Below are 72,089 nucleotides of genomic sequence, written 5' to 3' on the forward strand. Positions count from 1 at the left end.
AATACTTCATTTTCTGTCAAATTAAGACCATCTCAAATATGCACAAGGACTTTGACAAATGTTGGTGAGGCAAATTCATCTTTCGCACAAGGTAACTTAATGACATTTACTCGAGTAGAATCAGAATATAAAATTTGTGAATTCACTCAAGGGTATGTCAAGTACATACCTATATCTAACGCTCATCAATTACATCCAGTTATAGATGTGGAGTATAAACTCAAAATCAATACTTGACATTGGTTTGCTTAAAAAATGTAAATAGTAATAATGTCTATCAGAAGATCAACAACAACAATAAGTAGAAAGGTTTGAGAGAAAAATCCATGAAAAGAATTAATATGGTCATTTCATGTGCCAAAGAAGTCCTACAAAGTGCATTTATATGAAATAGAAACATTGGAAAATCTGCCTGTTTGCTGCTAGAATTACGGTAAATGATCAGCTACACAAAGCCAGCCTAGAAAAGTAAATCAACAATACAAAGACAAAAGATCAAATTTTCAATAAAAATATCCATGAGATTTTAATTTGTATCTAAGATTCAAATATATCAATTACTTATCAATACCTCACACCGCCCTCATTGTGACCAGGTTTATTAGTGTTGCAAATATTGCATTTCATACGCTTAGCCCAGTTGATGTTACCACACCTGTTAAACAGAAATTCAAAAAATTGACATAAATAAAATTGCGCAAAAGATGACTTTGCATTCAAATATAAAAACACACCAGCATTTCTTAACATTGGTAGAGTTGGAAATGTTAAAACATTTAAAGCACCATAAAAACCATCCCTAGTGGCTCCTAACCAATTTGTACAATACAACAAAATAAACAGTGGTGCTCTCCTTTATACCAAATAAACAGAAAAACTAAAAAGAAATATTAACTTCCCTACGACCACACAAGGACCAGAAAAATAAATATTCACTTGAGCATTAGAAGTCATACATAGGGCAAGGCCAATCATTTGGGCCAAAAAGTCCACCGATAACAGCTACTGCTCGGCCATGACCAGCATAATAAGGAGCACCACGACCCCGCCCACAACCACCAGCCCCTCTGCCACAAGATGCACCTGCAGGTCAAGCAATTCCACATCGATTACGCACACCATGAAATGAAAAATTGATATTGGAACAACTGAAACCAGAAAAAATATATATTATATGAATTATGGACATAACAATCAGAGGTAAATACAACTGGAAGGAAACGTTATGAAAAGAGAAAGAAGAAACTGCTCACCAATATCACATCACAGACCTTGTATTTGGACAGAGCCAATCTCCCTCCTGTTACTACATCTTCCCTGAAGAATCAAGCCGACCTCTACCCCTTCCACCACCCCATCCATGTCCTTTGTTGCATCGTCCTCAAATCCACCACCATCAACAGCTGTAGTTGGAACATCTACACCAGCATTACAACTCTTACTCTCTGCCATAAAAACACCAATTGTGCTCTCATGGAAATCCTTGTCATTAAACCATTCAACAGCAGCTAACGCAGCATGTGGATCCTCATAAGTAACCGTTGCATCACCTTTTAGCTCATTTGTCACTTTATAACCATACATTAGGTTGACCAGTTCGCTTATCTTTATATAAAATCAGCAAAAATATGATAATAAGTGGCAGATAACTAATACAGCCGCACACATTTTGTTTTTACATCAAAGCTTTATGAATACCTTTAGCAAGCCAATGCTTCCAAAATACTCGGCTAACATACTTTCATCAGTTCCCTTAGGTAAATTAGAAACATAGATGGAACCATTTGTAGGCTATCCTCTTCCTGAATTGCTTGCCATAGTTTTTTTACCTCATCAAAATCCTTCTCGAAAGTTCTAAACAAAATTAAATGCTTCGCTAAATTTATAATTAGAAATAAATGTAAAAAATGCTTAATTGATACTACATAGTGGCATTAACAGAAAATATTATAAAATTTATTAATATTACAACGAAATAAACACAGATAGATCTCACCTTAATTATTTTTCTTATTTTTTAGAGGAAAAAGAAAAGATTGAAGCTAAATTGAAATTTTAAACTAAATAAATTAAAAATGCTAAAATTTAAGATAATCGAGAAACATAGATGAAGATCTGAAGTGTAGAAATTAAAGGAAAGGAGACAAGGTATTCTCACTAGTAGTAGAGGCGTAGAGGTGTTGAAAGATCAAATATGTGAAAGTGATGACATTTTTTGTTCCTGATAAAATGAAGAGCAGAAATGTAGGAGAAGATGGAGTTGAGGGCAGAAATCGGTTTTAAGTTCCCAAACGTAAGAAGGAAAAATCAATGAAGAAAAGAAGTAAAAAGATTACCTCTTCAATCAATGGAAGGGAAACGTCGGAGAGGATGAAGCTTGATGAGGGCAGAAAAGGATTACCTCCCTTCCCACTACTGTTTCTCAGTCGTTGAAAGAAGCGAAAGAATGGTGAAACCCTAAACAAAATGAATTCTTACTCGAAAACTACAAGAAAATGTGAAAACGTACCTTTGGCTGGAAGAAGATGAAGGCGAATCGATTTGGTTTGATTTGGGGATATGAAATTGATGGGAAATTTTTGGGGATAAGAAGGCAGGCTATTTTGGTCTCAAAATGTGAAGAAGAAAACGATGAATAGCTATTCCAAGCTAAAACCCCTGAATACCTATTACAACTGCTGAGGGAATAAGGGTGTAATAGCAAAACCCCCGAATCAGTAAATGATGAACCAAACGGTGGAATAGGGCTGTAATTATTGTAGTGCGGGAATAGGCAAGGAATTGAATGGCTATTCATGCCAACCAAACATGCTGTTAAAATAATATTAATTTTCAAATAATTAATCTGAAATCAAATTCTCTAGTAGAATTCTAGTAGAAATGTAACTCTTCCACTTCTCAACCACCGATGACCAACCGCAGCCAGCCATCAGGATGCCGTCGTTGTAGTTGCCGGCACCGCCGTATCTGGGATGTAGGTGCGACACCCTTACGACACCCCGAGCTAGTTTGGCTACTACTGGTTCGCTTGGTCTAGCCACCAGTTGGACTGTCAGTACGGTTTCACATACCAGGCTTGGTTTGACCAGTTTTTAGGTCTTGGTCTCGGTTTTGGGTTCTCGGGCCCAATATACGATCTCAGGTCCAATTTTCAAGTTCAATTACCCATTTGGCCAATTGTTTAACTTGAAAATTAACTTCCAAAAATATCATATTAATTTTTATTTATTTGATTAATTTAATTTTACTTTATCAAAATAATTTTTTTTCAAAAATCACTTAGATTTTACAAATTAATTTTTCAAGAAAATTCTTTAATCAAATTTTCTAGTTGAACAATTCTTACAAACATCTGATTTAATGCCACATCAAATAAATAAACTTAATTAAATTATTCCCAAAGTCGTAGAATTTTCTTCTAATTCAAATTTATTCTGATCGAACTTTTGTTGAGCTAGCGGAGGGACCAATCAAGCATATAGAATTAGGCTCTAGTGATTACAATTATGTCCAGAAGCATAGTTCCGATAATTCACAATTACTTAATCACGGAGTTTGTCCACAAGAAGTACCATGATTGAAAACTCCTTATTTTATACTCTTTATGAAAGCAATTAATCCAACTATTTTATCTAATGACCTCGTGAAGTGTGTTTTACCCTCATATGATATCATTGATTCCTTGGAGTTAAATCCATTCACTCAATACAATCCTAGTTTATCTCATTGATAGTATTGTGTCTTTTTAATGATTATTATGATCACTGTCAACAAATGACTATGAAAACTTGCTCGTTCGAGAACAAGCAACCTATGGCCATGTTCCATATTTATCAATCCACATAATGCCAATGAGAGGATATCATTAACTCTTTAATTGAGCTATGAATCCCACTGTTTCTAGTAAAATCATGCCATACACAAGTCATGTACCCAACATACCAGCTATGGGCTCAATCATATTTAAAGCACATGAGTTGCATACGCATGGTTAATGTGTAACAGCCCGATTTTGGGCCTAGTCGGAACAGTGGTTTCAAGACCACAAATTCGACGAGGAAGAAAAATTATTTTTATTATATTTTTATGGTCTACGATTTTGAAGAATGATTTTATGAAAAATTTGTTCGAAAATTTCGACGTTTGGGTACTCAATATAGTAAAAAGGACTAAATTGTAAAAAGTGCAAAAGTTGAGTTCTACATGTTAAAAGTGTCCAGTTGTTATGAAATTTTAAATTAGAGGTCCTTAGATATAAATTAGACCATTTTTTAACTTGTTGGATAAAAATGAACATGAGATAAGTGAAATAAGATATTTTTAAGTTGGGGGCATTTTGGTCATTTAGTAATTAAAAGAATTAAAAAAGGCCAAAATAGACAAAAATTTGTCCATCTTCAAGCTTTGGCCGAATTTCACAAGGGGGGAAGCCATAGTTAGGGTTTTCAAGCTTCCAAGATCTATAGTAAGTGATTCCAAGCCCATTTTTAATGTTCTTTACGTTTTTTTAGAGTCCCGGTAACTTGATTTAGCTTATTCTAGCAATGATTTAACCTAGGGTTTATATTTGGAAAAATACCCATAGGTGAAATGTGTTTATTTTGATGTTTTATGGTAGAAAATGAAGCTTGAAATTATGTTAAACAACTTTTGTTAAGTGATATTAAGTGAAAACGAGTAAAACGATATAATCGGTAAAAATACCTAATGTTCATAAGTGTTAGAGTGGGAATTTGATGTTGCCATAGAAGGGAAAAATGTTCAGCATGCCATAATACATAAGAATAAGGGATGAAGTTTAATTTACGAGCTTTGGGGAAAAAAGTGTAAATATGCAAAAGTTTAGGGGCAAAATTGTAATTTTGCAAAAGTTTGAGTCAAGGACTATTTTGATAAATGTGAGTATTAAATAAGTCAAATGTGTTAGTATAGATCAAGAAAGAAGTGGAATCGACATTGATCAGAGAAAAGAAAAGATTAAAGACTAAATTGCTAAATTTTTATATTGTTGCACCAAAGTAAGTTACATGTAAATAATAGCAATATATTTTTATAAATTGTGAATTATATTTGATAAGTGAATTAATAATGAATGTGGAAGGAAAATTGTTCATGAATTATTCAAGTGATAAAGTGTTTAAAATAAAGTGTTAAATGTAAATTCCCGGTTGAACTTAGGAATATAAGTGGATACAAGTGACATGTCACTAGAGACCAGTGTTACAGTGTTACAGTGAGTCCCGGGTGCTGGGTGATCTAGCATGTGTTGCAGACACCTGACAGCTTGTGTGAACAAGCCCGTGGACATTTCCAGTGTTATTGATCAGTGGTAACTTCGGGTACATTTCAGTGGTAGCTACGGCTACATATCAGTGGTAGCTTTGGCTACATTTCAGTGCTAGCTACGGCTACGTATCAGTGGTAGCTTCGGCTACATATCAGTGTGGCACTTATGTGCCAATTCTCTACGTATCCGTGTATATTCCGAGTGTTCAACGGGAAATTGACTAAGTGAAAATACATGAGATCATGTAACGAATAAGGGCCAATTCTTCATTACTTTTGAAAAGTGCTGTGGAGAAGTGCTTTTGGAAAGTGCTTTTGAAAAGTTTGGTTTAAAATTTGAGTGTTTAGCATTGCTGTCAAAAAGTGCTTTTGAGAAATAAAATGTCCATTTTAGACATGTTATTATCAAGTAACAAATATGCATTTAATTAATATTTAAATTAGTTAATATTATTATATTTTAGTAAGAATATAAAAAAATTATTATAACTTGTTGTTAATATTTTAATATATGAAATATAAATTTTAAATATTTTTAAACAATAAATATTAATTATTTATAAAATTTAATTAGAGTATATAAACTCTATTTTAAATATTTAATTATAACCATTAAATATTTGTAATTAGTATTTTAAAAAATATTTTTTATTTTTAATTAATGATTTTGACACAATTGTAATTAAGCACCAATAAAAAAAATAAAAATACCATATTATTAGAGGGGTGAAAAAGTAATTAAGCACCAAAAGTGCTTTTGGGGGAGGAAAAGCTAAAATTTTTAGCTTCTCCTATTCAGCCAAAAGCAGCTTGTTCTTCACAGCTATTCAGCCAAAAACACTTCTGAAAAGTTAAAAATTTCAGCCAAAAGCAGCTTGTTCTTCACAGCTTTTCTTTCAAAAGTGCTTTTGGAGTCAGAAGTGCTTTTTTTAAGTAATGAAAAACTGGCCCTAAGTGTAATTGAATGATGAATATATGTGTGGAATTGAATTGAATAGTGATCGAAAGTGAAAAAGTGAAATTATGAAATAGTAGAATTAGCAACAAAATAGTTTTGGACAAAAACAGTTGTGTGACTTTGAAAAATCACCAAAAATGATGGAACTCTAATTAGAGAGTGAATAAGATATTAAATGAAAGATTAGTGAGTATATTTTTACATAAAAGAAACAAAGCAAGCAACAGAGTTATATATTTTGAAATATTTTATGTTTAGTGAGACAGGGTCAGAATGAGTTTGGAATCCCCTATTCTAACTTTGGAAAATTGTTAAAAATTGTAAAAAAATAATGATGAGCTAAATTTTATATGTTTAGAACCCTAAACGAGTCTATTTTCAAGTGAAATAAACGTAAGTACCATCTGAATTCTATACAGTGAGATAATTAATTTTTAGTGAAGAGAGGTCAGAACTGTAAAGCAGTGAAACATGGGAAAATTTAAAGAATAAACTATATTTATTGACTAAGCCAAAAATTCTGAAACTTTTATGGTAAGATTAGATGTGAATGTAGTTTCAGGGAAAATTAACAAATCATAATTTAGAGTTTTTTAGCTCTGAATAAAAATAATTTTGTGACTTTGACTCGGATAGATAGTTTTGAATATACATATGAGTGAATAGTAAAATTATAGAAAATGTTATTTATAAGAGTGTTATGTACATTAAGGATGTGGAATGGAGAGGAGGAGGAAAAATAAAATATATGAATGATTTGTATATAAATTGGTCATATGCCCAATTATATTTGATAAATGTTGAATTAGAAATGACATAATGTTTCATTTCAATTAGTTATTATGAATTGAATTGTAATTTCATATGGCTGAAACCAAACAATTATTTGTTAGTATTATGCATGACATAATGGATTATTCTATATATATATTCATGGTTGAATTATGATTGTTGAGAAAGATAGATAAATTGGAATGAAAGTTCAAATTGAGTAGAACGCAGGGTTGAGTACTTTCGTTCAGTGATAAAAACGAATTGACGAAAAATACAATGGATGGACCATGGTAATATGTGATATGTAATTCTGTGTAAGACCATAGCTGGGCTATAGCATCGGTATATGTTATATGATTATGTGTAAGACCATAGTTGGACTATGGCAACGAGAAAATAAGTACTCAATTCCGTAAGACATTCACTAATTTGACAAAGTTGGTAAGTGTTACAATGTGACATTACCAGATTCGACCATAACGTTTAGGCTGAGTTTGGGGTGTTACATAATAACTAACTCAAGATTTAGGTAAATCACACCATAAACGTCACAAGTGAATTAATTCACAAACGGATTTAGAATTAATTCATCTTTGGTCTAATCCAATGTCTCATCCTACCAATGAATACATCTATGTCTCTACTCATGGAGTCATTGCTCCAATAGCCAAGACTAGACATCTCCCCAATTGGAATTATAGACGACATAATGATCCTTCTCATATTTGAATCAATTGTTCACTTTGATTCTTTTACGGGATTACAGACTCATTTATAGCATCTACTGAAGTAAGTTATGTTTCTTGTAATGTAAACATTGTTTACAATGTCACTTATCTTCATTTTGAACTTTAGACAATCAATGAGCTAATATTTGCTTGTCACAATTTCACTATGCATGCAAAATATAAAAGACAAAAAATACAAAAGACATAATAGTAAAACGTGAAATTAACTTAATTAATTTATTCATCGTTCAAATAAATAGAAAATAGTTACATGTTTACTACAATATGGGCATATTTACCAACATAGAGTATATCTATAGTTTTTTCAAATAAAAGTTCAAGCATTAGTTGTTTTTCCCTATGTGTTCACAGTCTATAGTTTGACTATAGTTTTTAGAAATATCAGTCACTAAGTCAAGATCGACATCAGAGTCTCAGATTTAATTTCTTTAAAGAAAATCATTTTTCAAAATTTTATGGTATGGACTTTCTGAAAATACCCATTTTTAAGACATGCATGTAGACTCATTCAGAAATATACAGTTCAAGTTTTAAACTCGAGCTATGAAACCCTAGGGTAAAGTGAAAACCAAAATAGGAAAAAGGTGATTAAATACCTATGGTTTGTAAACCCTAGGGGTGACATAAGCAATTAATCCAAGGCCTTGTCTGATATTGTGTGGAAGAGATACACGGCTGTGTGTCCAAGCCGTGAAAAGCCTGAGACCGCGTGAGTAATGATAAATTTTCCTATAGTATGGACGCAGTCGTATGGTTGGATATGTAACAGACTGAGATCCTGTGATTAACGAAAGTCCCTAAGATTTATAGGTTCACATGGTCTGGTAGTCAACATGCCCATATGGGAGACCGTGTGGCCTTAAAACTACATGGTTTGCCAGCGATTCACTTGGTAAAGAACATACACCTTTCACCATAAGTTCGATCGATAACCCTCACGGTCAATTCTTATTTGATTCACTTAGATTCGATCCTTCAACGAAAAAACACACAATTTAACTGCTGGTATCAAGATTTTGGCATGATCAAAAAACGATTGATTAATCGAACAGAAAGATCAGTGTTACATATTTATACAACGGAAATACAAAATCAACTATTAAAATGAAGCGCACTTACCATCCTTTGGAAAAGATGATGGATGCTATTGACGACAAACTAAATGCTGATAGAAATCAATGAACGGAGAATGATTCTATAAGGGAAAATATTTGACAACACAAAATATGGAAATATGATGCAAGAACAAGGAAAAAGAAAGGGGAAAGAAATTCTATTAGGATTTTGAAAAGGGGTAAAATGAAAACCAAAATAGGAAAAAGGTGATTAAATACCTATGGTTCGTAAACCTTAGGGGCGACACAAGCAATTAATCCAAGGCCTAGCCGAAAATAACAATAAAAATGAGAAGGAAGGGGCTTGAACATAGGTCTCTAAGAAAGGTGCACTAACACTTAACCGTCAAGCGTATAATTCATTTCATGCTTAATCAGTCACCTAATCGCTAATATATCGGGGTCTGTCATTTTTTATATGTTTTATACTTATTTTAATAAAAATATAAAACAATATAAATTTCGGTAATCGAATATTTTGGTTTGGTTAATGTATGTGAAAAAAACTTCAGTTCGGTCAACGGTTAAAGATTTTTACATTTTGGGTAATTCGGTTCGATTATTAATCGAACCAAACGTTTGTACACCCTTAAGTAGCATTGTTGTTTGCCTTGCCAAAATCTAAACACTTATAATATTTTTTATTTTTTTATTTTTTAAATGATTTTTTATTTTAATATTTTTAAAAATTTCAAAATTGTTAAAATTTTTATATAATTAGAATTTCTTATTATTTAAAAAAAAGAAATTTCCAAATTCTGCCATGCGGTTAAGTTAATAATGTCAAAGGATTTCCACAAATTGATTACTTAAATTCGATTAAAGGCTCAATAAATTATTGAATTACTTTTAAGGTACCTTTTTATATAATAAGCCTATTGATATTTTTGCTTATGTGTTAGTGTAACAGCCCAAAATTTCTAATTTCATTATTGTGAAAATATGACACAAATATTTATTTGCTTTAGTGGTTAAGTGTGCTGGGTGTATATATGAGGTCCCAAGTTTAAACCTTAACTTAGACAAATTTTGGTATTTTTATGAATAAAGCCTTATCTCTGGTTAGTAGGGTTATAGTTAAAAGTTGGTAAAAATATATTAGAATTGGCCTGCTGGTCTGGTGGCTAAGGTGTTTATTGGCGGGTGGGAGGTCTGGAGTTCAATTCCCCGCACAAGAAAGGGAATTATTTTTGTTGCTTGGCCGTGTGGCGTGGTGGAGTCCTCGTCAAATTGAAATTTCGAGTAGTGGAGTTGTTGTTGGAGGGAATTAAGGAGATGAGTTGCTAGATTTTTAGGCATTATCTTTTTGTTTTTTTTTTTCGAATTTCAGAATCTTTTCCACCTTTCTGATATTTTCTCTCTTCTCCCCCAGTCTCAATTTTTGGTTTTCCTCTTTTTTCTAAATAATAAATCATTGCTGCTAAATTTCCTTTGAATTCCCCTTCTGTTTTTGTTGTCTTTCTTCATCTTTTCCCCTTTGTGCAAGCGTGTAATTGTGTTGTATGGTAAGTTTCCGTTTTATTAAACTCGAATGTTACTCTGGATAAGGGACTAAAGGGTGTTTTGTTGACTTTTTAGGAGTTGATTTGACTTGAAGTGGTGATCGTTTGGTAAGCGTATATGGTGTTCATTTTCTTGTGTTGTTTGGGCGAGTGGTTTTGCCTTTGAATTCATTATTAACTTTGTTGAACTCTTCATTAATGAGGAATGATTATTTTTATAGCAGTGAATCGTTTCGGTTGCTATCTCCCTCGTGTTGAGTAGTGGTGGAATTGTGCGAAGTTAGAAGGTTTTTGGTGATCTCAGGATTGCGTAAGCAGCGAAAACGATACAGGTGTGTACCCGAAAAGCAAAAAATGGTATTTGGTGAAAAGTCGAAATTGCTTGTAGTCAAGAAATAAGATAAATAAGAGAAAATGATGCGAAAAATTGTAGAGAAAGGAAATAAGGGTGTTATAATCTTGGAAATCAACATTCTGCATGAAAATAGTTTTGGATAGCAGCAGTAGTCTAACTTTAAAAAATCATCAAAATAATGGAAATTGAGTTAGAGGTGAATAAAATATGAAATTAAATTTTATTGAGTCTAGTTTCTCATGGAAGAAACAGAGTAAGGAATGAAATTGTAAATTATAAGATATAATAAAGTTTGTGAGACAAGGTCAAAATGAATTCGTGTTTCTCTGTTCTGGCTTTGGAAAATCATCAAAAATTGTAAAAAAAATAAGGGGCTTAAATTTATAATTTTAAATCCTTAATGAGTCTATTTTCAAGAGAAGCAAACAGAAACATCATCCAAATTTCGTACTATGAGATAAATAATTTTTAGTAAGGAAAGGTTGAAGCTGTAAAACAGCAGAATAGGGATAATTTTGAAGATTTTACCGTACTTATTTGATAAGCTATAAATTATGAGAAATTTATGGTAGAAAGGTATTTGAGACTAGTTTCGAAAACATCAATCGGATCTTAATTTGGAATTTTATAGCTCAAGATATAAATAATTTAGTGATAATGACTCAAGTAGACAGCACTGAATGATCGTATAAGTAAATAGTGAAAACATATATGAATATTTAGCTAGCATGGGTTACATTAAAAATGGATCATACGACCAAGGACAATTTGGGCCGAGTGAGTCACACGATCACACACGGGCATGTGAGCCCATTATTACCGAAATGATTCTAAGGTTGCACAAGTTGCCCAAGTCGACTATGAACCTATTGTAAGGTCGGTAAGCGCTACTTAAACCCCTAAAAGTGTGAAATTGACTGAATGATATTTGTACGGAGCATGTTAATATTTGACCTGAATATATATACCTGGAATTGCATAATAGCATATCATCCATGGTATGTTGCATTGCATTGGGTTGGGGGTTGTTATTCGGAGGAAGTGTACTGAAAGGATTTAAGCCTGATTTACTAGTAGCTCAGCTACAAACTACTATTTTGTGCCGCATTCGGTACTACTTGGAGTGTAGGGATGGGTGGGTTGATTATATCCCCACATGGAGTGTAGGATTAGACGGAGATGGTGTGTAGAGGCTGGATGGGTAGGATTTTACTACTGCATAACTGTTACTGCTACTGATACTATGATGGGCTAAGGCCCTACTGCATTTTTGACACTGTACTAAGATGGGCTTAGGCCCAAGACTGTTCAACTGTGCACTGTGAATACTGATTGTTTGTTTGTTTATGCAGGATTACACACTATATTTACGTAAACTCACCCTTTTTGTTTAATGTGCACAGGTAATCCCCAGACTTAGACGGATCGGTGCGACGGAGGACTTAGCGATGAGCACAGTAATTTTTGGACTACATGGTTTTCAATTTATGATTTATGATTTTATTATTATTGATTATTTGGGTTGTAATTTAAGGACTCTCTGAGACTTTGGTTTTAAATTTTGGGTTTTTATTTATTTAGTTTACTTTATGGATTTATACTTGCTGGTCGTAGGAAATATGGTTTTTAAAATGTTAATATATTTTCTAAACGCATGATCACTTAGACTGTTTTGATAAAGCTTCCGCAATGAGGTATGTTTCAAAACAAATGTATTAAATGAATAAAGGTGACTTCTTAAGTTCTAACAAAGGTTTACTAAAGATAATAACATTGAATGTTTTCATCGTAACAACAAGGTTTCAAAAACACTATCGTGTGACATTGCTAGATACGACCATAACGTCTAGGCTGGGTTTGGGTTGTTACAGTTAGTGATGACTAAAGAAGAAGTAGTGAAGAAAATGATGGTAAGAAAATGATTAGTGGATTCAAGTGTTGAGAAAGAGTAGTGAAGCATTAATTGTAAGTCTTAGTGCATCAAAAGGTAAGTACCTTTATATTTTCTAACTTTTCATTAATGTTATAATTATTATTTATAATTAATTAAGTTAATAAATTGTGAAGTGGTATATGTGTGTAATGATAACTTGAAACCATCGCTTAAAAGTGCTAAAAGAAAAAAATAAAAAAAAAAACTCAATTTTGTTACTTATTACAAAACTTGGTTTAAATTATGTGAAAAATGAAATAAGAAATTCTTAACATCTAAGGCCATGATATAAATGCAAAAAAATACGATCAGAAGTAAAAAAAATGACCAAATTCCAAGAATTACTAAAGTGTGAAATTACAATACAATTGAATGGAATAGCAGTAAAAATGGAAGTTGAATCAATAGATAGACAAATTATATAACATCCTTCACCTGTCTTGACGTACGATATGATTGGGAAGTGTTATCGAAGTACATCCAAACCATAGTTAAAATTTTATTTTATTAAAATATCATTTGACAACCTTATAAATTTTCTTTAAAATAATTCTCAATTTTCAATAAAGTGTAAAATAAAATTTTGAAATAATTTTGGGTCATTAAAAACATGTTAGGACTCATTTAGTTCAAAAACCAAATGTTTGAGGCTCATTGACTTAAAATAGAGTCACTTGAGTTGAGGGAAATAAAATTTTTATCAAACTTGAAACTTTAAAACATTTTAATAAAAGCATTGATCCAAGTTATGATCAATTAAAAGGCTTTAGATAAAATTTAAAACCATTTTGGAGATGCTCGAGGGTGGTTGAAGGTGCTTGGGACTCAAAACGGACCTTGGAAAGTCAAAATGACTCAAAACAGTGTAGTTTCTTGAGTTTAGGGCACTTATCATAGTAGATGTGCCTAGATGTACCGATTCAAGTGCTCCAGGCAACACATTGAGGAATTATGCCTCACTTGTTCCTATACCTCTAAGCTCAAGTTTCAAAGCCACGTTTCTTGGAGCAAAAAATTGCCCTAAAACACCCCTTTTTCATATTCAAACTTCACCATAACAAAAACAAAGCTTTGGGATCTTCAAAGTCACATTTTATTGGCCAAAAATAAACATTAAAATACCTCCAAATGAGTTATTTATAAAACACATTTCAAGATTAACAAATTTCTTTTTAAAACTTAACATAAAACATAGTCAAATGGAAAAAAAACTTGTCAAGCATGCATGATTGTTGCAAACATTGTAAAATGCATATAAACTCTTCAAAACTAAGTTCCAAGGTTAAACAAGGTCATGCATACCACCATTTCAAAACCATAGCAAATTGGCTGAAGCCATCCTAATCATGTTCAAAAGTGGAAATTATTAACACAACCCTTACAAATTATTGAAGTATGAAACAAAAGTGTATGCATTGTTTAAGACCTTTCTAATACAAAACACTAAGAATTATTATACGAATATAATGATTTTATACCTGTAACACCCTATGTAACACCCCAAACTCGGCCTAGAAGTTAGGCCCAAATCTGGCGTGTCACATTGAAGTATTTTTTGAAAACCATGTTTTCATTAGAAACCCTTCTTGAAATTACAAACTTCCTGCCATTTAAAACTTGTACAAAACCTCAGTTTGCGTTTGATTATTTTCAATCGAGGTTTATTAAATAAAAGTTGTTACCTTCAAACCTTATTGTTGATGAAGCTTAATTTAAAACAAATGATTTACGAAAACGTGATATTTTAGAAATTGAGTTGCGAAAACATAGTGTTAGAAAACAGTTATTGTTTTGGAAAATCGTGTTCTACTTCTAGCAAATATAAATCACAATCACATCAAATCCCAAATTTAAAATCCAAAAATTATAGAGGTCTTATTACAACCCGAATCAAAATCAAATTGCTTAAGTAAATGAGCAAAACAGAATAAAACATGTGCAGTTGTGTGGCCCTCTCCGAGTCCCTCATAGCTCTGAACCGTCTAACGCTGGGTATTACCTGAAAGGCTAAAAACGGGGTGAGTTTATGAAAACTCAGTGTGTAATCCCCTTATTAAAGAAATAGAATCAGTCTAGGCCTGAGCCCTTAACAGTAACAGTATCAGTGTGGGCCTTACCCCATTACAGTAACGGTGGCAAATGGCCTTAGCCTTCATCAGCCTCGGTTGGGCCGGAGCCCAAATTAAATGGCACATATCACATATATATGGGCCTAAGCCCATCTCAATATCAGACTCAGTATATGCAATGCATAAATACCCATACCAACCCTGCACTCTATCCCTTGTCCAACCCTACACTATTGTGGGGATTAAATCAACTCACCCATCCCTACACTCCTTATGTAGCACCAGTTGTGGCACTAACCAATATTGCAGCAGAGCTGCCAATCACATAATCAGCTTATAGCCATAGGTGGGTCCACATTCGTCTCATGCGACCCATGCGACCCTCACATATCAATCACTTCCTCTAATACAAGATCCCAACCTCATACAGTATGTCGCGTATGCAGTATGCCATGCTCAAAATCAGTCATATTATTAACAGTTAAGTCAATCAAACCATACCACAATTCAGTCATTTACCCTCCAGGGGCATTACTGCCATTTTACTCTTCAGAGGTAATTTAGTCATTTTTTGACCTCTCAAAAGGTCTACAGTCACCTCGAGCGACACAGATAACCTAAATGGTCATAACAGTGTAAATGGGCCCAAGACATATTCAGCCCAAGTGGGCCCACACACTCGTGTGTTCTATTTAGCCCAAATTCAGTCATGATCATGTGAACTCCATAGCCTAGTCCAGTATTTGCCATTTAATGTGGATTTAATTCGTGTAGGGCCCAGGACCTATTGGGCCCACACGACCCATTTTAGTCAAACGAGGCCCATAATGACCCAAGAGCACGAGAACGCTCGTGGTGGCATCTACAGTCTAACACCATGTTTCATGGGCTTGGTTCACCACACGAGTGTTCGCACGCCCATATGGCCTCAGTCACCGTATTTCTGGTTTTTTGGCTTTTTGGCTTTTGCCGATTCACAGAAGAGACAGTGTGATTACACATACTCTTTTGGCTTTACTACAGTAATGATTTATGGTGTACAGATACACACCTGATTGCGAAATGTGAGAAAGACCCACGAGAACTCCAACCTACATTCAATCAAGGCAATCTATGAATTACTTGTCAAACGGGTTAATCGAATCCCAACCAACTTATCAAAAACAACCTCTATCGAAAAATACTTGTCCAGCAGATTACCTCTCCCTTGATTAGATTAGTCGGTTGTGGTTGCCCACTTGATCCAGAGATTAGTGCAGCCACCTTATCGCACCCCAGCAGAAAATCCTGAGCAATTGACACTTTACGCTGCTTAAATTTAGGGGCAGGGGCTACGTGCCCATTCTCAACTGGCACCATTCCTGATCTTCCCTCAGAATGGCTACTATTCGCCACCATTGATATCTCTTTACGCAACATATTATCGAAAACCTCTATTTCCCTTCTAGAGATTTTAGAACCCAAAATTGATGATGATGGGATCGGTTGGAGTAATTCAGGTATATTTGGTCAAACACAATAGGGAAAGATGATAAACTGAACGTACACAAAAAGCCTTATGAAGAATTCAGCTATGATTGGAAGAGAGTGGGAAGTAGAGAAGAAGAAGATGGATAGTAGGTTCAGTTTAGATGGGATGGCAAGAGGAGAAGGATTTAGAAGGAAAAGAAGAAGTAGAACCAAGAGTGAGAGAGGAAAGGGATTTCAGCAAAGCAAAGAAAGAAAAAGAAACCAAAAAGAAAGTTACCAATTCAGAAAATGTAGAAAGGAACGAAATAGTAGCAATTTTTGTAACATCTTGATTTTGGTTCTAGTCGGAACATTGGTTTTGGGACCACAAATCCGATGAGGAAAAAAATTTATTTTATTATATTTTTATGGTTTACGATTTCACAAAATGATTTCGTGAAAATTTCGTTCAAAAATTTCAACGTTTGGGCACTCAATTTAGTCAAAAGGACTAAATTGTAAAAAGTGCAAAAGTTGAGTTCTACATGTTAGTGGTGTCCAATTGTTATGAAATTTTAAATTGGAGGTCCTTATATGGTAATTAGACCATTGGTTAATTTGGTAGACAAAAATGGACATGGTTAGGCATGTTTCCAAAGTTTTTCATTAAGGGCATTTTGGTCATTTAGTTATTAAAATGAATTAAAAACAAAATTAAAAGCCAATTTTTGTCCATCTTCAACCCCATGGCCGAATTTCACAAGAAGAAACCATGAATAGGGTTTTTCAAGCTTTCAAGCTTGATTGTAAGTCTATTCAGCCCCATTTTTAATGTTCTTTACGTTTTTAGAATCCCGATAGCTTAATTTAGCTTATTCTAGCAATAATTTAACCTAGGGTTCATATTTGGAAAAATACCCATATGTGAAATATGTTTATTTTGATGTTTTATGGTAGAATATGAAGGTATAAATTATGTTAAACAACTTTTTCTAGTCGATTTTAAGTGAAAACGAGTATATTGACATAATCGGCAAAAATACCTAATGTTCATAAGTAAGTGTTAGAGTAAGAATTTGATGTTGTCATAGAAGGGAAAAATGTTCAGCATGTTATAAAACATAAGAATAAGAGATGAAGTTTAATTTCCAAGCTTTGGGGCAAAAGTGTAATTATGTAAAAGTTTAGGGGTAAAATTGTAATTTTGTCAAAGCTAGAGTCTAGGACTGTTTTGATGAATGTGGGTATTAAATAATCTAAATTTTCAATTATAGATCACGAGGAACGAAATCCGGAGCTAGATTGGGGAAAGAAAAAGATTGAGGACTAAAGTGTTAGATTTGATCACATTTTTGTATTGAGGTAAGTTTACAGTAAATAAATGCAATATTTTGATAATTATTATTAATGCTGTTATTTTTTAGCAATCATGTATTTATTTCATGAAAATATCTAATGTTAACTCAAGTAAAGATGACATAGAATTAGTGTTAAAAGGCCCCGTTGAAACATAGGAAATGTATCGGATATAAATGTCATGCCATTAAGAGGCCATGTCTAGGACATGGCATTGGCATTATTGAGACTATGAGAGGTCCCATGTAAAACCATGCCTGGGACATGGCGTTGGCACCGAGATGAGAGGTCCCATTAAGACCATGTCTGGGACATGGCGTTGGCACCGATATGTGAGGCCCCCTGTAAGACCATATCTGGGACATCGCATGGACACCTATATGAGAACTCCCATGTAAGATCATATCTGGGATGTGTCATTGGCAGTACAAGAAACATCTCATGTAAGACTATATCTGGGACATAGCTTACGCATGTTATATTCAGACAGGAGACCCTAGTATCCTTAGTATTCCAAGTGATTCAACGTGCTAGTAAATAGACGATGTTACATGAAAGTTCAGGTAAAAGTCTAATAGACAGGTGAGTTAATAAGATTAAGAGTATCTTAGTTTCAGTTGAGAAAAGAAATTTTAGCAATGAAGGAGTAAGTTAAGCAAGTAAGTAAGTAAACGAGTAAGAGAGTAAGTAAAGAAGAAAGTAAAGATCTTAATGCTTAATGAAAATTTATGAATATAATTGTTTATTATAAATGTTGTTATTTATTTGCTTGTAAACTTACTAAGCTTTATGCTTACTTCTTTTATTTCTTTTTCTTTCATATAGTATTATCAAGCATAGTCGGGATCTTGAAGACGTCGGAGAGCGTTCACATTATCAACCACCACAACTCAGTATTTTAAGATGATAAATGTTTTGAGTTATGGCATGTATAGGGACTTGGTCATTTTAATTGTATATTCTTAAGATATGAACAAAAGATGATATGTAAATATTTGATCATCAATAGTTATTAAAATGGCTAAGTATGAAGGTGTTTGTTGTTATAAATGTGTAGGTGCTAAATTATGCATAGAAATCATGAAAAAGTAAAAATTGGTAGTAAATCAATTTTGAGACAACAATAGTGACGTGATTTTGAAAAATCACCAAGGATAGTAGAAAATGAATTAGAGGTGTTTGTCTCGGGTAAGGGGTGTTTCATTTTCTTGGTATCAGAGCAGGTTTAGCTGGTTCTCATAATATTCAATATGAGTAAGAGTCTAGCTATACATGTCATACTTGTATTTTGATAGTGTGACGACTCCTGACGATTTTAAAATGTTTTCTTTTATAGTTATGGATCCCGAACGAGCTAGTACAGATGTTGTAGAGAGTAATGCGCCCGATTCCGCAGAAGGGATGGTGCCACAAAATGTTAGTGAAAGGCCCGTTACAGTTAGTCGGGGAGGAGGGGCTCGAGAAGCCTTCTTCCAAGCTATGAATGATTGGTTTACCAAGTTCGTTCGTACGAATTCAGCTGTTAGACCTCCACCCCCTCGTGATTCATAGATTCCCCATGTAGTTTCTCCAGCCGCAAGTATAGTTATTAGGGAAAAGCCACCAGTTGATAAGATCAGAAAATAAGGGGCTGAAGAGTTACAGGCTACTAAAGATGATGATGCAGAGAGAGCAAGATTTTGGCTTGAGAATACTATTGGAGTCTTTGATGAGTTATCCTGTACACCTGAGGAATGCATGAAGTGTGTTGTTTCACTTCTCAGAGATTCAGCCTATCATTGGTGGAAGAATCTTGTATCAATTGTACCAAGTGAGAGAGTTACTTAGGATTTCTTTCAGGAGGAGTTCCATAAAAAGTATATCAGTCAGAGGTTTATTGACCAAAAAAGAAAAGAATTCTTTGAGTTAAAGTAGGGTAAGATGACTGTTACTGAGTATGAACGTGAATTTGTCAGACTCAGCAAGTATGCTCGAGAGTGTGTATCTACAGAAGCTATTATGTGCAAAATATTTGAGGATGGACTTAATGATGAAATCTGACTGTCAGTTGGTGTTCTAGATATAAAAGAGTTTGTTGTTCTGGTTGAGAGAGCTTGTAAAGCAGAGGATATGTTAAAAGAAAATGAAAAGGTCAAAGTTGAAATTGAAGCGCAAGACACGAAGAAAAGGCAGATAAGCAGATCATTTCAGTTTACTTCCAAGGGGCCTAGGGAGTTCCCTAGTGGATCAAATTTCTCAGCCAGATATTCTAGTCGAAACAGAGGCAGAAGATTTGAGGGTTCTAGAGCTCAAACTACTATAATTGCAAGTACGGGTAGTACTCGACCCACTAGGCCAGAATGTGCCCAATGCGGTAGACGTCATCCTGGAGAGTGTAGAGCAAATGAAAATGCCTGTTTCAAATGTGGTGCACCAGATCACTTTATTCAGGATTGTCTCAAAACAACTAAAAGAGAAGTAATACTGAGTGCGAGATCAGGAAATGCTTCTACTAGAGGTAGATCACAGAGGAACCCGGGAGTTGGAGCAAGTAACAGGGGTACGTCTAGAGACTCAGTAGCTAGATCAGATGTTAGAGCACCTGCAAGAACATATGCTATTCGTGCTCGGGAAGAGGTATTCTCCCCTGATGTGATTACGGGTACATTTTCTCTCTATAATACTAGTCTTATTACTTTGATTGATCCGGATTCGACCTATTCTTATGTTTGCATGAAATTGATGCCTAGTATGAACATGCCCATAGAAGCTATCAAATTTGTGATTAAAGTATCAAATCCATTAGGCCAGTATGTGTTAGTAGACAAAGTATGTAAAAATTGCCCTTCGATGATTAGAGGTCACTGTTTTTCGGTCGATCTCATGCTATTTTCGTTTGATGAGTTTGATGTGATTCTTGGTATGGATTGGTTGACTGCCCATGATGTGATAGTGAATTGCGGAAAGAAATACATTGAGTTGAAATGTGAAAATGGTGATATTATCCGGGTTGATTTAGATGAGTCAGATGGTTCTCTCTCTATGATTTCTGTTATGTCTGCTCAGAAATGTTTGAGAAAATGGTGTGAACTTATCTTGCTTTTATGTTAAACACTAAAGATCCAGAATTGAAAATTGAATCAGTGCTAGTGCTACGTGAGTAGTTAGATGTGTTTCCGAAAGAATTGTCAGGTTTGCCTCCTATTAGAGAAGTTGAATTTGGTATTGAGTTGATTCCAGGTACAACTCCTATTTCTATTGCTTCTTATAGAATGGCCCTGTTGTAAGGTCTAGTTGTTCTCCGTGGGGTGTACCAGTGCTTTCTGTGAAAAAGAAAGATGATTCGATGAGGTTGTGTATAAATTATCGTAAGCTTAACAAAGTAACAATAAAGAATAAATATCCACTGCCTAGAATTGATGATCTGTTTGACCAGTTGAAAGGAGCTACTGTGTTTTCCAAGATAGACTTGAGATCCAGTTATTATCATTTGTGAGTTAAAGAGTCAGATGTTTCGAAGACTGCTTTCCGGACTAGGTATGGTCACTATGAGTTTCTTGTGGTGCCATTTGGATTGACTAATGCTCCTGCTATTTTTATGGACTTAATGAATCGAATTTCCAGACCTTAGATAAATTTGTAGTTGTGTTCATTGATGATATTCTGATTTATTCTCATGATGAGATTGAACATGTCAAGCATTTGAGAACCGTTTTACAGATTTTTAGAGATAATAAGCTTTATGCCAAGTTTACTAAAAGTGAGTTCTGGCTTCTGGAAGTTGGATTCCTTGGACACATTGTCTCAGGCGATGGTATTAAAGTTGATCTGAGTAAAATTTCAGCAATTATTAATTGGAAGCCTCCTAGAAATTTATCAGAGGTTAGAAGCTTTCTTGGATTAGCTGGTTATTACCGATGATTTGTAAGGGGATTTTCCATGATAGCTACACCTTTAACAAGGTTGTTGCAGAAAGATGTCAAGTTTGAATGGATAGAAAAGTGTCAGCAGAGTTTTGACAAGTTAAAGGCATTGTTGACTGAAGCTCCTGTTTTAGTAAAGCCAGAACCAGGTAAAGAATTTGTGATTTACAGTGATGCATCCTTGAATGGATTGGGTTGTGTACTTATGCAGGAAGATAAACTAATCGCATATGCTTCCAAACAGATAAAGCCACATGATAAAAACTATCCGACGCACGACTTAGAGCTGGCCGCCATTGTATTTACGTTGAAGATCTAGAGACATCATTTGTATGGTGAGAAGTGCCGAATATTTACTGACCATAAAAGTTTGAAGTACTTGATAACTCAGAAAGATTTGAACTTGAGGCAAAGAAGATGGTTAGAATTGATTAAAGATTACGAGTTAGTGATTGACTACCACCCAGGTAAGGCAAATGTTGTTGCTGATGCCTTGAGTAGAAAATCTTTATTTGCATTGAGAGCTTTGAATACCAGTTTAGCTTTATCAGATGACGGTTCCATTTTAACTGAGTTGAGGGCTAAACCGATATTTCTTGAAGAAATTTATGAAGCTCAGAAAAATGAAAGTGAGTTGCAAGCTAAAAGAGCTCAATGCAAGCTGGTGTATAGTCAGATTTTCAGATTGGTTCTAATGGTTGTTTGATGTTTAGAGACAGAGTATGTGTGCCAAATAATGATGAGCTTATTCAGAAGATATTACAGGAAGCACATAGCAGTTCTCTGTCTACTCATCCAGGTAGTACAAAGATGTATAATGATTTAAAGAAAATGTACTGGTGGGCAAGAATGAAAAGAAATATTTTAGAATTTGTTTCTAGATGTTTAATTTGTCAGCAGGTAAAGGCCGAACATTAGGTACCTTCATGTTTATTGCATCCTGTGTTAGTTCCTGAGTGGAAATGGGATTGAGTTACCATGGATTTTGCAGCAGGATTACCGTTGACACCGAAAAAGAAAGATGCAATACGGGTTGTAATTGATAAGCTAACGAAGTCAGCTCATTTTATTTCAGTTTGTATGGATTATTCACTTGACAAGTTGGCTGAATTGTATGTTTCAGAGATATTTAGACTACATGGGGTACCGTTATCGATTATCTCAGACAGAGATCTGAGATTTACTTTGTGATTTTGGAGAAAATTACAGGAAGCTTTTGGTATAGAACTGAGTTTTAGCACGACTTTCCATCCTCAGACTGATGGTCAGTCAGAAAGAGTTATTCGCTTCTTTAAGATATGCCTAGATGTTGTGTTTTAGAATTTCAAGGTAGTTGGGAGAAATATTTTCCGTTGGTAGAGTTTGTCTATAATAATAGTTATCAGTCGAGTTTGAAAATGGCACCTTATGAAGCTTTGTATGGACGTAAATGTCGAACACCTTTGTATTGGACAGAACTTAAGGAAAATTAGATTTACGGGGTTGATTTAGTCAAAGAAACAGAAAAAGTAAAAGTTATCAGAGATTGTTTCAAAACAGCTTCAGACAGAAAAAAATCTTGTGTAGATTTAAAAAGAAAAGAGATCGAGTATCAAGTTGGTGACAAAGTGTTTTTGAAAGTATCCCCGTGGAAGAAAATTTTTAGATTTGGCAAGAAAGGCAAACTAAATCCACGTTTCATTGGACCGTTCGAGGTGACTGAAAAAAATTAGGCCCTTAGCATATCGGTTAGCTTTGCCAACTGAGTTAGAGAAGATTTATAATGTATTCCATGTGTCTATGTTACGTCGTTACCATTCTGATCCATCACATGTGATCTCACCGACAGAGGTTAAGATTCAGCCAGACATGACTTATGTTGAAGAACCGGTAAAGATTCTTGATCAAGAGATTAAGCAACTAAGGAACAAGAGTATTGCACTTGAGAAGGTGTTATGGAATAGACATGGGGTTGATGAGGCTACATGGGAGCCCAAAGAGGCTATGTGAAAACAGTACCCAAATCTCTTCGCAGGTAAGATTTTCGGGGACGAAAATCCCTAAAGGGGGCAGAAATGTAACATCCTGATTTTGGGTCTAGTAGAAACAGTGGTATCGGGAACACAAATCCGATGAGAAAAAAAAATTGTTTTATTATATTTTTATGGTCTACGATTTCACAAAATGATTTCGTGAAAATTTCGTTCAAAAATTTCGACGTTTGGGCACTCAATTTAGTCAAAAGGACTAAATTATAAAAAGTGCAAAAGTGGAGTTCTACATGTTAGTGGTGTCCAATTGTTATGAAATTTTAAATTGGAGGTCCTTATATGGTAATTAGACCATTGGTTAATTTGATAGACAAAAATGGACATGGTTAGGCATGTTTCCGAAGTTTTTCATTAAGGGCATTTTGGTCATTTAGTTATTAAAATGAATTAAAAACAAAATTAAAAGCCAATTTTTGTCCATCTTCAACCCCATGGTCAAATTTCACAAGAGGAAACCATGAATAGGGTTTTTCAAGCTTTCAAGCTTGATTGTAAGTCTGTTCGAGCCCCGTTTTTAATGTTCATTACGTTTTTGAAATCCCGGTAGCTTAATTTAGCTTATTCTAGCAATAATTTAACCTAGGGTTCATATTTGGAAAAATACCCATAGGTGAAATATGTTTATTTTGATGTTTTATGGTAGAATATGAAGCTATAAATTATGTTAAACAACTTTTTCTAGTCGATTTTAAGTGAAAACAAGTATATTGACATAATCGGCAAAAATACCTAATGTTCATATGTGTTAGAGCAAGAATTTGATGTTGTCATAGAAGGGAAAAATGTTCAGCATGTTATAAAACATAAGAATAAGAGATGAAGTTTAATTTCCGAGCTTTGGGGAAAAAGTGTAATTATGTAAAAGTTTAGGGGCAAAATTATAATTTTGTCAAAGTTAGAGTCGAGGACTGTTTTGATGAATGTGGGTATTAAATAAGCTAAATTTTCAATTATAGATCACGAAGAACAAAATCCGGAGCTAGACTGGGGAAAGAAAAAGATTGAGGACTAAAGTGTTAGATTTGATCACATTTTTGTACTGATGTAAGTTTACAGTAAATAAATGCAAGATTTTGATAATTATTATTAATGTTGTTATTTTTCAGCAATTGTGTATTTATTTCATGAAAATATCTAATGTTAACTCAAGTATGAGATGACTGAGAATCAGTGTTAAAAGGCCTCGTTGAAACATGGGGAATCTATCGGATACAAATGTCATGACATTAAGAGGATGAGATCTCATATAAGACCATGTCTGGGACATGGCATTGCCATCATTGAGATAATGAGAGGTCCCATGTAAGACCATGTCTCAGACATGGCGTTGGCACTGAGATGAGAGGTCCCATGTAAGACCATGTCTGGGACATGGCGTTGGCACCGATATGTGAGGTCCCCCGTAAGACCATATCTGGGACATCGCATGGGCACCTATATGAGAACTCCCATGTAAGACCATATCTGGGATGTGGCATTGGAAGTACAAGAAACATCTCATGTAAGACTATATTTGGGACATAGCTTTGGCATGTTATATTCAGACAGGAGACCCTAGTATCCTTAGTATTCCAAGTGATTCAACGGGCTAGTAAATAGACGATGTTACATGAAAGTTCAGGTAAAAGCCTAATAGACAAGTTCAGGTGAGTTAATAAGATTAAGAGTATCTTAGTAAGTTAAGCAAGCAAGTAAGTAAACGAGTAAGAGAGTAAGTAAAGAAGAAAGTAAAGATCTTAATGCTTAATGAAAATTTATGAATATAATTGTTTATCATAAATGTTGTTATTTATTTACTTGTAAACTAACTAAGCTTTATGCTTACTTCTTTTATTTCTTTTTCTTTCATATAGTATTATCAAGCATAGTCGGGATCTTGAGGACGTCGGAGAGCGTTCACACTATCAACCACCACAACTCGGTATTTTGAGACGATAAATGTTTGGAGCTATGGGATGTATAGGGACTTGGTCATTTCGATTGTATATTCTTAAGATATGAGCAAAAGATGATATGTAAATAATTGATGATGAATAGTTATTAAAATGGCTAAGTATGAAGGTTTTTGTTGTTATAAATTTCTAGGTGCTAAATTATGCATAAAAATCATGAAAAAGTAAAAATTGGTAGTAAATCAGTTTTGAGACAGCAGTAGTGATGTGATTTTGAAAAATCACCAAGGATAGTAGAAAATGAATTAGAGGGTGAATGAGATAAATAATTAAATCTTATTGAGTCTATTTTCATAGAAAAATAACGGTGTAGACAAAGGAATTATGTATTCTAAGATATTTTCATTTTAGTTAGACAAGGTTAAAGTGGTTTACGGAATCCCTTATTCTGACTTTGGAAAATAATTAAAAATTATAAAAAAATATTTATGAGTTTTAATTTATATGTCTAGATTCCTTATTGAGTCTATTTTCTTTAGAAACAAGTGAGAACACTATATGAAGTCTGTACAATGAGATAATTGAATTTTAGTGACGAGAGGTCAGGATAGTCGATCAGTGAAACATGTGACACTTTAACTAATAAACTGTACTAATTGGCTGAACCAAAAATTCTGAAAAATTTATGGTAAAAAGATATATGATTCTAGTTTCAGGGAAAATTTACAAATCTAAATTTCAAGTAACACCTCATGCTCGACTCTAGCAAAGGTCTCGGGTAAGGGGTGTTTAAATTTTGGTCACCTCAATAGCTAAAATGTAAAACCTAAAAGAAACCCCGAACGGTAAAAACCGAAAGAAAAATTTGGCACTCTCCTCTAACACCCCACAAAACTGAACAAAGAAATGCCTAGTCCTGAAAATGCTCCATTCCTTTCCCTTAGCTGAATTTCACTAAGCCTTAGAGTCCCAATCAGCCACAACACCCTACCAACCTCCCATTTTCGAATTTCCTTGATTTTCTCCGCAATCTCCTCCTTGATTTGCTCCACAAAACCCTCCAAGACCAATTAAAACCTCACCTGATAGAGTTTCTGTCAAACTCCACTTTTGAAATAAAATAAATACTCCGTTGCCTATCATGAGACTTGAACTTGAGCTCCTTTGCAACCTTGAACACACCACTTACCACTAGACCACAAGCTCTTTTGTGACACAAAATAAGCATTATTACTAAGAAGGCCTAAGTGCCAGTGTCCAGGTCCATTTAAGAGAAAACTAAAAATAAAATGCAAGAGCCAATACTTGAACCCAAACTCCCTTATAACCTTAATAACGCCACAACCACTAGACCACATGCTTCCTTATGACATTTTTTTAACATAATAATTTAAAAGGCCTACATCCAAGGATCCAGGGTTTTATCCACTTAAAACCAAAATTTTTGCTAAAGCCCAGGTTTGAACCCAGGACTTTTTCAACTCCTCTCAGAACCCTTAACCACTAAAGTAGACATACTTTTGTGCATAGTTTCCTAACCGTTCCCTTGCTCAAGGCCCAATACTTCTAGGCCCAAATTCTGGGGTGTTACACCCTAGACCGAACCTAGACGTTATGGCTGAATCTTGAGGTATTACAAAATCTCATTTTAGAACTATAGATTTTATCTAGGAAAAAAACGTGAGTTTCGACAATATTAACGTGGTAAATCTCTTACAAGTTTTTAGATAAATTCTCATTGAAGTTATTTATTTTAGAAAAAAAACTTAAGTCATTACTTTATTTTGCAGTTGAATCTTCTAAGTTGTTAATTTTGAAAATCGTGGTTTCAATTTGTGAAAATGCGTAATTTACAGTTTAACGATTCTAATTATATCAAAAATTCTAATGAAATCAACCAAAAATCAAAACACAAGTCCAAAAGTACCAACAGTCCAAAAATTCCATATTAAATAGTAAATCTCTTAAAAAATATTTTATTACTAAGAATCCAACCCGAGCTCCCACACGTCATCCAATCCTATGTTTGCTGATTACATGAAAAGATAAAAATAAGTGAGTTTACAAAGCCTAGTCAGCCCATACATACAGTTCAGATTGTGAATAATTAAACAGAAATCCTAAATCAAATAGATACAAAAGCATGGCATATCTCGAGGTGCAACAAAGGAGACAAATCAGATAAGGATGGCATGACATATCATGCAATGTAACATATTAAACAAATACAGATAGATATCCTACCCCCATTCGCTTCACACCATCTCCGTCCATCCTTACATATCAATTAGGGTAATAAATACCTATCCAACCCAACACACCAAATAAGTGATAGTATGCCACTAAAGAGAATGTGCAGTCAAAGTTGCTAGAAATAATGCAGTAAGCTACCAAAATCAGATAAGTGAGGTCAATCCACCAGAACAAATATGTGGTTAAACCACCGGATAAGGAAAATCATTAAAATGTCAACATTTCCTCCGTCAAATAACTATCCCACCCCAAATGCACATGTTGAACATAATTCTTACACAGATGCACACAAATGAATCATGCTTTAATAGATTTCTCAAATTTGTGGATCATATACAAAATTTACATTACTAACATGTATTCAGATGTTACACATACAATCTCAGTACTACCGATTTCATACATCGAAGTCATATATAACACATAACAGACCCTATGAAGTAGCTAACCTCAAAACGTATATCAAATATGACTTTAACAAATTTTTTACTAAGAATGGGCCCACACATCCAGCATCGAGAATGTGGTTTTCAACTTTGCACTGTTCACTGTTTTTACAAGTTCGAGTCACACACTCGGTCATTTTTCGAGATGTCGACCATACTGAACATTTCTGATCCTAAAACGACACAAAATCACACTGATTAACAACAAAGAATCAAATCCGAATCAACAATTCGACCACAGTTGCTAATGTATTTGACCTTTACCTAGAGAGAAACTGATTTCTAAGGCACTACACTCGCTAGAAAATATTTACCTACCTCGCGATCTTTCCCCAATAGACTCCCATAAAAGAGAGCATCAAAACGCAATCAACACTAACAAAAATTTCTGAAATAAAATTACACAAGAACATCCTTCTTATTAATTATAATAAATAATAAATGATCACTATTCTTATGCGACACTTACCATAACTTTGGAACTCCAAATCGCACATACCAAAATCAACAAAATCAGAGACTAAAGACGGCAAAAGATAGAACAACAACAAAGTAGACGTAAAAAATGACAAAATGGAAGAATAAAGGGTTGAAATCACACGAAAAAAATAGTTAAGAAAAGTATTTTGGCTGTAAGGGCAAAATAGGGAAACCAAAAAACAAAGAAAATGGGAAGAAAGGGAAAAGTGGGACGGCAAGGATGAGAGAGAGGGAAAGAGTGTGTGTGTGGGGGGGAGGGGGATGGTAAATTTTAGGGAATTTGGGGCATAATTTTCAAAAATTTTAAAAAATAAAATCCCATTAACTAACCACTTATCAGATTCTCCATAATTTGAATTTAACTCAAAGTTTGACCACATGGGTGGCACAGATAGAGAATAGCAAAAATATTTTTGCTTTGCATGCACGAGAGTCGAATACGAGACCTCTAGGTAAGCTAAAATCTTACAGCTAAACCAACAGGCTCATTCTTATCAATAGTTGAGCAAAACTAATAGATAAGCTTAATATTCAAAGTCAGTGGTTGGAGCAAAAATAATAAAAATTCAAGGGAAGGGATTTGAGCATAGCACCTCAAACACACATAATTAACACTTAGCTATTGAACCAAATTAATTCACTTGACATAATTTTCACAATTCAAAAACATATATTTTGGGGTGTTTCAATACCCTTCAGAAATGACAATGGTGAATGTTTGTGATCCCAAGTTGCTCTAAGCCTCAAATCTAGAAAACCTACGCACAAAGAAAATGATGTGTTAAGCAAAAACCTTAGTAAGATAATATGGAAATACCTTATATACTTACCTTTAAAATTGTGGTTCGAACTAAGTACAAGGTTTTATAAACCGTTTAGAAGTAGTGTACATAGCAACTACATAACAATATAGGAAAACAGAGAGAAGTTTAGTACTATAAAGAACACATGTAAATATTTGCATCAAACAATTCAAGAATCCATATTTAACATGTAAAAAGCAATTTATTCTAAAAATCAAAATCAAATAACTCCAACCCTTAGTATGCCTAGCAAATAAAGAAGGGATACTAAGGATGAGTTATTTGGCACTACAACAATAGGACAGCTAAAGCGTAGGTGACCTAAGATCAAATAAGGATCTCACCATATTAGGATCTCACCATAGTGCTAGGAACAAGAACACCAATGTGTTAATAATAAGAGTACCAAAGTACAAAATAGGAGTTCCCTATTGACATGCAAATCGTATCCTAACTATTTAACTAAGCTATTAAGGCCATGTTTCATTAATTTCAAAGTATTAGTAACATTCATATCAAATCAAATATAGTATAAGAATAGTGTTTGTGGCTTTAGCCACTAAAACGAAAAATTAATCATCCTAATTATAGCTGTAAGTTACTATATTACAATCCAAAATTTCATTTACATCTCCATAAGGATACTTCAATCAGGAATTACTATATTCTCATAAAAATCAATAAATCAAATTTCAAAACATAAGACAAGTAATTTGAGAGGTATCCATAATATCTTACCATACAACACTATAAAAAAAATGATGGAAAATCTTCCTTTCTAACTCAATCCACTATTTTCCCTTTCTCCTTACTTCAATTTCTTCATGATTTAACAAAAATCTCATAAATATCAACACATTAAATAGCCATTAATATGACCCAATAACACCTAAGAAAATGCAATAAACATGATTTCATGCATGATTCAGATAAAAACTTCAAAACTCATACCTTGATAATCTCCTTTCCCCCACCTATCACACTTTCTCACACTAGGGCTCAAACCTTAACTTCTTGGGTAATGGAGATGATGAGGGATATAGCTAAATCATGGTTTTAGTGAGAAGATTTTACAAAGAATTTGTGAAAAAATAGAATGTCAATAATGGCAATGTATCGCAAAGAAAAGAAAGATAAAATAGAACAAACAAAATTTTACATGGAAACCCTTTCGGGAAAAACCCACGGGCAGAGAGAAAGAAAATTCATTTTATCGAACTTGAATGATACAAGAGGAGAGACGATTACTTCTATTTATAGGTTTAAAACTATATTCTAGTCAAATTCAAATAGAAGTAATGCAGTAAGGTTAAAACTCCTTATTCTAATCAACATCAAATAGAGGAAGTAAACTTCTATACGGATTCCACTTGTGCAGCCTGGGTATTTATTTTAATGAACCTTATTCTAATCAGCCTCATTTTTCTCCCTTGTAGATCCCCTTATCTTGAAAATCGTATTTATTTTAACAAGAATTTGGGTCATACAACTTTTAACAATCTCCACCTTGACACAAATTCTCAACGAACAAATTCTTCATCACGAACTCTCACCGAACAAGTTCTCCACCTCTTCCATGAAACCCCTTAAGAGTTTATCTTCATCAATGAACACCAACCAGGTCTAAGCAATGCTTAAACTTGGTTATAGGAAGTGAATTAGTCATTATATCTGCAGGATTATCATGGGTACTAATTTTGCTCCCATCAATATCACCATGAGCAATAATATCATGAACAAAATGATACCGAACATCAATATACTTTGTTTTCTCATGAAACATTTGATCCTTCATAAGGAACATGGTACTTTGACTATCAAACGAACTGTACTAATGTCTTCATTGAGTTTACTAAAGAGCCCCTTTAACCTATGAGAGATTGCAAAACCATGTACTCACCATGTAGTCAACTTCAGTGGTAGACAAAATGACAATAGTTTACAAAGTGGCTTTCCAACTGATTGCAAAACCCCCCAATTGTAAAGAAATAACCTATGAGAGATCTTCTTTTATCGAAGTCTCCAACAAAATCAGCATCAACATATCCAATGACTACAGCTCTATTTCTTCCAAACAGTAAGGAAACATCAGTAGTACCTCGTTAGTATTTCAAAATCCACTGAACTACTTTCCAGTGTTCTTTACCAAGATTTTCCATGTATCCAATAACTACATTAACTACGTATGATAAATCTGGACGCGAACAAACTATAGCATACATAAGAGATCCCACAGTACTAGAATATGGGACATGTGACATGTAGTCAATCTCATCATCTGACTACGGAGACATAGTTGATGAAAGTCTGAAATGGGTTGCTAAAGGAGTACTAACAGGCTTAGCACTCTGCATATTGAACTTGCAAATAACTTTCTCAATGTACCATTTCTAACTTAGGTACATTTTACTTGTTTTTCTATCTCTGAAAATCTTTAACCAAAGTATCTTCTTTGTTGCTCCCAAATCCTTCATCTTAAATTCTTTATTGAGTCGGGCTTTAACCTTTCTTATCTCTCTTTTATCTTTCAATACTATCAACATGTCATCAATATAGGGGACTAGATACACAAAAGAACCATCACTGATTTTCTTAAAATAAATACAATTTTCAAAGCTAATTTTTTTGAAATCATGAGTAGTCATAAAAGAATCAAACCTCTTATATCACTGCCTTGCTGACTTTTCAAGCCATAAAGGAACTTTTTCAGCAAGCAACATTAGTCCTCTCTTTTTTGAGACTGTAAACCCCTCTGGTTGTTGCATGTAAATGTCCTGTTCAAGTTCTTCATGCAAGAGCGTTGTTTTTACGTCTAACTATTCAAGCTCCAAATCATACATGACCACAATACCAAGCAAAGATCAAATTGAACTATGCTTTACAACTGGAGAAAACACATCTGTGAAGTCTACACTTGGAATCTGACTGTAGCCCTTTGCAACAAACCTTGCTTTATGTCTGGGTTCTTCAACTTCTAGAGTCCCTTCTTTCATCTTGAACACCCATTTACAACGAGCACCCTTCTTACCTTTAAGAAGCTTCACAAGATCCCATGTTTTGTTTTTATAGAGTGATTCAATCTCTTCTTGCATGGCAAAAATCCATTTTTCTGAGTCTTCATAGCTAACTGCCTCGGAATAAGTAGATGGCTCTTGATTTTCATTTATAAATTCAACCACATTTAAAGCATAAGTAACTATATCAACCTCGGCATACCTCTTTGGAGGTTTAATTACTTTTCTAACTCTACTTTTCGCAATAGAATATTATGGTGAAGAAGTGGCTCTATTCTAAATTTCTACACTAACTTGAGGGGTCAAATCTATTGTAGTTATTGGATCAATTTGAAGCTCCACCTTCTTTTGTTGTTCTTTATTTGAAGAGTCTTTAAGAGAGAAGTTAGGTAAAATAGTAGTTTCAAAAAAAATAACATCTCTACTAATCATAATTTTTCTATTTTTAGGACACCATAACTTATGTCATTTAACACCAGCTTTATAGCCAAGAAAAACATATTATATAGATCTCAGTTCCAATTTCCCATTATCAATATGAGCATGCGCAGGACACCTAAAAATTTTCAAATAAGAATAATTAGCAGGATTACCATACCATAACTCTTGTGGAGTCTTTTTCTCAATGGCAACGGATGGAGACTAGTTGATAAAAAAAATACAGTAAAGGCTATTTCAGCCCAAAATGACTTCGAAAAATTAGCATTTGACAACGTATATTGAACCTTCTCCATGATCATTCTGTTCATTCGTTCTGCAACGCCATTTTGCTATGGAGTATGACGAACTGTCAAGGGCCTCCCAATCCATTCTTATTTGCATAATTCGTTAAACTCATCAGAACAAAACTCCAAGCCATTATTTGTGCAGAGATGTTTTTATCTATTTTCCTGTCTGGTTTTTTAACCATAGTTTTCCAAGACTTGAATACGGAAAACACATTGCTTTTCTGCTTCAGGAAGAACGCCCAAATTTTTCTAGAAAAAATCATCAATAAGAGTTAGCGTATAATTAGCTCCTCCACTCGAAGGCACTCTGGATGACACCAAAAGATCAGAATGAATGTAACCAATATTCCCTTTGTGTTATGGATTCCTCTAGTGAATCGAACTCCCTTTTGCTTCCCAAAAATGCAGTGCTCACATAACTTCAGTTTGCAAATTCTTTGCCTATCAAGAAGTCCTATTTTGCTCAATTCTGCCACGTCATTATCACTCATATGCCCTAGACGCATATGCCAAAGTATAGTAACACCATCATTTGACAAGGAAGAGGAAACAATTGCTACATCACCAGTAACAGTAGAATCCTACAAAATATATAACTTGGTAGTCTTTCTCTGCCTATCATCACAATGAGGGAACCTTTGCAGATCTTTAGAACCCAACTTTTAGCTGAATATTTGTAACCTTTTGAATCAAGAGTACTCAATGAAATCAAATTTCTCTTTAATTCTTGTACATGTTGAACACCACTAAGTTTTCTGACGACTACATTGAACATCTTGATTTTTATCGTGCCAACACATGTGATTTTACATTAAGCATTATTTCCCATCAAAGCAACACCTTTACACACTATTTCATAAGTTGTAAACCAATCCTGATTGGGACTCATATGGAAGGTGCAACCAAAATCAAGAATCCACTCCTCGTTCACTTTAGAATTGTTGGCAGAAGCAACTAGGAGTTCACCATCGCTGTAGCCTTCTACAACATCAGCTTCACCATATTTTTTTGGTTATTTTCCCTTTTGATTCACATCCTCCCTTTTGATATTATTCTGTAACTTATAGCACTCAGATTTAATGTTCCCTTTCTTCTGGAAAAAGTTGTAGGTTCTACCTCTGTTTGAAGATCTCGATCTACCCTTAGATTTGCTATGATGATTTCAATACTTTGCCCTCCCAAAATCATCATTGATATTTCGTTCTTGTCTCCTATGAACATGAGACCCTCTCCTTGATAGTCGAATCCAACCACAAGATGTTTCAACTTGTTATAGGAGGTTAAAGAAGTATAGAAATCATCAACTGTGAGAGATTCGCGACTATACAAAATTGTGCCTCTAAAGGCTGAATAAGACGGGGGAAAAGAACAAAGTAGACCCTAAATCTTCTTTATCATACTGAACCTCCATGGCCTCCAAATTCGAGACACTTTCTTTAAACACAGTTAAGTGTTCGTGCATAGACGCACCCTCCTTCAAATGATGAATAAATAAATTACTTTATATGTACCTTACTAGTCAGGGTTTTCGACATGCATAGTTGCTGCAGTTTCACCGATAATGTAGCGGCGATCTTCTCTTTCATCACATCCTGTAGAATTTCATTAAAAAAATGCAAATGTAATTGCGTCAAAGCTTTTTGATCTTTACGCTTCTTTTCTTCCTCTGTCAACGTTGAACGCATCTTATCTATCCCTAGCAGGGCATCCTCCAAATTCATCTGTACAAGAATTGTCTGCATCTTTATCAACCATAACGTGAATTTGGTATTATGATCCAACAACAGAATTTCATACTTCAGTGATGCCATTATCGTGATCGAGATAAGCAATCCAAAAAGCTCTGACAGCAATTTGTGAAAAAATAAAACATCAATAATGGCAATGTATTGCAAAGAAAAGAAACAAAAAAAATAGAACACACATAATTTTTACGTGGAAACCCTTTCGGGAAAAAAACCACGGGTAGATGAGAAGAAAATTCACTATGTCGAATTCGAATGATATAGGAGGAGAGATGATTACGTTATTTATAGGTTTAAAACCTTATTTTAATCAAAGTCAAATAGAAGTAATGCGGTAAGGTTAAAACACCTTATTCTGATCAACATCAAATAGAGGAAGTAAACTTCAATAAAGGAAGTAAACCTCGACTTTCGCCCTCGTAGATCCCCTTTTCTTGCCACTTGTATTTATTTTAACAAGAATTTGGGTCACACAACTTCTAACAGAAATAATGAAAAATGATGAACAATAAGGAGGGAAGTGAGTAAAGGTGATGGAAATACCAAGAAACATGCAAAAGCTTCTTAGCTTCAATGGCTAGCTGGTATGTGAGGAAGATGAGAAGATTTTTCTCATCTTTTTAATTCTTTTCATGTTATAAAATAAGGGTTAGTGTTTGGTACACTAGCAATATACTTTTTTTTATATCACAAGTAACCTTAAAATATTGCCACGTACCTCTTTTTTAAAATATTTATTTTTTAAATATTTTACTTTGCCTCTATAGCATACTTGTCAACCTATTAACCTTACTTGTAGAGTCTAAAAACTCAATTGCCAATGCACCAAATATATTTCCATATAGGATTAGTATTTTACATTGGTAGTGTACTTTTTTTATTCCACAAGTAGCCTTAAAATATTGTCATGTGTCTATTTTAAAATATTTAAAATAATATCACATGAATCAACAAGTCAAAACAATTTTTACATGTGATAGAAACGTTGTTTGTTAATAAAAAATAATTAATTCAAAAAACATCATCATAATCATCATCATCATCATTATCATCATCACTATAGTTACATATTTACAATAATATTTGATCTCATGTAGATTCTAAATACCCAAATACACCAAGTGAGAAAATTACCTTGTCTTTTTTTGCCCATTTCATGATTTATTCTCAAAAGTCAATGTTTAAGCCAATCCAGGTATTTAATTGTAACACTCATAACTCGTTTTCATCACCGGATTAGGGTTACAAAGTATTACCAGACGATTTAGAACAATCAATAACAAACAGCATCAAGTTACCGAATTAAGTAACGAAATTCATAAATAATTCAGATCAAGTAGAACCTACACTTATGGGCCTTAAATAGAGCCTATGAGGCCTTTAAAATATTTTAGGAGCAATCGAGGACCAATTCGAGATAGAATAGAATATTTGGGGTAAAAGTGAAAATTTTCAAATTAGATATCACACGGCCGTGTGTCCAGGACATGTGACAAAGCTCAGATCGTGTGGCTCCAGACATGGTCATGTGCTTAGTCCATGGAGCTCACTGACTTGGCTCACACGCCCGTGTGTCTACCTATATAACTTATTGAATTAGGCCTAATTATACACTTACACACATGTTCACAAGACTTTGGATTGCATTTTGAACCACTCAAATCAAGTTAATCAACCATCCTATATGCCTAATCAATTTGCCACCATTGAATCACTCAAATCAAGTTAATCAAATCACATGATAAACTTTCTCAAATTAAAATAATAACTCAAATAACAAGGATACTAACAGAGTTCCTATCAATCACAGCTCACAATAGGTGAGTAATCTTAAACAATAGTACAAATTAATTTCTCACATTTCAATCACATTTAATGATCAATAAAACATTGCCCGATGAACGATATACAGATATGAGTACACGGTTAACCATCCAGAACACACTAGGCGCTCATATAAGCCAATCCAATAGATAACACACCTCGACACTAAGTGCCTAGCCCATAGGTTAACATCTACCCCCGTTACACACCAGAAAACACTATAATATAACATGATAGTCCTCAACATATGCAGGGCCTCACTATATCAGTGAACAGAGGATATACAGAAGTCATCATCACTTCTCATACCAATCCCGTAACACGTGCAAAAGAACCTATTGGCATGCCAATCGTACTCTATCCTACGTTCATTGGCTCAGAATATTCCAATCAGTGATCGATACCATATCAATTCATTATTTCCATTCCCAAATACATGGATCAATATTATCCATAATTCTACAATAAAGTTCATATAATATAATTTTCAAATGTATTAAAATTGAACCGAACAAACTTACCAGACTAAACTGCAGTGATGACAAAGGTACAGGGACTATTCAACAACTTCTCTATGCCCTGATTTTCAACCCATTCTTGATCTAGAATAATAATTTCATTCAATTAGCTAATTTCAACATTAAAATTAACTCATTTTATGCAATTAAGTCCTTTGAGAAATTTTTACAAAATTGCCCCTAATATTTTACTTTTATGCAATTTAGTCCCTAAGCTCAAAACTTGCAATTTAACCAATTTTAACTAAAACTAAGTTTAGACGAATTGTATAGCACTCCACTATAGTCCATATTTTCTATTATTTCACATCAAGCCCTTCTAATTTGATCACTTTGACATTTTAGTCCTTAAACAATAAAATTACTAAAAACTACTTTACAAAATAGTCCTATTTAACAACCAAGCTTCTTAATCTACTATAAAACTTCAAAAACTAATCAAACTCATCAATACAATAATCTATAAAGTTTAATAGTTTTACAAATTAGTCCTCGAGATAGCTAAATCAAGCTAATACGAGCTTAAAAAACATAAAAATTACTAAAAACGGGATCAAGGATCACTTACATAACCCAACCCTAGCTTGACTGAAGCTTTCTTCTCCTATAAAAATGGCCATTCGGTTTCCAAAAGAAAAGAAAGGAAGATGATAACTTAATTTAGTATTCTTTTAATTTAACCTTTTATTTACTTAATTTACAAATTTATCATTTACATTATTAATTATAAAAATAAATAAAACATGTCCATATTTTTCCATCAAATGAAAATATGGTATAGTTACCATCTAAGGGGGTTTAATTGCATAATTGGTCCTTCAATAATTTTAAATTTTTAACTAATCAAGCTTAATTTCAATTTAACCCTAAACTAATTAGGACTAAATGAGAAATAGCCCAAAAGCTAGTGGATTAATCATATCCACCACTACTTGGACTTTTTTACCATGGTTTAATAACCATTTTGGTTCTTTTACTAATTTAAACCTATAGCGATTAACTTTTACCTCTTTTACAATTTAATATTTTTACCTTAATTAAGCAACCAATCATCAAAATTACCGGACCAAACCTCAATTCACCTATAATATGACTCTATAAACATTTAATAAAAAGATTTACGACCTTAAATTATGGAAACGGGTCCCAATACCTCATTTTCAAACACCATTAATTCAGTTAATTAAAATTCATCAAATAAAAGTTCAATAATAAAAATTATTATTGACTCATATAATTTAAATATTAATTTTACGAACTTACTCATCGAATTTGTGGTCCCGAAACCATTGTTTCCAACACCATTAAAAAACGGGTTGTTACATTAATTCTTATTTAACTCTCAATATAATTCCTTGAGTGGATTACTAAAATTTTATACTTTTCCCAGTGACAATAGGATAATTAAAATTTAGTCTCTATACTATTCATTTTTTTTCAATTTATTCCCAAAAGTGATTTTCATCACACCAAATTATGCAATGTCAAATAATCAATAATAATTAATATTTTTCCTATTTTTAGACAATTTTTTACATTAGCCCACTTAATTTTCAAATTTCGTGATTTAATCCTTTCAGAAATTTTCTTATCAATAGGTTATTTCGTAAGTTTTCTCCTAAATTTCTCAATTTTCGAGCATGAAATTATGCCATGTGTCATAACAAAATTTCTAGGGTGTTACAAATTATGTCATATAATATCTTAAAGTGCATAATGTAAAATGGATATGTAGTGAGTGATAAAAGGGTATTTTATGTAAAGTGATACATAAGAACTTGATAAGTCTGAATTTTATAGGTTTATTTAGCACATATTTACTTAAGATTTATGTAAATTCCGAGCATGTAGATAATTAATCGTGTAATTTTAGTTCATATTGAGACATTGGGCATAATTTAAGTAAAGTTTGTAATTTAAATAATTAGGTCTTAATTTTACATAATTTCACTGAATTATGCTACATGAAAATTCTTTGTTAAAATGTTGCAGTATGGATAATTAAAATTACTCAACGTTGGGAGCAAATAAGAGAACACATGCAAACTAACTAACTATCTAATATTATAGACAAAAAAAGTTGATGAATTGGGCTCTTAAAAATCGTCTTGACCCAGCTTGGAAGATGGTTGCTAAAGAGAATGAAGTTGATTTCTAATTGGGTTTCCAAACCGTCCAAAAGGGGGAAGAAAAGCCCAAATTTGGCAAGACATCAAGAGCAGCCCAAAATCAGCTTTTTAATAATTAAAATGAATGTCCCTACATGTATGAAAAATCAAAAATCAGCCCCCAACTAATGCCTTAATTACTGTCCAACCACATACCATGTATCAAGGAAGAATTGGTCACAAAATCAAGTAAGCATCAATCCCTCTTCCCAAAAATCATGGTTGTCCATGCTTGGGAGATTCTCAAGGCATGTGCATGCTATTTTTAGCAAACTCCCAAGATATCTCTCAAGTATAAATAAGCCATTCTTTTCACCTTTCATTTCATCCATCAATCCCTCACATCCCTCAACACTAAACATTATCTCATATTTCTCTCCTCTTTTCCATGCCTAAAGCTCTCAATCTTCTCATTTCTTTTAGCTAGCATTTCCTTGAGAAAAACTCTTTTGGGTAACCACGTTGAGGAGCAATTTGCAAAGAAGCAACCACGAGACTTGCAGAAAGCCACCACAACCAGTCTTCGGGAAGTCACTGAATTCATTAAGACTTTCTTCTTCCTTTATCTTTAAATTATTCTTAGTTATTCAAACATGATTGAAAATTGTTTAATTGTTTTTCCATTAATGATGATGACTTAATTCGTTTTAGCTAGAATAACTGTAATGATTTGATTAAATTAATTCGATTCATGTTTATGTTGTTCTATGTCTCAGTTGTTCATGCTTCCACTTAAAATCATTTATGTTATTCCTGCATTAAAATATGTTTGGATGCATTAGAATTATTTTCTTAATCATAATCAGATGGTAATTAATGGACATAATAATTGGAAGGTGCATGCTTAAGTTATATCCAAAGTAGAAGAAATTAAAGGTTTGTAATAATTTTAGAGAACACTATTACCTTGCATAACTTTAGGCTTATGTGATTAAATTGTTTCAAACCCAACTCGTCACTGTTACTTCACATAAATTCTAAGCAATCATTAGTTAAATATGGACATTGAAATATACATGTTTTTCTAAGTATAAGACTTCGAAAGAACTTATATGAGATTCCAAGTTAAGGAATGATCGAGTTGCCATGGAATATTTTCAAAAACATTGTTAAGCATGATAAAGAATTAATTGAGTCAAGTGTTGTAATTGTTCTAGCTTACTCATGTTATTGTTGTTAAAACTTATGAAATTTTTGCTAAACCATCTCATTGCATCTTATTTCATTGCATTGCATTTAGATTAATTCATTTGCATTAATTTAATTTCAACATTCTTCAGTTCAAAAATATTGTGTTTCTTTAACCAATTTTTAACTATTAATTTTACAATTATTGATTTAAACATAATCCCTATGGAGACGACAACTCTTTTTACTTATTACTTGATAATGAAAGTGTATTCTTGCACATTCCGTTGTGAACCAGAACTAGTCAATTGTTGGCTATAAAACCATTTTGAAAATTATCATTATTCATATATGTATAGAAATGTGTATGAATGTGAATGAGGTGGAACCTAAGTGAAAAGTGAACTTGCTTATATATGTGAAAATTATGAAACTTTGTGTATAGATGTGCTTGTGTGATTATAATGAGGGATCTTGAACTTGTTAAAGTGGTTAATGAAATGCATTTCCTTGTAATCTTAGTGAGCTAGTTAGGGTACAATTGGCACATTATAGGGATTAGTGTGCTCACTTTTGTTTAAAGACAGTGTTTAGGGTGAACATAGTGATATATACCTTATGGCATAGCACACAAGGGCATAATTAGGGCCCTAAGTGTTTGGTTTGCTTGGTGGGATTCACTCTTAGTATAGTCAATGTTGGGTATTCAATTGGAATCCCATGTACTCGAGTGTAATTTGCTAAGGATTACTCAGAGCTTAGTGTTTATTGTTAATTTTATTTGAACCTATACTTATAATATGTGTAACACCTCTAACCCATATCCATCGCCAGAATAAGGTTACAGAGCATTACCATACAATTCAGACATTGATTCATACATCTCATACGTTGACATAACATAATATAAAATATTCATTCATGTACACATTGTCCCTAAATCGAGCCTTCGAGGCTCGATAAAATACTTTAGAAACAATCTGGAACTAAATTGGAAATATTTGGAAAGTTTAAGGAAAAATTAGAAAATTTAGACTACATGGGTCACATGGTCGTGTGGCAAGGCCGTGTGACTCACACGATTGAGGCACACGCCCGTGTCTTAGGCCATGTAACAATCGAAATAGGGACACATGGTCGTCTCCCAGCCCATGTCCGCACCCGTGTAACTCTCTTAGTTGGTTCACACGGCTAAGCCACACGCTTGTGTGCCACGTCGTCTAACTCTCAAAATGGCCACACACGCCTGCGTGGCAGGCCATGTGCTAAGGCGTGTAACAACATAACTTGCATGCATTAAAACCTACAAGGGACGCACGACCATGTCACCTGGTCGTGTGTCACACACGGCTGAGTCACACGTTTGTGTCTCAGGCCATGTGGAGATGAAATTGGCTAAAATCAAGCCATTTCCATCACCAAAAAAGGCATGTACCTAAAAGCATTTTGAATACATAATCAAGGCATTATAACATAACCAAAACCAACATGAAATGACCAATTCAATAGTCTAACAACATTCAACCAATATGCTATACAAGGAACCTCAAATGCAAACATACAAATATACCTAAATATATACATATACTTGATCACATTTCATTCATAAACATCTAGTTCATTTCCATCTCAAAACATGCCATAACTTGACCTATACAATTTCAATATAAACTTACCATTTGAGCCATACCATTCATGCATCATAAGCACTACAATAAAATCATTCAACCATCATCAAAATGGTACAAAAACAACCAACTTATACATTCCAAAATCAGTATCTAAGCATTCAACTAAACATCAAACAAAAGTCCACCTATACATGCCATTATAACCTTTGCCAAAACATCAAAAACTACCGATATAATCATTGGATAGTGTGATAGATCTCCGACGAGAACTGATCGAGCTTTTGATTATCTATAAAACATAGGAAAGAAAACTACGTAAGCACATAATGCTTAGTAAGTTCGTAAAACATGAACATAACTTACCATTTAAGTTCATAAAATTAAGATTTAACATAACATAATCCAACCACAAGCTTTGCACAAACCTAAGCACCATCAACAATAGACAAGTTAGTGCATTCATACATAATTCAATTGAACTTAAGATATGGTAATTCCTCTCCAGGTTAACATGCACCATTTGTTTCATTCTCATTTTTATGAACATAAGCATACTTCCATTTTGAAACTTACCATCTCAATCATTTTCATAAAAAAATGATATAGTTCATTTTGAACACTTACCATTCCTTTCCTTTCCTTTTCATCCTTGTTGAACCATTTAGAATATCACCGGATACTCGAGAAAGCTCACACTAAGTGTGGTAAACATATAACCATAATTTGTCCTTCACATCGTTGCTCACACGAGTTGTGGGTCAAAATGTAGGCTACATGATGCTGCTCACATGAGCTATGAAGTATCCGCGAAAAATGCAAGACCTCATCCATCGGTAGAACATTCAAGACTAGCACCCGAAACATGAAAACCCTAATGACATGTCATTTGTATCCTAAGAATTCCTAAGGTTCAAATGGGGCTCAATATTCATTGTGACATCGTTGGATATACATCATTTGATTACATGGAAAATAACACATTAACATATAAATCATTATAACATTAAAACGATATTTAATCATACGAACTTACCTCGATGACACAGACATAGAAACGAGATCAACTAATCCGAAGCTTTAGCTTTTCCTCGATTTAGATCCGTACAAGGTTTATCTTGATCTAAATAGAAAATTTCAATACATTTAATTCCTCTATTACTCATTTCAGTCCATATTTCATATTTTGTAAAATTACTATTTTGCCCCTAAAATTTTAACTTTTCACAATTTAGTCCTTAAGCTCATAATTTTAAATCTAAGCACTTTCATCCTTATTTCATGCTAGTCGAATTCACTAGGGACCTATATCAACCCATAGAAATTAGCATTTCATAAATTTACCATAAAATTTTACTACTTTTACAAATAAGTCCCCAAATGATAATTTCATCAAAAATCACATTACGAAACTTGTTTATTTATCAACAATGACTCATAATCTTTCATAAAACATCAAGAATCATGCAAAAAATTCATAGAAAAACCCTATATCTTTAATAGTTTTGAAAATTAATCCCCGGGCTAGTTAGATTAAGCTACAATGACTTCAAAAACCTAAAAATCATTAAAAACGGGATCAAATTTTATTTACAGGCAAGCTATGTAAGTGACTGAAGCTTCAAACCCTAGCTATGGCTTCTCCTTCATCAATTTTCGGTGAAAAGTACCAACTACGAAGATGTTACATTGTTTTTACTTATTTTTCTTTAACTTATTAATTAAATTACTTATTTAACCTTACATTTTAACTTAAAAACCACCAAATTTGTGTCCATAAAAGTCCACTAACTATTTAAATGGTCTAATTACCATCTAAGTCCACTCACATTTAAGTTTCATAGCCATTTACCCTCTTAAAAAATAGAACTCTATTTTTACACCTTTTACGATTTAGTCCTTTTCACATTATTAAGCTTGCAAACGTCAATATTTCTTATCGAAATTTTCATACGACCTTTCTAACATTCCGTAAAATTAAAATAATAATAAAATAATAATTTACTCATCGAATTTGTGGTCCCAAAACCATTGTTCCTATTTCACCGAAGACAGGCTGTTACAACTCTCTCCCATAAAGAAATTTTCATCCCCGAAAATCTTACCAGAACAGAGGTTCGGGTATTGCACTTTGGTAGCTTCTTTCAATTCCCAGGTAGCTTCTTCTATATCATGACATTGCCTGAGAACTTTCACTAAAGCTATACTTTTATTTCTCAATTTTTTAACCTCTCGAGCTAGAATTCTGATCAGTTCTTCACCGTAAGTCATATCCGATTGTATCTTGACATCAACACGTGAAATCACGTGTGAGGGATCTGATCGATACCTTCATAACATCGATATGTAAAATACATTGTGGATCTTTTCTAACTTTTACAGTAAAGCCAATCTATAAGCCACAGGCCCGACTCTCTCTATGGTCTCACACGGCCCGATAACCATAGACTAAGCTTTCTTTTCTGGCCAAATAGAAGAAATTTCTTCCAGGGCGATACTTTTAAAAACACTTTGTCACCGATTTGGAATTCAATGTCTTTTCTTTTCAAATCTGCAAAGGTTTTATGTTGATCCAAAGCTACTTTCAAACTGTCACGTATCACTTTAACATTTTCTTTGGTTTCTCGTATTAAATTAACACCAAATAACTTTTTCTTACTGAGCTCAGTCCAAATAACGGAGCTCGGCACTTTCGACCATACAAAGCTTTGTACGGTGCCATTTTAATACTCATTTGACAACTGTTGTTGTATGCAAATTCAACCAATGGTAGAAATCTATCACAAATACCTTCGAACTCTAAAACATAACGTCGAAGCATATCCTCGAGTATTTGAATTACTCGTTCGGGCTGACCGTCAGTCTGAGGATGAAATGCGGTACTAAAATTCAGTCGAGTACCTAGAGCTTCATGTAACTTGCTCAAGAATCGAGACATAAACTGTGGATCTCTGTTAAAAATAATAGAATCTAGCACACCATGCAATCTAATGATTTCAGCAATATATAACTCTGCCAATCTCTTGAGTGAAAAATCTATACGCACTGGAATGAAATGCGCAGACTTCGCCAAATGATCAACAATGACCCACACGACATCTTTCTTTCTCGGTGACAGGGGCAATCCCGATATGAAATCCATCGTGACATGTTCCCATTTCCACTCTAAAATCACCACTGTTTGTACTAAACCAAAAGTTTTGGCTTTAACTTGCTAACAAACTAAACATCTCGATACGAATTTTGAAATCTCTCGTTTTATACCTGGCCATCAGTACATCTGTTTCAAATCACTGTACATTTTATTGCTACCAAGATGAATTGATAAGCTTCTACTATGAGCTTCCTGTAAAATCTTCTGAACGAGATTAAAATTTTTCGAATCACAAATTCTGCCATTGAAATACAAACTATCATCAGAACCAACATGAAAATCTGAATCAGGTGTTGTCTCAATCTGTTTCCATTCAACTATCGAAACATCATCACATTTTTGAGCATCGCTAATCTATTCCAGAAACATTGGTCTAGCTTTTAATTCAACTAAAATAAAACCATCATTAATCAACATTAACTTCGGGTTCAAAGCTAGCAAAGAAAATACAGATTCTCTACTCAAAGCATCCGTAACAACATTAGCCTTTCCCAGATGATAACCAATGATCAAACCGTAATCTTTCAATAACTCGAGCCATTTACACTGTCTCGAATTCAAATCTTTTTGCGAAATCAAACACTTTAGGCTTTTATGATCCATGAAGATATGTCATTTTTCTCCGTACAAATGGTGTTGCCAAATCTTCAAAGCAAACACAATAGTTACAAGCTCTAAATCATGAGTCGGATAATTCTTTTCATGTAGTTTCTGTTAGAGTATGCCCAAAGATCAATCATGAGATGGTTGTAATAACATACTTGATTTATCATGTTTATTAATATAAGGCGTTGCCATTATTATTTCAGTTTCTTTTCTGTGTGTATAAATAAACTGTTTTCTAATAATGTCCTAAGAATAATACGATTATTCTTAAAAGATCCTTAGTCAAGTATTATTGTTGGATAGGACAACAATAATGCATTAAGACTAACATGTAGTTGATTGATGATAAAGAGTTATCATTGATATGGAATATCAGAATCGATGCATGAATATGTGTGTTAGAGAACAACATATTGGACTGACCCATTATGAGTGTGTTTCTTGGATTATTATGTAATTGTCACGACATTACTCATAGTGATTAATATGTATATGATCCTCAGACTTGAGATCATCATAATCCCAACATCGTGAGTAGTATATTTTATACAGTCAAACGTACACCGTAACTGGTTGTTCTATAAAGGCTGGTGTTGGATATACCACAATCGATGTAGAGGGATATGGTTGGTCGATATAGAATAAGTCCCTCCTACATAATGGGAGTAATATCTTAGGCCACTTGATTAAGTGAGACTAGAAATGCATGGCCATGCTCAAATAAGTTGATATGAGATGTCATACTTATTTGTATATCGTAGTCTACTTAAAATATCAAGGAACATGGAATGGACTATACAAGTGTGACTATTCCATGACTTGTGTCCAATCCAGAGATAAAGGACTTAAGGATTATTGCATAAAAGGTTAATCATAAAAGGTTATGTCGAATCATGATCTCTTGTGACTTAGGTAGCAATGATGCATTGCTAGATGCCACTCATTGTTTGTAACATTGGAATCGTTCTAGTATTACTGCTAACGTTACAAGAACCTACAAGGTCACACCCTATAGTTAAAATGAACGGAATAAACCATAGTTGGTATTGTTTTTAGGTGTCACTTGAATTAAATTAATTATAGAATTAATTTAATTCGATTTCCAACACATTATGTACAAGGTTGTTGTACACATAATGAGGTTAGCATATGAATTCAAATAAATATATGGTTTACTGAAATAATATTATAATCAATGTAATTATAATTTTCGGTTTAAAATATTATTATGTTTATTTTAATTCATAAATAAAAACCCTAAAAAATAAATAATAAGGATATAAGTATCCCGTTTTTCTTTGTTTTGGTCTAGCAGCCGTCAAAGAAAATTCACTCTCAAAACTGTTTTGGGGATTTCTTCCGTTCGTAGTCAACTGGGTGGATCACGTAGAGGTCGGAGTCTCGATAGATTGTGGCTTAGTTCGACTGTAGATCAGACTACACGTTGTTGAGAAGTTGCTGTCTACTCAGAACAACATTAGGTAATTTCGTAACCCTTTTCACCCTGATTCGTTCCTCACACATGGATCCGTGGTTAGGGTCGCCGATTATTAAATTTTTCCGCTGCGCCGTAGGGGTGCCGACGATCCAACAGTTTCAACTGTCTAGAAGCGTACGCTATTACTTTGCCTTCTTGCATTAAACCACAGCCTCAACCATTCAATAAAGCATCATTGTAAATCACAAATTCTTTATCAGACTCTGGTTGAACTAACACAAGTGCCTCGCTTAATAAAATATTCAACTGATTAAATCTTTGTTGACATTTCTTGGACCATTCGAATTTAACATCTTTTTGCAACAATCTCGTCAACGGCGTAGCAATCATTGAGAATCCCTTGACAAATCTTCTGTAATATTTGCCTAAACCTAGAAAACTTCGAACTTTAGATACATTTCTTGGAGGTTTCCAATCTACCACAGCTGAAATTTTGCTCGTATCAACTCTAATGCCATCTGCTGATACATGTCCCAAAAATCTGACTTCTTCCCAAATGTTGGGCATGCTCTGTCTCATCTCATGAATAGATCAGAATATCATCAATGAACACCATAACAAATCTGTCTAAATAAAGTCTAAATATTTTTTTCATCAAGTCCATATATACAGCAGGTGCATTAGTCAATCCAAAAGGCATCACAAAAAACTCGTAATGTCCATACCTGGTTCCGAACACAGTTTTTGGCATATCTGACCCTTTAGCCCGTAACTGATAATAACCAGAACGAAGATTCATCTTTGAGAATATCATCGCACCTTTTAACTAATCATACAAATCGTCAATACGTGGCAATGGATACTTGTTCTTGATCGTGACTTTGTTGAGCTGTCGATAATCGATACATAGTTGCATGGATCTGTCTTTTTTCTTAACAAATAACATAGAAGCACCCCAAGGAGAAAAGCTAGGTCAAGCAAAACCCTATCTCTCAACTCTTGTAATTATGATTTCAACTCTTTCAACTCAATAGGTTCCATTCTGTACAGAGCTATCGATATCAGAGATGTTCCCTACACTAACTTAATAGCAAACTCAACCTCTCTGATTAGCTGTAACCCAGGTAATTCTTCTAGAAATAGTCCAGTATACTCGCATACCACAAGAACCAATTCTAGCTTTAGTTTAGAAACTCTAGAATCAAATATATAAGCAAGATATGTTTCACAGCCTTTTCTACCATATTTCTGTGTTGGCATAGCCGAAATAACATTAGATGCACTATCCAATATATCTGATTCAATTTGAAACTTTTCACTGTTCTAACATGTCAACAAAATATGCTTTCGTCTACAATTCACAACAACATCATGCAGAGTTAACCAGTCCATACCCAAATTCACATCAAACTCATCAGAGGGTAGTAACATCAAATTAGCCAAAAATTGGCAACCCCGAATCACCAAAGGAAAGCTTTTACAAACTTTATCAACTAACACATATTGACCTAGGGGGTTCGTCACTTTAACCACAAACTCAGTAAACTCAAAAAGTAATTTCTTATCTGAGACTAAAGTCAAGCATACATATGAATGTGTAAACCCCGGGTCAATCAAAGCAGTAACATCAGTATCAAAGACAGAAACTATACCAGTGATAACATTTGGTGCTAAAGCTTCCTCTCGAGCACAGATCACATAAGCTGTAGCTAGCACTTGTGGCTCAGATCTCACAGCAGAGTCTCTCGTCCCACTATGGCTATTACTTGTATTACCAGTGTTTCAAGGTGGTCTCCCTCTCACAGTTTTATTACTCGGTTGAGTAGTCTGAGCCTTTTATTTGTCTGACCTTTTCAGCATATCTGAGATAGTGTTCATACGAACCACATTTGAAACATGACCCATCTTTAAGTCTACATTAATCGAAATGTCGTCGATTACATTATTGGTATTCGGGCTTGTTGTTTCTAACAATGTCCACGCTCGCTACAGACGTAGCCTAAGGTTTTAAGCTCGAACGTTATTTTCCTCGATCTTTACCAAAGTAACCCACTGAAGAGGATGAACGACCATGATATTCTTTTGACTTCTTTGATGGTGATTGGTATGAATATTCCGATGATATTTTACCTAAATCATAAGCCTCATAATCGGCTTTTCTCTTTGCTTTACTCAGTTCCTCAGCTTTGTGAGCTTTGTCAACCAGAACTACAAATTCTTTCAATTCATGGATCCCTACTAACAACTTGATGTCTTCATTTAACCCGTCTTCAAATCGTGTACACATAGTAACCTCTGTCGATATATATTCTCGGGCATCCGACATTGTTTCAACTCAAGAAACTCTTTACGTTTCTTATCAAGAAATCTCTTTCTCACAAATTTCTTTCGAAATTTAGTCTGGAAGAACTCCCAATCTACCTGATCTCTCGGCACAACCGTAAGTAAGGTGTTCCACCACTGGTAAGTCAGATATTTCAAAAACGGTACATCACATTTCAAGCATTCCATCGGTGTATACGATAATTCGTCGAAAACTCTCACCATGTTTTCTAGCCAGAACTCTGCTCTTTTCGGATAATCTTTAGATGTACCTCTAAACTCTTTAGCCCTATATTTACAGATTTTAGCAACTAGAGGCTGGCTCACTAGTACTGGTTCCAAACCTTGAGAAACTACAAAGACTGGTTGAGGTACAGGTCTGGGTGGAGGTCGTTGAGCCATTGGCTTCATTCGTACGAACTCGGTGAACCATTCATTCATCATCTCGAAGAAGGCTTCCTAAGCCTCTCCTCCTCGGCCCTCAGATACGGGCCTACTTCCACTAGACATTGTGCCGTTAATGGAGGCTTGCGCGTTACTTTCTACTTCATTGGAATCAGCTCAGTTGGATGACATTTTATCTATATGAAAACATAGTTCAAATTGAGTCAGGATTTATCACACTATCATAGGTTATTTAATGATATGTACTTCTAGACTCGTACATCCTACGTAAAGTCCAAGAACTGACTAAATTGTAGCTCTAATACCACTAAATATAACACCCCTAAGCTATATTCGTAGCTAAAATAGGGTTACAAAGCATTACCATACAATTTGGACATTTAATCATACATCTCATACATTGACATAACATAATATAAAACATTCATTCATGTGCACATTGTCCCTAAATCTCTCCCTCGAGGCCCTAAAAAATACTTTAGAAACAATCTGAGACTAAATTAGAAACATTTGGAATGTTTAAGGAAAAATTAGAAATTTAGGACTGTAGGGGTCACATAGCCGTGTGGCCAAGTAGTGTGACTCACACGGCTGAGACACACGCTTGTGTCTCAGGCCATGTAACAAGTAAAATAGGGGCACATGGCTGTGTCTCAGCCCGTGTCCACACCCGTGCAACTCTCTGAGTTAGGTCACACAACCAAGCCACTATAACATCCCGATTTTGGGCTAGTCGGAAGAGTGGTTTCGGGACCACAAATCTAATGAGGAAAAATTTATTTTTCTTATATTTTTGTGGCTTGCGATTTCACAAAATGATTTAGTGAAAATTTCGTTCGAAAATTTCAACGTTTGGGCACTCAATTTAGTCAAAAGGACTAAATTGTAAAAAGTGCAAAAGTAGAGTTCTACATGTTAGAGGTGTCCAATTGTTATGAAACTTTAAATTAGAGGTCCTTATATGGTAATTAGACCATTGGTTAATTTGGTAGACAAAAATGGACATGAGATAAGTGAAATAGAAAATTTTTAAGTTAGGGCAATTTGGTAATTTAATAATAAAAAGAATTAAAAAGGGAAAAGGATGGCAAAATGTGCTCATCTTCTCCATGGTGAACGAAAATAGCAAGGGGGAAGCCATAGTTTGGGTTTTCAAGCTTCCAAGATCCATAGTAAGTGATTCCAAGCCCCGTTTTTAATGTTCTTTACATTTTTGGAGTCCCGATAACTTGATTTAGCTTATTCTAGCAATAATTTAACCTAGGGTTTATATTTGGAAAAATACCCATAGGTGAAATGTGTTTATTTTGATGTTTTATTGTAGAACATGAAGCTTGAAATTATGTTAAACAACTTTTGCTAAGCAATTTTAAGTGAAAACGAGTAAAACGACAAACTCGGTAAAAATACCTAATGTTCATAAGTATATGTTAGAGTTGGAATTTGATGTTTCCATAGAAGGGAAAAATTTTCAGCAAGTCATAAAACATAAGAGTAAGGGATGATGTTTAATTTTCGAGCTTTGGGGCAAAAGTGTAATTATGCAAAAGTTTAGGGGCAAAATTGTAATTTTTCCAAAGTTCGATTCAATGATTTTTTTGATGAATTTGAGTATTAAATAGGTTAAATTTGCTATAATAGATCAAGAAGAACGAAATTCGGAGTTAGATTGGGGAAAGAAAAAGATAGAGGACTAAGTTGCTAGATTTGGTCAAATTTTGTACCGAGGTAAGTTTACGGTAAATAAATGCAATGTTTCAATAATTATTATTAATGCTGTTATTTTCCAACAATTATATATTTATTTTAGGAATTTATTTGATGTTGACTCAAGTATGAGACGATAGAGAATTAGTATTAAAAAGTCCCGTTGAAACTTTTGGAATGTATCGGATACAAATGTCATGACATTTGGGTGATGAGATCCCATTGAAGACCATGTTTGGAATATGGCATTGGCATCATTGAGATTATGAGAGGTCCCATGTAAGACCATGTCTAGGACATGGCGTTGGCACCGAGATGAGAGGTCCCCCGTAAGACCATGTCTAGGACATGGCATGGGCATCGATATGAGAACTCCCATGTAAGACTATATCTGGGATATGGCATTGGCAGTACAAAAAACATCCCATGTAAGACCATGTCTGGGACATGGCTTTGGCATGTTATTATCGGAAAAGAGACCCAAGCATCCTTATTATTCCAATATGGCTCAACGGGCTAGTAAACAAATTATGTTCCATGATAGTTCAGGTAAAAGCATAAATAGAAAATTCAGGTGAGTTATAAGAGTTAAGAACATATTATGTTATCAATTGAGAATCAACATTTCAGTAAGAGAAGAGTAAGTTATAATCATGAGTTATCTAAGTAAACAAGTAAGTGAACGAGTAAGAGATTAAGTATAGATGAAATTAGAGATCATGACACTTGAGTATATTTATTTGTGTTAAATGTTGTTATTTATTTGCTTGTAAACTTACTAAGCTTTATGCTTACTTAATTTATTTTCCTTATTTTATAGTATTGCAAAGCTAATTCAGGGATCTTAAAGACGTCGGAGAACACTCACACTATCAACAACAACAACTCGGTATTTTATGATGATCAATGTTTGAGCTATGGCATGTATAGGGACTTAGTCATTTTGAATGTATGTCCTTATGATAGTGCTAAAGAATGATTTGTAAATATGTGATAATGTTTAGCTATTAAAATGGCTAAGTAAGAATATTTTTGGTATTATGAATGCCTAGGTGATAGTTTATACTTAGAAATTATGAAAGAGTAAAAATTTGCAATGAAACACTTTTGGGACAGCAGCAGTGATGTGATTTTGAAAAATCACCAACGATATTATAAAATGAATTAGAGAGTGAATGATATATAGAATTAAATATTATCGAGTCTATTTTCTTAGAAAAATAACGGTGTGGGTAAAGGAATTTTATATTCTAAGATATTTGAATTTTAGTGAGACAGGGTCAGAATGGATTCTAAAGTCCCCTGTTCTGACTTTAGAAAAATCATTAAAACTTGTACAGAAAGAATTAGAAGTTACAATTTATATGATTTGATTCCTTATTGAGTATATTTTCAATAGAAACAAGTGGTAGCACCATATAAAGTCTATAAAATTAGATAATTAATTTTTAGTGATGAGAGGTTAGGACTATCGAACAGTGAAACAGGGGAGACTTTAACTAATAAACTGTACTAATCGGCCAACCCAAAAATTCTTAAAATTTTAGAGTAAGAAGGTATATGAGTCTAGTTTTAAAGAAAATTTACAGATCTAAATTTCAAGTTTTTTAACTCAATTTATAATTAATTTAGTGACTTCTGCGCAGGTGGACAGTTTTATTGTGAATAGTGAAATAAATAATTTTTATTTGTTTAAGTAATCGGAAAATTTTTAATGTTTCTGGTTGGGACCCAAACCATTTCCATTGCATGTTTTAGGGTCTCGAGAGTTCTTTTAGGGACATATTGATTGAATGTGAGTGAATTAATTTTGAAAGCAACTTTTTTTATGCTCTGAACTAGTAAGTTAAATCAGGTAACGCCTCGTGCTCAACTCCGGCAATGGTCTCGGGTAAGGGGTGTTACAGCCACACACTCATGTGCTAGGTTATATAACTCTCGAAATAGCCACACACGCCTGTGTCCCAGGCGGTATGCTAAGCCATGTAACAGCCTGACTTGCATGTATTAAAACTTACAGGGGACACACGACCGTGTCACCTAGCCATATGTCACACATAGCTGAGTCACACGTCCGTGTCTCAGGCCGTGTGGACATGAAATTGGCTAAAATAAAGTCATTTCTATCACCAAAACAAGCATGTACCTAAAATAATTTTGAACACAGGATCAAGACATTATAACATGGCCAAAACCAATATGAAATGACCAATTCAATAGTCTAACATCATTCGACCAATATGCCATACAAGGCATTTCAAATGCAAACATACAAATATACCTAAACATATACATATACTTGATCACATTTCATTCATAAACATCTAGTTCATTTCCATCTCAAAACATACCATAACTTGACCTATACCATTTCAATATAAACTTACCATTTGAGCCATACCATTCATGCATCATAAGCACTAAAATGACATAATTCATCCATCATTAAAATGGTACCAAAACAACCAACTTATACATACCAAAATCAACATCTAAGCATTCAACTAAACATCAAAAACTACTGATATAATCGTTGGATAGTGTGATAGATCTCCGACGAGCTTCCACACTGATCGAGCTTCCGATTATCTATAAAACATAAGAAAGAAAAATACGTAAGCACATAATGCTTAGTAAGTTCGTAAAACATGAACATAACTTACAATTTCAATTCATAAAATTAAGATTTAACATAATATAATCCAACCACAAGCTTGGTACAAGCCTAAGCACCATCAACAATATACAAGTTAGTGCATTCATACATAATTCAATTGAACTTAACACATGGTAATTCCTTTCCATGGTAACATACATCATTTATTTCATTCTCATTTTCATGAACATAAGCATACTTCCATTTGGAAACTTACCATCTTAATCCTTTTCATAAATACATGATATAGTTACTTTTCAACACTTGTCATTCCTTTCATTTTCATGCTCGTTGAGCCATTTAGAATATCATCAGATACTCAGGAAAGCTCACATGAAATGTACTAAACATATAACCATAATTTTTCCTTTACATCGTTACTCACACGAGTTATAAAATGAGCCTGAACACATGAGTTATAGGTCGAAATGTAGGCTAAACGATGCTGCTCACATGAGCTGTGGAGTATCCGCAACAAATGCAGGACCTCAGTCATTGGTAGGACATTCAAGACCAGCTTACTTCGATGACATAGACGTAGAAACGAGATCAACTAATCCGAGGCTTTAGCTTTTCCTTGATCTAGATCCGTACAAGGTCTATCTTGATCTAAATAGAAAATTTCAATACATTTAATTCTTCTATTACTCATTTCAGTCCATATTTGATATTTTTGTAAAATTACTATTTTACCCTAACATTTTAACTTTTCACAATTTAGTCCTTAAGCTCATAATTTGAAATCTAAGCATTTTCATCCTTATTTCATGCTAGCTGAATTCACTAGGGACCTATATCAACCCATACAAATAAGAATTTCACAAATTTACCATGAAATTTTACTACTTTTACAAATAAGTCCCTAAATGAAATTTTCATCAAAAATCACCTTACAAAACTTGTTTATTTATCAACAAGGACTCATAATCTTTCATAAAACATCAAGAATCATACAAGAAAATTCATGGCAAAACCCTATATCTTTAACAATTTTGCTAATTAATCCCCGAGCTAGTTAGATTAAGCTACAACACTTCAAAAACAGAAAAATCATTAAAAACATGATCAAGATTTACTTACATGCAAGCTATGTAAGTGACTAAAGCTTCAAACCCTAGCTATGGCTTCTCCTTCATCAATTTCCAATGGAAAGTACCAACTAAAAAGAGGATACAATTTTTTTTACTTATTTTTCTTTAACTTATTAATTAAATTACTTATTAACCTTACATTTTAACTTAATAATCACATAATTTGTGTCCATAAAAGTCCACTAACTATTTAAATGGTCTAATTACCATGTAAGTCCACGCACATTTAAGTTTCATAGCCATTTAGCCCTCATAACAAATAGAACTCCATTTTTTCATATTTTACAATTTAGTCCTTTTCATATAATTAAGCATGCAAACGTCAATATTTCTTAACAAAATTTTCATACGACCTTTCTGACATTCCATAAACATTAAAGTAATAATAAAATAATAATTTACTCATCGAATTTATGATCCCAAAACCACTATTTCGATTTCACTAAAAATGGGTTGTTACAATATGTGTATATGTTAAAATAGGTATGGATAAAGCGATATGGTTAATGAAAGTAGTGAATAATTGGAAACAAGGGGACCATAGTATAATTATTGATGTTATTACTAAGTTAAAATTTGTGAAACAATAATTTAACATCAAAGTGCCATGTGAATTACAAATAAAATGAACTTAAGTTATACATTCAAAAGTTCAGTAATAAAGGAAAACCTTGTAAAGATTAATAGAAAGTGAACATAATCCAAAAAATGAATTAATGATTTAGTAACCTAATTGAATGCTTATCAAGTGAATAAAGGGACTAAAAAGTGGTAATAACCTTAAGGGTGTAAAGTGATTAATTAAATGAAAGCATATTTGAGTACTTCGAGTCTTAATGAAAAAATAATAAGTGGAGAGAACCAAATTATTATTAATAAGTGGCATACACAAAATGGAACTTCATCATTGATAAAAGAATAAAAATTGGTGAAAGATTTGGTATAGTAGGAAATCTTTATTTACTTATGAAGCTTTTCGAGCTTAATGCATTAGTGGTTTAAACACATAAGTGGAAGACCATTCCTGTGAAGCTAGAGATTGTGTTTTTGAATAATCACGTAATCATGCGAGGCTAGAAGAACATAGAGAATTTAACTTGTATCATTTTGTATTAGAATATTTTGAAATAATAAGTACATAGGTTAAGCGTGTTCAAGCTTAAGATTTAGATTTCAAATTGGTAATGTTTTTATAATGTTATGAAACACTTTATTGCTTTCAATTCAAGTTTTGGTATTTGAAATGACTTAAACATTCTTGTGAGATGAATTTGAGTTCAAATTAATTTTGATCATGCTTTAAAGTGATTTGGAACTTGTTGGTGTGTATTGATAATGTTTGGAAAAAGTAAATTTTCATCTCTAGGGTCCAGGTATGGTACATTGCTTATTTTGGTGCAACCAAGTTAGTAGCTAAATTTGTACCATATAGAGGGAAAATACCAATACATCTATGAGAGGTATCAATAAATGACCTTTGGTTCCATCTTGTTTCATTGTTTTAAGTGTTTTCAGCATTCAAAAGTGTATTTTGGGCCCCTGACACCTTTGAACTCCTGCGAAATGTTTCTAAATGACTTTAAGTTATTTTCAAAGTCCCATATTTTTTAAATATTTGATTCATGAAGATTTCCAAAGTGTTTTAAAATTTTATTTTCTTAATTTTTAAACTACAAATATTAAGCATTTGTCATGGCAACATCTCATATTCATATTGGCCATTGGGACAGGTAAGGAATGTTATATTTAGTGGCATCAAAGTCTATGATTAGTCAATTCTAGAAATAGTCCAAGAATGTGAGTCGAGTTTATATGTACATGTCATATAAAAAAGTAAAGGTGATGTGATCCTAAGACATTATATTGTCAAAACATGACCAAATTGGTGTTGATTTGGTAATATCTTGGTATTAACTTAAGGCATGTGTTAAAAGTGATTAGTGGATGAGAAGTCTATTGAAATAGAATCCCCAATTTGAGATTATTTCTTTTACATTTAAATGTAGATAGCGGTGTCGAATCATTATAAAAGATAAAAGATTTCTAATGAAGCATAGGTGAATAAGTGATACATTGAGAAATTCATTCAAAGAGAGTTAGTGAACTATATATTTGTACTACCAAGAGAATGAACCAAACTAAAATTAGAGGGAAACTTTTCAGATGAACCTAATATGGGAATATAGAAGAATTTTGGAAAGATTTTGAGTAAATGAAAAAAATTAAAGCCTCACTTAGTGAATCAATTTTGAACTAGTGTTTGTGTAAGATAGTATTGTATATGTGGTGACATTTGAAACATTTGGGAGTTGAAGCAAAAGAGGTTGATACCTTTTTAATGAATTGCCTTGTGTATTCAGAGCCATGAATGATTAAATGAGATAAAATTTGACCACTAATGGTTACCCCTGTTTTTATTGCTATGGTCGAGTCAGTAGGACCTAGAAAGTAGGACAGGACTGAGAGGCTTTACTCCAGTGCAAAACTAATAAAGGGACTACGAATATCCTAAATCACTTATTGAACTTTGATGTCTTTGGCTAGCCGATATTGTCACCAAAAAGGATTTAGAAGAGAAGATCAGAAAATGTGATAGTGATAAAGTGATTGACTTGAGTGTAATAAAAAACTAATCGACACATAAGTAAAAAGTGTAAAAGCAAAAGAATGACATTGTATAAATAAGGGATGTGAAGATAAGTGTAGTGATAGTGGAAATAGTATGAGTCTGAATTCTAAGTGTGACTGTAATGGTTTATAAGATTGAATGTGTCCTTAAAGGTGACCTTGATAATTTGTGAAGTGATATGGCCCCAATATCCCATTTTAATGATGACTAGTTAAGTGCATATGTACATGTAGACATATATGGTAGTACATAATGATGATGTAGTAGTGACTAATGAGGAAATGATTTGAGAATACAAGTAGAGAAATGTGGTTAAAAGATGATAACTTGATTAAGATCAACCTTACATCAAGAGAGAGTACAAAAAAAAGGTTATGATTGATAAGTGGTAATGTGGCAGAAAGGGATTAAGTAATTCACTGGCGAAGAAGTAATTTTTTTGTTTCGAATCAACCTCGGAAATTATATATGCCAACCACGAGTAAAGAGACTCGATATTTGTGAAAGATGGTTAACAAGCAATTTGTATGTTTGCATAAGTATAGCAAAAGTGAAACAACAATGGAATTTGATTTTGATGTGTAAGATTAGAGAGTGGTATTGAATGTATAAAACAAGGCACTGAAATAAGAGCAAAATCCAAGAAAAATTCTTTAATAAAAAAGTTTAAGGAAAGCAAAAGTGATTATAAATTGGAAATTTTCTCAACAAAAGGCAAAGTGAAAGTGTTGATGACAACATAAAGATCCTAGTGGAATGTTGGAATAGCCCTCTAATTAAATTAAAGATAGTAGATATAGCTATTATTCATGACTTATCAGATATTGTAGATTGAAAATGAACTTTTTGGAACTACGTCTTATGGTAGAGATTGTATAAGTGGTAAAGAAATGTTGGAAAAAATTCGGTTTAAAAACGGTTTTCTTGCACAATAAAAAATTAAAGTTTCTAAAATTGACCCGATTTGTGATATTTATAGCAATAAATCTTAAACTAAAATCGTACATGATTTTTGGATAGATGAATCCTTGTCATTCTCAGCTTTCAACTAAACAATATTCTCTGTTATTCTCGTACCGCAAATTGCTTCGAGTGTGAGCTTGAACCAATTGAATCAAAACATAAAACTAGAAATTCTTTTCTTTTATGTGGAAAGAAAAATTCTCTTCTCAATAGAAACCACAGCAAAATTGTTAATCCAAAAAAAATATAATTATAAGAGAATGAAATTCTCTCTATTTTCGGGTAGAATAACGATATCTTAAAGTTGTGTTTGTAGCTCTACCGGTGTCATCTATTTATAGGAAGAAAATGTAGAACCCTTATTGAATTGTAAAAGTTTATCTGGACTAGAAAAAAAAACTCTTTGTCTAATTAGGAGTATAGGTGGCAACAACCCTAGTCAATATTAACTAGGGTTAGTTGCCCACCCTATTAACATAAGGGACTTTTGGGCCTCTTCCATATCGGGTCTAATTAAAATTACTTCTCGAGTTTTAACCTAATATTTTTTTCTATTTCCTAAAAAAACTTCAATAAATATATATCGAATAATTTTCTAATCTTAAATTTACACTTGGTAAAATTATGACGATTTTACCCCTAGTAAAATTTCAAGAAAATATATTTAATATTTAACCGTTCAACTTGTTCACTATGGTCGAATGATTTATTTTCATTATCGAGCTTTAAAATAGCTCAAAAACATAAATTTCTTCTAGTCATTTTTTTAGAAATCCATGTTCATTCGCAAATGAATCATTCCTCATTTTCATTTCCATTTCCATTTTGAGAAAACCACATTCATTTTTAAATGATTCCATTTCTCCATTTCTGAATGTTTTCCATTTCTCAATTTCTATTCATTTTGATTCAACATGCAATTAATTTATGGGTTCAACGAGCTAGCAGAGGGACCGATTGGACATTTTCAATTTAGGTTCAAATGATTTATAATTAAATTTCAGCTTTTCACCTATTAATTATAAGCTCATTTAATCATAAAGTCATTCCACTATAATATTGTGATTGAGCTCTCCCCAACAGCATACCATTACGAAAGCAACTCGATTAGTGCTCGTCCAATGACTTTGTCATAAGTGTGTTCCCCTCATAGGATACTCTTTATCTTTTTAGGATAATATTCGTTCTCCCAATATGGTCATATTTTATCTCATGGTAACCATTACATCTTTCTTCATGAAAATTCAATTACTATCAAATAGTAATCAAATCATTCATAACAAATACGAACGACTCATAATGTCAATGAGAGGATATCATTTACTCATGTCTCGGGCTATGAATTTCATTGTTGTGAATAACGTTATATACTGCAAAAGTCGTACACCCAACATACCAGCTTTCGATTCATTATCTATTCGAACTCAGGCTTTTACTTACATCATAGTGTACAAGTCACACATACATAGCTCGTCATCCACTCAAGATTTAGGTATGTGACACTATGAACGTCACAGGTAAATAAATCCATAAACAAATTCAGGATCTATTCTTCTTGGGTCAAAGTCTAATGTACTATAAGTTGAGTTAGTCACATCTATGTCTCTCTCTTCTGGGAGTCATCTACTTCGATGCCTAAGACAAAGCATTTCCCCAATTAGATTTGATAGACGACATATTAGTCTTTCAATCAGTTTGTTCATTTCCAATTAGACTAAGGACATGTTTAGGTTCATCTATTGTCTTTCTATATTACGATCCTACCACGTAATACTGCTTAATATTAGTTAACCATTAGACAAACCAGTAAGCAACATTTGCTTCTATTTTGCTTTGCATGCAAAACCCATGTGAGGAAAATATACAAAGTATTAATGTAATTCATGAATAATTTTATTAACCAATCTGTTCAAAAAATTACAAATATACTTAGATGAAAATACTACATTTAGGGCACTAGATCTAATAATCGATTCTTTGTAACCGCAATTAGAAAATTCATAAAAGTATGACTAGAACTATTGGTCAAGTGTGGATAACCTATTGAAGATAACTTAGCATACCTCAATGCAAAAATGAATAATGCACAATATCATAAGGAAAAGCAGTTAAGTGCCCTCAACAAGATAATTTAGAAGTGAAAATATATTATAAGGATTCAAAGTGAACATGATGGATACCAAGTGAGTTATATGTGTTTCACAACTACAAATTACAAGAAATTGGATGAAGACTTAAGAAGAAAACATGTACTGTGTGTCTTAAAAGTGAAAGAGATGTGATAAGTCGAAAAACGGGAAATAGAGATCGAATCATAACGTGAGGGGATTGTAAGAGTTCTAAAGTGGGTATGGATAAAGCCTATGGTCAGGGGTGAAGCCAAAACAACCTTTTAGGGGGGCCGAATGAAATTTTAATTTTTTATAGTCTATATCTTTATAGTTTTTAAATGATTAAATCGAATTTTTATAATTTTAAGGGAGCCAAAATATAATTTTACCTTTACTAATTTAAAATTTTTAAAAAATTTTAAAGACTTGAATAATAATTTTATATTTTAAGGGGGCAAGAGCCAATGCCAACCCCTCTAGATATGGCTACTGTCATTGATGGGATTTATGTATGTGCTAAACCACGAACTATGATTTAGACTACTTGAGAAGACTGATAATGAATTATCAGTTGCAAAATCTGGAACAGATGCATGGATGTATTGAGACATAAAAGAGTTTCAAGCATCGAGAAAAAAAAACAAAAAGAAATTGTACTAAAATGCATTAAATTTAGATATTGATAGAAGCGTTGAAGAGACTTATAAATGTCAAGCGAATGATAAGGATCACGAGAGTATAGCAAAATCATAATGTACCATCGTTGCTGTAGAATACATGATGAATTAAAATAAGAGTTCCAAGCTCCTCCCAAAACTGTAGCCTACGAATACGGACTCAAATGGATTTAAGAATTTGCAAAACCCTCTCATGGCTATTCAGGTTATTGTGTAGAGAAATCAAGGATTTCAACGTTTATAGTAACGTGTCTTTACGTGTGGCTTGTTTTTTTTTTTTTTTTTGGCCAGCCAAAAAAAATCTTATTAGTAAAACAAATTGATAAAAACCACTACAGTGGTTATAAGGAAAATCACCTATTAAATAACACCTAAATCCCATAAACTCCATAAAGCCAAAGTATCATATTCACCTCTAACATATACCAAGCCATAAAAGTCATACACATGCCATTCTAAGACCAAAACCGTCAAAACAAGGCAAAGACACACCAATTTGACATGATTCATCATTATATACCATATACTGCTCCATGCAAACTTAGGAGCACCTCAAGACCATATTTACCACAATATTATCCTATCAAATCTTCACTTCCTTCCATATTGCTTCCATCATCCACTTCATGCAAATGCATCGTTTCTATTGCTGCCATTCCTTAATCACTTCTCTCTCTTCTCCTTTAACTCGAAGACCCAACATTTTGCCCAGTTCCCATGTCTCTTCTGCTGCTTTTAAATTTATTTATTTTCTATTTCAAAAATCCGTATCAGACAAAGACATGTTGACAATTCATTCAGATTCCAAGCTATGTGTTTTACCATCTTTACTTCCTATCCATTTCTTTTTTCTAGCACTTTTTTCTCCATAGTAGTAAGAAATATATCTATTGCATCAACTGACCTCACCTTTGTTCCGGCTCTATTTCGATAGCTTCATGAAGCACCTCATCAATGCTATAAGTCATTATCTCATCCCCAAAATTCGACAGCGTCCCTTAGTCTTTTATTGACATCTCTCTCAATAGAGTTACTGGTCATAAAATCAACCGGGTTAACTGATGGGCCCGAACCCATATGGTATAAACCATTAGCTTCGCTTCTGGTTTCTAAAGCTGTCACCTTACGTCTGGGTTTGTTTAAACAAATTACAAGAGACTGACATTCAACATCTTTCATCATCAACTGATTGCCATTTAATTTACTTTATTGGAATATGATATGGAAGAGAGACAATAGATGATGAAAAGAGAGATTTTTTTTTTTTGGAAGTGTGAGAGAGAGTACTAAATAATTATTTTATTTTATTTTATTTTATATTACATTTAAAATTTTTATTTAATTCAAATACCATGTGTCATAACATGATTGGTTCTAAGATTTTTGGAATTTTCAAAAATACATATTTGAACACTAAATTGATAGAATTTATAAATGTGGAAAGTTATATTTATTAAATTATTTTAAATTAGAATAAAATTGATAAAATGTACAAATATTAAGGACTAAATATATTGTTATACTATATCACCATTTTCTTTAATAATTTATTAGTGATCAAAACAAAAACAAAAAACCATTATGAAATTAAATGCTTTTAGAGTTTAGTGACCAAATCAAAATTAAACTAATTCATTTTATAAAAGAATTTTAACATTAGCATATAAAACATAATAACTCCAAAAAGTGTAGAAAAAATCCACGTTTTACCTAGCTTTTAATAATACTAATATGGGTTCTACCATATTTTTAGGTTAATTTACAGAGTAAATATTTAAATATTAAAATATAATTGAAGTCTTTTTATTTTTTTATATTTGAAATTTATCATCGTATTCTTATTTTTAGAAATTTAGTTCCTTTATTTTTTACATTTAAAAATTTAAATGCAATTGTTAACATCATTAAATTCTTCTATTAAATTCGTTAATGTGACATTTTAAATTTTTTTTAAAAATACTTACTTAGTAGCCATATAACAAAAAAATGGCATTGCAATGGACTTGAATTTAACAAATAATAATTTTAATAGTGTTAACAACTCTTAAAAGTTACATAGCATTTTAATCAAAATAAAGTATTTGGGCTAATCAATGACATTGCAAAAAATTGAGGTACCAAATTATTTTAAAATGTTTAAGTATAAAGAGTGAATCTTAAATTCGAGTATAGCACAAGGATCAAAATTGAAATTTGATCATTATTATAATTTTTAATTTGAGTGTAGCCTAGGAACTAAAACTGAAATTTGTCCATTTTGCTATATAGTGAAAAAAGAAAAAAAGAGTTGATCCATATTTTCATAACTCATGCTTCACCTTGGGTTAATTATTTATTTGTGTCAAATTATAATGTAAAAAATTTAAGGTTAAAATATACTCTAACTCCTATACACTTTATTCATTTGGAATTTAGTCCCCCTATTTTTACTTTTAGAAATATAGTCTGATACTTTTCGAATTTAAAAATTTTGATCCAGTTATTACTATCTTTGAAATTCTTTTATTAAATTCTTTGGTGTAACATTTTGAAATTAAAAAAATCACTTGGTAGTCATGTAAAAATAAAAATAATGTTGAAAATAATTATTAGAATTTTTTTCTTAAAAACACTCATTCAAATCATCAGGATACATTTTTTTCCTGTTAGAATTATATTATTTTTAAGAAAAAATTGACGACAACATTTTGATTGAAATAATTAACAACAATAACTATTTAAACCAACAAATTACATTATAAAAATAGATGGTATAAATTATGTCAAAAATTAAAGTATATAGATTAAATATCAAGTTTCAACATAGTTTAGAGGCCAAAATTAAAATTTAATCATTGTCTTATGATGTAAAAAAAAAAGGCGACGCAAATCTAAAAGAAATGCGAAGTCGTGTGTCGGTCTCTAAGACTCTTATGTTATTCAAGCTATATATAACCACATAATGTTTTAATTGAAAAGTTTATTATATCAACTATTTGGACTAATTAATAACATTATAAAATTACAGGGAACAAATTATGTTAAAAATAACCTATATAGACTCAATCTTAAATTTAAACATAGTAAAGGGACTAAAATTAAAATTTAACATTTTATTGTAAAATGTAAGAAAAAGAGAAAAATGGTTGGGTGTGTGATAAGTGCTAAAAGTTACATATCTTAACCTCGTTCTTAATGTGTTTTTAGATTATTATTTGATGTTAATTGTGAATTTTATGCTCCTAATTCTTTAAATTCGTGTTTTTATACTTAAAAGAGGATTTGGGGGCAAAAGGAGTGAAAATCAAAAATTCGGAGCAAGTTATAATAGCCACACGGGCTGACCCCTTCCACACAATCCTATGATCCGCACGGGCTGCCACATGGCCATGTGGTAGGCCGTGTCGGTTTCACGAATTTGCACCCTGAACTATGATATGTGAAAAACATAAAAAGATATGTGTAGAACTAACGCCGATAATGGCAATAAAGAACGATAGCAAAGTAATAAGAAAAAGGAAAATAAAGATCACAAATTTTACATGGAAAACCCTTTTGGGAAAAACCACAAAAAAAGGAGAAGAAAATTCACTAATGTCGAATTAGAATGATAGAAGAGGAGTTTAGACTACATGTATTTATAGGTTACAAAACATTATTCTAACCAATGTCAAATGAATGAAGTGTAGTAAGATTGAAAAACCTTATTCTAATCAATGTAAAATAAAAGAAGTATAGTTCTATATGGATTTTACTTTTATTTTATTTTACCACTATATTTTATTTTAACAAGGATCCGAGTCACTCAACTCTAACAATCTCCACCTTGACACGAGTTCTCAATGAACAAGTTCTTCACCACGAACTCCCAACTAACAAGTTCTCCACCTCTTCCACAAAACCCCTTAAGGGGTGTTCTTCAACAATGAACACCAACCAAGTCAGAGCAATGCTCAAACTTGGTTATAGGAAGTGACTTAGTTATCATATCTGCAAGATTATCATGAGTACTAACTTTGCTTACAACAATATCACCACAAGTAATAATATCACGCACAAAATTATACAAAATATCAATGTGCTTTGTTCTCTCATGAAATGTTTGATCCTTCGTAAGGAAGATGGCACTCTGGCTGTCACAAAAAATTGTACTGATGTGAAGGTCTTTACTGAGTTCAAAAAAGAGTCCCTTTAACCAAATAGTTTCTTTACAAGCCTTAGTAATCACCATGTACTCAGCTTCAGTAGTAGACAAAGCAACTGTAGTTTGCAAAGTGGCTTTTCAACTGATTGCGCAACCCACAATTGTAAAGACATACCCTATGAGAGATATTCTTTTATCAATGTCTCCAGTAAAATCAGAATCAACATATCGAATGACTCCATCTCTAGTTCTTCCAAACTGTAAGCAAACATCAGTAGTACCTCATAAGTATCTAAAAAACCACTGAACTGCTTTCCAGTGTTTTTTACCGGGATTTTCCATGTATCTACTAACTGCACTAACTACATATGACAAATCTGGACGTGAGCAAAACATAGCATACATGAGAGATCCCGCTACACTAAAATATGGAACACGTGACATGTAGTCAATTCCATCATCTGATTGCGAAGACAAAGCCGATGAAAGTTTGAAGTGGGCTGTTAATGGAGTACAAACATGTTTGTCATTCCACATATTGAACTTGCAAAGAACTTTCTCAATGTACCCTTTTTGGTTTAGGTACAATTTACATGATTTTCTATCTTTGAAAATCTCCATCCCAAGCATTTTCTTTGCTACTCATAAATCTTTCATCTCAAATTCTTCACTAAGCTAGGATTTAACCTTTCTTATCTCTCCTTTATCTTTAGCTGCTATCAACATGTCATCAACATAAAAGAATAGATATACAAAAGAACCATCACTATTTTTTTTAAATAAACACAACTATCAAAGCTACTTCTTTGGAAATCATGAGTAGTCATAAATAAATCAAACCTCTTGTACCACTGCTTTGATGATTGTTTCAGGCCAAAAAGGGACTTTTTCAGCAAGTAAACATAATTCTCTTTTTTCTGAAACTAAAACCTTCTGGTTGTTACATGTAAATATCTTCCTCAAGTTCTCCATGCAAGAACATTGTTTTTACATCTAATTGCTCAGGCTCTAGACCATACATGGCCACAATACCAAGCAAGGCTCGAATCGAACTATGCTTCACAATTGGAGAAAACACATTTGTGAAGTCTACACTAGAATCTGACTGTAACCTTTTTCAACTAGCCTTACTTTTTTTATCTAGGTTCTTCAACTCCTAGAATCCCTTCTTTCTTCTTGAACACCCATTTACAATAACAACCTTTTTACCCTTAGGAAGCTTCACTAGGTTCCATGTTCTATTCTTATGGAGCGATTCCATCTCTTCTTACATGGCAAACATCCACTTTCCTAAATCTTCACAACCAACTGACTCGGAATAAGTAGATGGCTCTTGATTTGCATATATATCTTCAACCACATTTAAAGCATGAGCAACTAGATCAGCCTCAACGTACCTTTTTGGAGGTTTAATTTCTCTTCTAGGTCTGTTCTTGGCAATAAAATATTGTGGTGTTGATTGTGGTGAAGAAGAAACTCTACTCTTAGTTTTTTATTTAACCTGTAATATCCCTAAAACGGGTCTAGTAGTTCCGGGTATATTTTTCGGGTTTCAAGTGTGAAACTAGGAATTTATGGGGTTTCTAGTAATTTTTAATTTAATTTAGAAGGTTAATTTCATCTAAAATCGATTAAACAATAATCCAAAAGAATAAAAATATTTTTGGAAAATTAATTTTAAAGTAATTAAATAATTATAAGTGAAAATAATTAATTTGGGTCGAAAAATAATTTTAAAATATTTTTTATTGGGGGTTAATTTGAGCTAAATTTAAATATTAATTAAATTAGGTTTAATTGTAAAACAAGAGAAAATTTAGAGTATTTATTTAGAAAATAAACCTTAAAATTCAAAAATTTAGAGGGAAATGATTAAATGGTAAAACAAAGGAAATGTGGGAGTGGCCATTAGACAAATTCCCAATTTTTAAATTCTGGTGGGTTGTTTCAACTATACAAACAATACATCTAGCCTACTTTTCAAACCACTTACATCATATTAGAGAGCTATAAATTTCGTTTTCTTTGCATGGTTTTAAAGATCTATCACCAGAGAATAGATCCAACCATTTTCTTCTCAAAATACTCTCTTAATTCACTTGAAATTATTCTCAAAAGTAGCCAAAAATATTCTGAATTTTCTCAAGCTTCTTAAATCAAGATTTTCAATCAATGAATTTAGTGTGAATCAAAGGTAATCTTCAATCCTAAACTTATTTTTATGAAGATTAGAAACATTTTTACATGATTTGAGAGTCAATTAAAGGATTTTTTTATCATTGTCATCTTTTTCAAAAGCTTAAGGTGTTTTAATGGTGGATCTTGAATTTTGAGAGGAAATCCACAACTCAAAGGATGTTCCAACTCAAAATGGGTCTATTAAAAGGTTTTTGGTCTTATTTATCAAGATCAAACATGTTTTGTGGGGTAATTTGAATAAATCAGAATTTTATCATCTTTTTTAATTAATTTTTTGGATTTTGGTGAAATTGATTTAAATGTAAAATTGATGTCTATTTTATGTGTAATTGGTTTAGTATTGATGTTTTGGAAATGATTATGAGGGTTGGAGAGGTCGATTTTGTGAGGAATAGAGTTTTTGATTTGATGTTACAAATTTGGTAAGGTATCTTTGTGAGTGAATTTCTATTAGCATAGTTAATTAAAAATTGTGTGTAATATAGCTTTGGAAAGGTGGAAACGTCTACTTTACCTCTGTTGAAGCTCTGAATGTTGAAGAGGACCGAGATAACCGGAATTGAAGCTCGAAATTTCCTAGTTGATCACTTGTTGTGATAGAATAAAATTGTGTGGTGAATGTTTCTAAGGGCAATTTGATAAATTGACCCTCAATTATGTTTAATTAGTATCTTAATTAATGATTAAAATTAATTAATTATGGATGAATGGTTGATTTTACAAGATTGGTATTAAATGTGCAAAATTTGAATTTGTGTTGAAAGAAAATGGTAAGTGAGTTTTTGGGTGGTGTTGTGCTATTTAATTAGATTAATTTTAAGGATGATTTTAAGCATGTGTACTGAAATTTTTTATCATGTTATGTTGAAGTTACAATTGGTAATTGATTATGGGAAATTGGCAAATGAATTGTTTGATTTAATTGAATATTAAATGTTATGTTACATGTTACACATAAGCATCTTGTCACATTAAATTGAACACACTAATAATTGATTTATATGTTATGTTTGATTGAATATATTAGCAACATGCATGGTGGATCCATTGAATATAGTTGGCATGCCATAGGATTGGTGGGTACTTACCATTATTTGTGACATTGTGAACATATGGCTCTAGGTGGACTGATTTATTGGAGTAGATAAGGGAGTGTTGAACTTGAGTCTCCACTCAATGGGTTATTTGAGGCACTATAAAGAAGTATGTGCTTCAGCCGCTCAACTTGGTGGACTATATTTGATACTTGTAGGAGTTTGGAGATCCATTTATCGATGTATGATCACCCGGTAAAGCCATGAAAAGTGTATGCCAATGTATTCATGTGTGATTGTTGTTATATCAATTGATGATTGAAAGTCATGAATGATTGATTTGGTATTGAAAATGCTTATGGAAATTAAATTGACATGTTTAATTATTTTTGGCTCACAATTGGCGAATGATTGGTTGTGAATTAAGCATGAATTGGATGTTAATTTACTTATTGTTTTTATTGACACTCACTGAACTTTTTAAAGCTCACACTCTCACATTCATGCAGATAATCGTCGGGATTGAGGAGCTGAAGAGCCAAGAAAGAGGGTTGCAAGAGATCTAGGCTTGGTAGAGACTTTATTACGCATTTTAGAGACTGTAGTCAGGCATTGTGGAAATACCAGGAATTAGTTTGATTTTGGTTGTAAATGGACATTGGACATTTATTTTGGATGGTTTTATATTAATTTTGAGGCATGTTTGAGTTTGATTATCGATTGATTTACGATGTATTGTTGCTTGATAACACGGTGATTGATAACACGGTGTGTCAAGCATGAAATTTATACTGACGATTGTTTAAATGAAGCTTCCATAGAGTGGTTTACTAGCGACTAAGGTAGGTTACTTGTTTGATTTATTCGGTGTTTGATGTGCATAAAATTAATTGTCTAATTCTAATTAATTTAAGTTTAATTAATGTCTATAAATTCAATTAAAGGTGTATGTATACATACGTTAATTAATCGTAGTTAAATTGGGTTTAATTGGTCATTAAAATACACAAATCGAGTTTCATAATTTTTTTTTTGCAAAAATAGGTGCAGTGGTTTTCACACGGGTGTGTGCCTATCCATACAGGCGTGTGAGGGGTTGCACACGAGCGTGTCGTATAGTGACACGGGCGTGTGCGATCTGCCTAAAAGTTTTTCACGACATGAATATGGGCATTTAATGACACACGTTCTGGGGGACACGACCGTGTGGGTTTTTGGGGGTTTGAATTTTTGTCTTTTTAAATTGGTATTCTAATTTGTTTAAGTTACGATTTAGTACTGAAATTTTATTAGCCTAATTAGAGCTCTAGATGATAAGGAAACTTGGTAATAATTTAAGATTAGTCTTGTAATGGGTAAAATTTGATAAAAAACATACTTAATTTGTAAATTGGAATAGGTTTTGATAGTTGGTATTTATTACAATTTAGTCCATAATAGTAAAACTTGAATTAGACATAGCAAACAAACTCAATTTAAGCTGAAACTTTTAAGCTTGCATAATTTTAACTAAAAGAAGGTCGGTAAACATTTAGATCTAAGATCGGGTTAGTTTTACCATAGGTGGTACAATAACGGAAATACCCTTAAGTTCAATTACCCAAAAAAAGTTTAAAATTGGCTCATAGTTTGCTTCCGCGTTAACAAATAACTAATATTCAGATAAGATTGAGGTGTTATAAGGTTGGGGTATTTCTTGGGTGGTCGTTAGCCAGAGAGTCATTAGGTAGCTAATGTAACGCTTCAAATTCGAGTCAGTCCGTCTCGGTCGGGTTTGGGGTGTCACATAACCTGAGAAGTAAACTCAATTATAGATCCTGGATAAATCTAAAGTTCCACCTACTTCACATGTGTGTTTGAAATTTGCTGGTCTTTATTGAAAGAGTCTTTAAAAGGTAAGTTAGGAAGCATAGCAATTTCATCAAAAATAACATCTCTGCTAGTTACAACTTACCTCGTTTCAGGACACCATAACTTATACCATTTAACACCAACCTTATAACCAAGAAAAACACATTTAATAGATCTAGGCTCCAATTTCCCATTATCAACATGAGCATACGCATGACACCTAATAATTTTCAAATTAGAATAATCTGCAAGAGTACTAGACCATACCTCTTGTGGAGTCTTTTTCTCAATGGCAATAGAAGGAGATCGGTTAATCAAAAACATGTTGTAAAGGTTGCTTCATCCGAGAATGACTTCGGTAAATGAGTATTCGACAACATACATCGAACCTTTTCCATGATTGTTCTATTCATTCGTTCTGAAACACTGTTTTGCTATGGAGTATGGCAAATTGTTAAGTGTTTCATGATCCCGTCTGATTTGCACAATTCTTTAAACTCATCAGAAAAAATTCTAAGCCACTATCTATGCGAAGGTGTTTTATCTGCCTTCCTATCTACTTCTTAATCATAGTCTTTCAATTCTTAAATGTGGACAACACATCACTTTTCTACTTTAAGAATAATGCCCAAACTTTTCTGGAAAAATCATTAATGATCGTCAGCATATAATTAGTGTCACATCTCAAAGGCACTTTAGATGGTCCCCAAAGATAAGAATGAATATAATCCAGTGTTCCCTTCGTGTTATGAATTCCTCCGGTGAACCGAACTCTCTTTTGCTTCCCAAAAATGTAATGCTCACAGAAATTTAGTTTATTAATGCCTTGTCCATCAAAAAGTCCTCTTATGCTTAATTTTGTCATTTCGTTCTCACTCATATGCCCAAGACGCATAAGCCAAAGTCTAGTAACATCATCATTTAACAAGGAAGAGGTAGCGACGACTGTACCACCAACAACAGTAGAACCTTGCAAAATATATAACTTGAGTCTTTCTCTAGCCTTTCATCACAATGA

The 72,089-nt window shown here is 33.2% G+C and overlaps 1 pseudogene; it reads right to left on the bottom strand.

Annotated features, from left to right (window-relative positions):
* Positions 1-327: 327 nt before the first annotated feature.
* On the bottom strand, positions 328-16,139 carry LOC107947857 (transcription initiation factor TFIID subunit 15-like; annotated as a pseudogene).
* Between the last annotated feature and the right edge of the window lie 55,950 nt (positions 16,140-72,089).

This window comes from Gossypium hirsutum, chromosome D04, assembly GCF_007990345.1.
Source record: "Gossypium hirsutum isolate 1008001.06 chromosome D04, Gossypium_hirsutum_v2.1, whole genome shotgun sequence".
NCBI classification, from domain to species: Eukaryota; Viridiplantae; Streptophyta; class Magnoliopsida; order Malvales; family Malvaceae; genus Gossypium; species Gossypium hirsutum.